The 72,089-nt window shown below is 39.9% G+C and overlaps 1 protein-coding gene across 1 annotated transcript; it reads left to right on the forward strand.

The window, feature by feature from the left end:
• The first annotated feature begins 15,008 nt into the window (after positions 1–15,008).
• On the forward strand, positions 15,009–28,555 carry TMEM26 (transmembrane protein 26). The gene is made up of 6 exons (XM_068399933.1): positions 15,009–15,199; positions 17,994–18,072; positions 23,811–23,924; positions 24,448–24,668; positions 25,702–25,778; positions 28,140–28,555. Exons 1-6 carry the CDS (start codon positions 15,009–15,011, stop codon positions 28,553–28,555), a joined length of 1,098 nt encoding a protein of 365 aa, XP_068256034.1.
• Positions 28,556–72,089: the final 43,534 nt, after the last annotated feature.

Raw genomic sequence — 72,089 nt, forward strand, 5'->3', positions numbered from 1 at the left:
GCTTTTGTAGAACAGTTCAATAAATACCCTGGAGGAGAAGCACTTCAACATAATGCTTTTTTTTCCCTGCATTATGGTTATCAAAATAGATACATGCACAATAGAGGTCCATTAGCATCTTTATCAACACTGCAAGTGGGCCAGGGAAGAACATTAGAGACTCGCTTCCCTCAGTAGCTCTTTGAATTTTCTCTCCCCCTTCACGCACATACACTTCTCATCCCTCACCATTAAGGGGTAGATTTCAAATTCCCTTGAACATAAATCATCTATCACTAACGCACTGATCTCGGGCAGAAAACTAACTTATTTTCCTGCCTGAGATCTGCCCTTCACATGGCTTGAAAATAATTGTCAACTCAGTGGCTAAAAAAAAAAAAAGCCAGTGATTAACTTTAAATACCAATGTAAGCTCCAGTTGCATTATTCTAAAACTTCTTACGCCATAAACATCTCCGTAGCACCCAAGTGCCTTCCAGTAGTGCACAAAGCAACCATGACTAACATCTGTCATGTGTGATTAGTACTCTCGTCCCTCAAAGGGAAAAGCATTTGCAGTGAAGTGCTTTGTTTTGGTAGGAAATGAAAAAAAACACTGCATACAGCTACATGTTTATCTTAGAGGAATCAAGATCAAAGAGATGTATTTTGCACTTGGAGCAGATGATATCTGTGAGGGTCCCTAGCTCTTGGGGAAGTTTATAACATGGTCTTACACTGCCCCCTTTGGAAAGTCTGCTTTCTGGCACAGGCCTGTATCTTGATCATAAGAATGTTCCATTAGGTCTGAAGAGAAAGTCGTCAACCACAGATCTGTTAGCTGCCTTTTAGCAGGCCTAAGCCTAAGCCATGGGTCTCCAAGTAGAAAGGCTGAGGAGTTTAACTTGATTCAGTGCCAAATAGTAAGTCAGCACAGTGGAGAAGATGGGTTTGATGTGCTCAGAGAACTCATGGTGGTGAGAAGACTCCTGTTTGGAGCTTCTGAGACTCACAATGCTTTATGGTGAAGTACTGCTGAGCTCCCCTACAAAGGTGTCTCATCACAAGGGCATCTACAAATGCTCATCAGCTAACTGGAGTCATTGTCACCTTGCTCAAGTTTAGCTTCTCCTATCTATTCTTCAAACATAAGCTAACTATGCCATGTTGCAGTGGCATGGTATTGGGATAGTGTGTTTGGTCATATGTAGGAAAAGACAAATAGGATGTGTGTCACCTTCATAGTATAGCCCAGTCCAGGCCTCTGCAGGCAACAGTTGGACAAGGATTAGAATGGAAAGAGTTTGCTCTAGTTGGAGGGGCAGCCTCTCACCAGTATCCACCAAGAAGGCGTCTGACTAACTGACTTGGGTAAGCTTGGAGAGTGCTTGTCAAAGCCCAGGGTGAGTCCCTCCCTGATAGGGTCATCCCCACAGTTTTACTAAAGGATGTTCAGTTTCACCTCTTGGCCCAAATCCAGATTGTTCTGGGACTGTAATATGAAGCTTCAATTACGTTATCTCAAACTTGGTCAGCAGTATTTTATTTATAAAGAAATGTTTGAAAACTGGTCTGTGGCTTAGCAATGCATGCTCAACCTATGATTTCACAGTAACTGGTCACTTCGTCACATGTGATGTTGGCTTACAGGACTGTCCTTCAAAAGCGGGGGTGATACAGCATCATCCATGACAAATGGTAAACCCACACCCAGATGCTTTTTTTCCTTTTGCCCCAGATGGTTGCAGGGATTTCCTGGTCTGCATCTCCTCAAGAGCCAGAAGAGGGTTTTGATTCATCAGCCTATTTTTAGTCTGATGTTTAGCTTCCTTCCTTAGTGGCTTCAGACCAGCACACAACAATGCATTAAACCACTTTGCATCCAGTAGACACCATCATGACATAGCAAGGGTTTATCTGCCAAAGCTTTACAGCACATCTGCCTTTCCTATGCTGGTAGCTTTGCTCATGCAGACATCATGTCTAGATCAGGTCCCTGAGCAACAGTCATCGACCAGCTCTGCCTACCCTGCTGCAAGGGCTCAAAGCTGCTTATGTGCATACGTAAGAGACCAAAACTCCATTAAAAGCTTGCCCTTGGAGGCTGATGCAAGAAGTGGAATGAACCCACTCAGAGCCACCTATTTTCAATCCCTGCAAGTTTGTCAGGGACACAAACGCTATGTTGTAAAGGATGTTTCTTTTTCGTACAATAAATACCTGGCACAAAGAAAAATGCATAAGTTTTTTGTGTTATTATTAGATATTTCATATTTAGCTCTTTCCTCACACGTGACCATCTTAAGGCTGCACACATGGATGGCATGTAGTTACTGCAGTGACAGAAGTATTAAAATACCTTTAAATACCTCCATGGAGACATCTTTAACCTCTTTGGTAGCAATAGCAGTTGCCCATTTTTCAAGGCTAATTATTTTGACTTATGATGATATTCCATATTCCATTAAATGTCCCTTACTTAGTATGCTTTACTGTGACATTTCTCCTCTTCGCAGTTTTATTAGCGTACAATACATGGGTAACAGTGACTAAATATCTTGCTCTTAAAACAAAGAAAATCCTCCTTTTGGAGTGCGATATTCATGCAAATTAAAAGGTAAATGGCATCATAAGTGTGGGCATAACCTCCTTGGCCCTCACTAGCTTCTGGTAGTGACAGATTGAAGAGGTCAGGTACACTGCTGAAAGAAATATTTTAAAAAGCTGGTATTAAAAAGCTATTCATACTACTGAGAAGGAAGATGGAAAAGGATGAGTTTGAGAGCCTGCGCGAACCTGCAGTACAGCTGGTAGCAAAAAAAAAAAACCCCAAACTCAAAAATACCACCAAACACCACCCCCTCCCGCCACCCCAGCCGAGTTTGTAAAACATCTCTGGTACCACTGAATCAGCAATCCTATGACTTTTCTATTTCCTTTGGGTAACGGCCTTGAAATACAAAATGAAGACCCAGGGACTCCAGATTACAAGAAACCAACTCTGCCTACTCTATTTTTTTTTCTTTATTTTACATGACTCTCTGATTGTAAACATATTTATCTACAGCATAATGCAGCTCTGGTTTCAGTTCCCAAATGCTTCATTCTCTAAATGTTCAGTTTTGTAACCTTGGTATGTAGGACTTCAAAACTGTGGAGCTTGCCAAGAATGGGTGGACAGTTCACCCACATCCTCCAAAGTGTATGTCCCTTTAGGATACTGCACAATGTACTGCATTTATTGCTAGATATATTAACTCGTGCTTTGCTACTGACATCATCCTAAACAATGCTGCCCTCTTTCACCCGCTGGTACCTTTGTAAATCTGCCCTTCAACATCTCCAATACAGTTTCAATTCTGCCTTAGCTGAAATCTCAGCCATGTCTTGCCTTTCTGGTTCCTCATCAGGCTCATGAACTGACTGTTATTACAAGTTCAAGAATGCATATCCAGCCATCACACTGGAAGATTCTTGAACTTGTAGCAACAGTCAGCACATGAGTCATTTCAGACTCTAGCTCTCATTGTCCAGGCTCACTTCTTCCTTTACAGATGCCTCTCTCAGCCTATCTCCAGTTGTGCCTGTTTTGGTGCTCCTAGCTCAGCTATGACTGACCTCTCCTTACACACTGACACCACCTAATTTCTACATCTGGTACAACCACCTTCTCCTTTAGCTTCTCAGAGACTGCAGCAACAGTCAGGAAGTTTATTCAACTTTGCATCTTATTTCAAACCACGATCCCACTACCCTTTAATCCTTTGAATGAGTGATCTGCAGTTAAAGAGTTTGGGATATAGTTTCACTAAACACACTGTCCAGAATAAAATGGTGTCACAAGAAAGCTATTAACATACAATGACAAAACATGAGAATCATAAATGAGAAGTACCAGTATAGTGCTCTAATACTGTCCTATCAATGTAATAACCAAGTTCATAAATAATAAATAATGACAACAATGACTAATATAAAAAAAGGCTTTTTTTTTTTCTGTGGAACCTTCTCCATTCTAGAAATGTGTTATATTTGGAAACTATCCGTTTCATTTGTGCATGACAGTTCAGACTTGTAGCTAATTATTGCCATCAAACATGCATAAGACAGTTAAGAGAAAAAAACCATCTGTCAAGCCACAAAAATGAGTTAATCAGTTAAAAACATATATAGAAAGTTTATGCAGAAACTGGAGCAGTCCAAAATGACTGTACCATCCATCTATATTGCACTATCAGTATCTCAGAATGTGGATATCATGTACACATATTATGTTCCCTCAAAGTATGCCAAATTACAATTTATAAATCATATGCTTGTGTGCCATTCACTCTGTCATACTAGTGCTTCAGTTCTGGCATACTGATTTCGATTTCCAGTTCTGTAGCACCAGTGGTTCACTTTGCTCAGCACTCCAGTGCATCTGCCACAGCTGAGTAGTGGCACAGATCGGTTACCTGTCTGATTTCTACAACAGTCGTGGCAATTCAGGGTCACAGAAGGCAACATTCCTTGCTACAAAGATCAAGAGGCAGATCCTCCTCACACATTCTGTGAATTTAAAGAATAAAAGGTTTTTCTGACACTCAGAGTTGCAGTGTTCTCTCCTGTCAGAGTTAGACATGTACTTTGAGAATATTGTGAAATCTTGGACTTTTCTTAAGCACCAAATACTTCCTGACTCACGACAGGAATGAAAGAATTGGCAAAGTGTCTTCAGCTCATAGAGTACTGTAAATCAGGATCCTGATGTTCGGGACATTTTGGGCTGCATTTCAAACTATTGTAACCTTACCATATGATTTATACTACCTCTGTGCAATAAAAGTAGTTTTGGACAGCTTGATCAAGCCTCCATCCTCCTTGCTCACCTTTTCTCTTCCTCTGGTTCCTACCCCCACCAAATAAACATCACCCTGACCCCACCCCCCAAAAAAAACCCAAAACAAACACACAAAATGCAAAACACACAGACTAGCTGTGATTAGTAAAGCAGGGGTTTTCTGATGTAACTGTAATTATGGCCCTTTTTTATACAACTTCTGAATATGGCGGCTCTCTCTTTGGGCTGAGACTCTTTCAGCTGTACATTTTAATGGGTTTATTCTAAAAGATTTTGGTTTTACTTGATGCAATCAAAATAATAAAAGCTGCTTCTGTGAACAAGTTACCTCTCTTCTTCTCAAATTCCCTAACAAGCACGTCAAAACTGTGTTGTCTGTCTTTGAGACATTGAAAGGAACTTTTAAGTAGAGAACTAACAGAATCTTATGTCTCCTGTTCTAGAAAAGCCCCTGCTTTCTGCTTCAATTACCAACAAAAAGAACCAATTAGTAGGATTTCTAAAAATATACTACATTTGGATAAACTTTGATTACAAAGATAATATTAAAATGCTAAGTGAGTAGATCCCAATCAAACTTCCAGAACAGGGACTTCACAGCTCCTAGTCAATAGAGGTACTGGAGAGTATTAATCAGCCAAGATGTTTTAAAGAGCAGTAGGACTATCTTCCCCCATTGAAACTGTTAACAGAAGCTGGCACAACTGAAATACTCCAGTGGAAACTCTTGGATGAAATAATCAAATTTTGCCTTTAAAAAAAAGAAAATAAAGCCTGATGAGACTTTATTGGTTTTGTCCTCTGACTGTCATTTAGTACAGTAAATACGCTGATGTACTGCTAAACATTTCTCTGAAGGAATTTGAGGGTAAAGCTGCCCTAAACACATGCCAGACCTATCGCAACAGACCCTTCCTATTGTCTTCTCATTTGAATTCTGTAGTGCTGTCACTAGTATATACTAACCAGAAAACTCAGCAGGTAATTACAAAACTCAGTCTAAAACCTTTCATTATTATTTCTTGTCAGACACTGAAGATTCTCCTGTCGAGTAAGATTTTGCTATTTCAACTACAGTTTTATCAGACTCAGCAAATTCAGAAGAACTAGTAGCCATTCACTGGGATCAGTAGTTGTTTTTTTGTTTTGGGTTCATGTGGTTTTGTTTTTGTTTTGGTTTGGTTTTTTTTTTAAAAAAAAAAAAACTGGCTTTTCCATCTGTGAGTTTTCCCATCAGCAGTACTCAGAACTGACATTTGACTTCAAGGCAGTTCAACGACCATTAGGAACATAATGTGACACCGCTGAGCCTAAACTCCAGAAGATATTTGTACGTGCCTGTTACACCATATAAGCTGTCTTTATTCAAGTTTCTCAAGTCATTATGTATACCAGGATGAGCATTGACAGATGTCTCAAATAAAGGACACGGGAAGTACAGTCAATGGGATAAAGCACTCAAGAAGAGGCAACAGATGACATTACTTATAAGCAAGCTGGCATTGTTAGCCATACAGTGGGGGTGATCAGAAACAATGCTCACTCATTTTTTGATGTTGTCAGACAACTCAACAGCATTGTTTTACTCAAGAAAAAAGTTGAAAATCTCTATGGGTGTCAGATAGGTATTAATAACTTATGGGTAAACATCATAGAAAAAAATCTGGCACTCAGTCTCTCTTTTTGCCAGGAAAGAAAATGATTGAGCAGATGATTTGTTCAGAAACTGCAGCCATTGGGCAGAAGCTTGTTTGTAAAATTGAATATATATTGCAACCAACAAAGATGAGGAAATTTTTGTCCTTAGGACCTTTTCCCTGATAATAAGGGGAGAGGAAAGTCAGTACAGTATTCCATTTCAAAAAGAGTATTGCTAATCATACTTTATTTTTTTTTACTCAGCAGGTCTGTGGCAGTCAAATGCAACAGAAGAACATAATTAAGCATCTTGACAGCTTTATGGAAGCCTTGATCTCAGACAAAGACCCATGTCATTCTATTTCTGCTTCAGTGATGATGAATATGATTAGCAGATTGCGGACGAGGGTTTTTTTTGTGGAGGGGAGAGTTGTTTCCTTTACACATTCACATTCCCCTTCCCCTTGTCTGCATTCATGCAATAGTTTCCTGATCTGCCAGCCTGTGTTTTGTGGTACAGTCCAGTCTTTCAGTTCTTTCCAACACAGAGGCTAAAAAGCCATCTTAACAAATCAGCTTGTAGAAATATTAATGAGTTTTGTATGCAGCTTCAGTATTATATGCTTCATTAAATCCTGAACAGATTGGGACAGACAAAATATATACACATACACAGATATGCAGATTATCACTGGACCCCAATATTCCCAGGAAGGAAAGCGGCTTTATTAGGACCATAGCCAAGTACCATTGATTAACTGTTCTGAGTGATGATGGCATAGGCCTACACACAACCTTTATATCAGGGAAAATATTAAAAAAAAAAAAAAAAAAAAAAAAAAAAAAAATCAAAGATGACACTATTTACCAGGCATGGATGTGCAGAGAAGCCAGTATCCTTCCATGACTCCTCCAATGAGATACAGGCTGGCTTTGTGAGACACCTGACTTCTCAGGTACCCAGTACTAACATTACAGGGTTTTTTTTAATATATTCAACATTTTGCCAACTGATCAAACTCTCTTACTTAAGCTTTATCAGATGCATATGATTGTAATTACCAAGACACCATGCCCAAAGAAATCAGTAGTGAGACACTGGTTGTATTAGCTTGGCCTCAGACCCATTAGCTTAGACTCGGTGCCATAATAATTACTCTCATAGAAATTTCAGTGAGTTCAGACCATGGAGGAAGAAATTAATTGTAAGATAGTATGCAGAGGTACCCACAGCATAAACAAAAGCAGTGCCATTAGCTTTTAGCTTACAAACTTATCTTGACAACTGTCTTCTAAAGCCTGAAATATTTTGCCTGTATGCCTAGTGTTCCATCTGTGAACGGAGCTGACCTTTTCACTAGCAATAGCTGCACCAGGAACCTGTGCCCACCCACCCTCTCATTGTGCTCTAAACCTGAACAACATTTTTCCTGTGAGGTCATCACATGATTCTTACACTAGAAAACAGGAGAAAGAATGTCTAGAAAGACCATTCAAAGGACTCCTAGCCAAGAATTGAAAGTTTTCCTCTTCGCTGAGGATGAACGCTATAGTTTTTCAGTGTTTGTAACTTTAGCTATCCCACTTCAACCATGGCTGAAATAGTGCCTGCAGAACAAGGTTGCTTCTATTCTTTGAAATACACAGTGCTGCAGAACTCCTGTTTGTTCTCAGAAACAGAGCCCAGACTGGAAGAGGAATTACAAATCCTAATAAAATACTTGAAACTGGGTTTTTTCCTCCTAGTTCTTTAAGAAAAAAAATGGTCCTTCCAGAAGGCTTTTTTTCTGAACTATAAAACCAACAGAAAAGTTGTGTAACTGTAGAGAGCTATAAACTGCTCATATGCTTTCCCCCAGCTTTAAACAGAGGGGAAAACATACCCCTCTGTGCCATATTTTTGGGCTGCAGAAGCTTTGATGTCAGTGGAGCTCTGCCAGCTCACACCGTTTGACACTGCGGCCAGGGACCTAGTGCTCATTGCAGACACATGCCCACTAATAACTGACAATGCCAAGTAGTAAGTGCTTTCACCTTCCTTTCTAAAAGGCTGTACTCACAATACATTAAAATACAAAATTTACAAAATGCCAAGCTCACTCTCCTGAATCAGATCTATGTCTTGGAAGGCAGTGGCCCACATCGGTGGTAGCTATCCAAAACAGCTAACCATTAGATGGGCCCCATCCTCCAAGAAAGGGGTACAGAGAAGGAGAGAAATGACTATAAGCACAAAGAGGGAAGCATTGAGTGAAAATTCTGTCCAGGTTATAGAGGGGAAAGAGAGAAAATGAGAACAGGCTGGCCCCTGGAAGCCTTTTGCTCTCTTACTTCGTACAGTGCAGTTTTGCACTTCGGATGATGAGCTTACACAAGTATTTTTTGAAACTAGATCCTGCACCTGGTGGTGTGGGTACAGAGTGGGACTTAGACCCCCACCTTGTGGCTCTTATGAACTTATTGGCAACTAGAAAGGTGCCCAAAAATGCCAGGGGCTGCATTTTCAGATGGGAGTGTTCTTTTACATGCCTCCTTTCCTCTGAAGAGAGGCAGGATGGCTTGCTAAATTGGAGACTGAGGAAAGCATTTTTCTAAAAAAAAAAGGAAGAGGGAGGGGGCAGAAGCAGGCTTCTAAGAAAGAAGATATGGGATTTGTAATGTTCATGAAGCCAAAAGGTAGGAAATTAGACAAAAGAAAACTACCAAGAGGTATATTCTTGTGATTACTGAAACTGAGACTGCAAAGTTCTTTTTAAGTGAATTGTGATTTACTGGATAACAGATACAGAAAGATTTCCCCCACCACCACCTGTAAAGTTGCATTGTTTTTTATCAAGTAGCTCCTGTTGAGCCCATCTAGTTGATGAACATTCTTATCAACTAGCAAATATAAATGACTTATGGGGATAATATTTCAATATATAATGACATTGCTATATCTCGGATTCTTTTAAGATCTGGGTTATTAAATATTAAATATCAAAGCTGTAAATTATTGTAGCAGCTTTATACAACTAAATTAAATTCAAACAAAACCTAATTTCCTTAATCATTGACTGTAATCCTCCAGGAACATATGCTATTAACTCAGCTACAAATGGCACAGAAATTGTATGACTTCAGTTAAGTTATTTTATATCAAATTCTAATCCAGGGCAGAGTCCTCAGTAAATCTCCTGCAGGGATTTTAATGCTTCTGCAATCATATTGGCTCTTTACTGGAGAGCTAATCTTTTTATATTCTGTTTTTTCACTCCTTTATCCATTTCCTTCACACCCTTACTGAGCTATAGCTAGTACCTTCTATCACATATCATGTTTTGAAAGATTTGGCATTCCCCTCTTGCATTTGATCGGCAAGAGTCAGGCTTTCACTTATGCCAGAATTGGATAGATTTTTTTGTTTCACATGTGTAACAATCATTCCCATTCATTTCAACATGTATGTTAATTGCCACTTGCTGTGATCTCTCTATAAGGCTTTCATAATTATTCACAGTTTGCAGTCAAGCATTCAGAAAACAGAACAATTTCCTCCTCTTTAAGAACCCTATTGGAAGTAAAATTAAGCAGATTTAATTTAAGCAAGAAACTTCCTCAGAGACTCAAGACAATGATCAGATAATAAAGAAATAAACCTTAGAGCCCTAGGAGGTAAGACTTGGAGAAACCTCCAGAGATCTTCTAGTCAGCCCTCTGCCCCACAGTGTGATCAACTAAACTGCTGTCATTCCTGACAGATGTTTCCCTCATCTGTGCTTAAAAACCTGTGACAATGGAGATTTGACATCTCTCTGTGCAATCTGTTTCAGTGCTTCACTGTCCTTCCTGGCAAGATATATCTCCAGACATCTAACTGCAATCTCTCTTGCTGTTTAAGCCTTTTACTTCATTCCCTGTGTTTTGGGTCTGGGAAACGGGCTGTTCCTGGCCTCCCTGTGACGGCTTCCTGCACACTTGGGCACTTCCATCTCTCCGTTTTCTCTTCTCCAGACCGAATCACAGCACCTCCTTTTTCTTTCCTCAGCAGTCTTGTTCTTCTCTGGATACTCTATCCCACCAGTTCTCTCTTGGAAATGCATCACCTGAATTAGGGTAGTTTAGCTGAGGTCTTTCCCAGCTAAAGGACAGCTATTACTTCCAGCATCAAGGAACGCGGAAGTAATAACTCAAATCTGGCATGTTACAGGTCTGTTTATACATCTCAGTGTGCCGCCTTCATAGCAGAACAGCATTGCTGACTCGCATTGAATTTATGACCCATTCTCATCCCCAGTCTCTTTCAGCTACTTGCTTAATACCCTATAATTACTTCTTTATGAATACTGTAAATCAAATCTTCAAAGTCTCTTGAACCAAAGATGGGAAATAGTCACTACCCCCAAATTTCACTGCCAAAACATTCCAGTTTGTGAGTAAGAAATAGAAGTAAGTTCTGAGACAATCTCCTTTATTCAGAGCTCCCCCTCAAAAAAACCACTGCACATGATCACCAAAATCACCAGAAATTCTGTACTGGCATTCCTCCTCACACATTTCCAACCCCTGCACTCCTGTCCAAACTGGAGTCTTCCAGGTGCTTGAACAGGGATCTTTGATTCTATAAGCATTGCAATTTAATAAGGATGTCACTTTTGCTATTTAAAAATGAACCATTTGTTCATGCAATTTATTCATTTCCTACTATAGAAACACTCTTGCACTTCTGCACTGGGTTCTCCCTCATTGACCAAAAGTAGCGCTTCAGCTAAGGCCTTCCCAAGTGGAGAAAAGCAGACACTTTGCAGGTTTCAGTTCAGTATTTACGTGCTAATGTGATAGCCTGTTTCACAACAGCATGGTACTGCTGACTTGCATTCAGCTTGTGATCCATCTCCAACCCTGGTTTCGTCTTGGGAACTGGTGCAATTTCAAATTTCTGACAGTTATGGGGTCTGTTTAGTGAAATCAGCATAGTTACTCATCCTAAAAGCAGAAATTAGACAAATGCATATGCAAAGTTCTGTGGCACAGATGTTTGAAGTGCCAGATTTCCTATTCCTCCAGGTGGTCACTGGTGCTGGGGGCACAGTAAGGTTTAACATTTCCCAAATGCATCAGACATGCTGCAACTGGCTATTATATGGAAGAGACATGCAGTAGGTCTTGCCAAGGTGTCTTGGATGAAAATCCCACACACCGTGACGTGTTCACACTATTGAGTCCAGAATTTGCCAGAGTACAGCAGCTCATCTGGAAGCATCTAACCCTCAAAGGCTCCCAGACACAGACAATTCTCAGCATCCACATGGACAAAGTTTCCAGACAGAAAAAAGGAGAGAGTATATCATTAGCAGAGCACTCCATACAGACATGAGTCTTGCTTTGAGCTTGGATCCAACCAACACTACCAACCTGCCATGTGCATAACTGTCCTGCTCTCACTGCAGGTCAATTTCTTTAGAGACTAGAAAGTCTCGTCTCTATTAGTGTAGTCATTTCGAGTCCGAGCAAAGGTCTATCTATTCCACTGTCTGCCCCCAACAGTAGGCCTAACTCCATGCTCAGGGAAAGAGTACAAGAACAAGGTAAACACAAAGTTTCTCCCTGAAGTACTCCCTAGGCCGTGATCAATTAGCCTGACAACTGTAAGTTGCAAATTAGTAGAAACTACGAAAAGAACAGAATTCGTGGAGCACTAGTACATATAACGTCATAAGGAAAAAAAACCAAATTCTATAAGCTTTTGTGCAGGAGTCAGTGCTGCCCCATGCTACAGTGTACACCTGTGCTCATGCTGGGACTCCAAAGAGTTCATCAGCTCCTCCTGCACAGCCTTATCACCCCTCGAGGGCTTCTGTGCCACCTGACCATCCACTAACCCAACAATTCCCTGGCAGACTTCTGTTCATGATGCGTTTAAACAGATAACAGACATTTTAGTTATTATGCTTTTTGTCAATTGTCCCTCACACTCCTTCAGCCAGCCTTACCATGTTTCTACATTTAAGTTGCCAGAGTTTATAATCTTCTCAGTTTTCTTCATCTGGGCACCACTTCAGCTTTTTGAAGGATGCCTTTTTGCTCCTGCAATCTCACTTACCCTGCCAATGCTGTCTTCTTTTCACTCTTTCTCAAGTTTTTCTTGATACACAGTTATTTTCTCTGCACTTCCCATGTGATTTACGGAAGCAATATCCATACTCCCTGCAGAGTTAGGTCTTCCATCTCTCTTACTTTCAACAAGCTTCTTGATCTATGTCTAGTCTTCCTTTTTGAAGCTGAGATCCTCTCAATGGTAAAGCACTCTGGCTTGCCTTACTCCTGCAAGGCTGCTGAGTCTAAGCACATTAAGATCCCCATTTCAGGGGCACTCTTCAGCTGTTACTGTCTACATCATATCCTGTAAACCACTCAGGATTAAAGTCAAGCATTGCCCTCATGGGCTCCTGAACCAGCTGCTCCACAAAACTGCCATTGCGATATCTTAAAAGTGTACTCTATCAAGTCTAGATGCAATTTTTGCCTCTTCTGGAGCGAATAACTGAAGTCATCCCTCTACTCAGCCTGTTGTGTTGCCATCATGGTCCACTAGTTAGATAGGCAGAGTCAATATTATATATTCTTCCTACTTAAGTTTGGGACTTCCACTGATGTGAAGTCTGGATTGTTCATGGATGAGATTACCTTGTTGAGCAGTTCAGCTCCAAGGTGTCTTTAATATGCAGAACTACTAGGTATCAGCAAAGCTCACCGCATCCTTCCTGAATATGCAATATCACAGGAATGCCCCACTGATCGTCATCTTTCCAAGTTTATGATGCCTGCACTGTTAGGATCTCCATGAACAGTTAGACATACCACTTCCACTGGGTCATTTCTCACATCAAGCGCTCCCTCAGAGGAGTATCTTATTTAAACAATCTCTCAATTCTGTCTGTTCCCCGTTTCCTCTTCAACTAGGTTTGACCTTAACACCAACGGAAGGGCTGTGAACCAACAGCACTCAATGCACGATACGACAGGGTGGCTGTTGGCAGGGGTTTATCAGTAGTAGGCCCTTGACCTGAATTAATTTTCCTCTGGGCATGAGGAACTCGATTTTGTTGCTTCAAAAAGGCATGCTGCACAGTCAATGTATTTACTCAGGCATTTCCTGAGTGATCTATCCTGTGGAACAGCCTTTTAGTTTTCTCATTTTTTTGGGCAGGGTTATTTTTAAGTAGTCTACTCACCCATCTCCTCCCACCCCCAAGGATATCAGCTAGCCAGCACCAGCTTCAGTGCTTTATAGTGAAAGAGGTTTGGTTTTGCAGTGAAGAAAACTTGGATCTTAGCAATTGAGGAAAAATATCTTCTTACAAAGGTCTCAAGTCTTAGAAGAATATCTCCTCGTGTTTAAAGTAGAACAGGATATTTAAAATTAAATCAGCTAGGAAGTTAGGACCTTTGGAGTGCCACAGTACCTTACATGGACTTGATTCTCCATTTGTATTTTACAATGGTGTATCTTCATTTAAGTGCTTTGGCAGTAAATTAACACTAAACTGGAGCAACACAGTGACAATTTTGGTCAAGAAGAAATTTCTCTTTGGTTACCCAAGTATAAATTCAAATAAAATTTATAATCACTATAAGAAACATCAAAACAATTTTTAAACATACTCTGTGCTTTATAAACTGTTCCCACAGAAGATACTAAAGGTCAGTCTAGAGGTAACTGATGTAACAGTCAAACTTCTGTGTATTTTTTGTGTATGTCCCGATTGGCTTATTCAGTAACATTAGTGCTAGCCCCGATTTCAGCCTGATTTCCAGAGTTCCTCACTGAGGCTGCTTCTTAGTCCTGAAGCGGAGTGTAGATTGTTCAGTACAGTAGGTTGACTAAATTTCAGTACTGGTTAGCTTTTTAAACTTGTTGCTTTTTAACTCTGTTGTGCACAGAGATTGAAATATTGAACTAAGTACACAGTTTATGCTGTCTGTATTGCAAAGTTAAATGAACAATTTTAAAAGCTCCCAAATATGAATTATATCTTTCAGGTGGAGGGGAAAGGAAAGAGGGTTTTGCAGTCTCAGTAACACAGTGGAGCTTTTAGCAAGGAAGATTCGAATTAATGCTTCTTACATTTTTGTCTCTTTGCTAGAAATCTATGAGATGAGAGCAGCAAGCGGGGCTAGCAGAGAGATGGTAACTGTGTGAGGTAGAAACCTCCCTGCCATTTAGTCCCTGAGCAGATGATAAAGAGGGGACAGAAAGAAACCCTTTACGCCCCTGTCTTGGCGCCGTCAGAGCCATACTGAACTCTACAAACCACTGCAGCCTGGAAGCGTAAGCCTTTTTTTTTTTTTTCCTTCCCTTTAAAAAAGTTTTCAGGAAGTCTGGAGGAGGGGCAACGCTGTTTCTTTTTTGTTATAATGGGCCCCTTTGTGGAGATGGAAGAGGAGAAGAGGTCTGCGTGCCTGTGGTGCGCACGCTTCCCGGTGATTCCCAGGGTAACTTCCCAGGGCTCCTAAAAAGCGCTGGGCCCCTGCGGTGTGGGGAAGAGGGGAGGGGGGCTGGTCCGGGATGGAGCTGATGGTGCTGCTCAATGCTCTGGTTACTCGCCTGCTCTTTGTGCTGCACTCTCTCATCGGGGTCTGGAGAGTGACTGCGGTGAAGAAAGAACCCAAGTACTGGCTGCTGGCACTGCTCAATCTTCTCCTGTGCCTGGAGACAGGGCTCACCCTCAAATTTAAGCAAGGCAGAGGCTACAAATGGTGAGCATATCCCGCCGGCTCCGACGGAGCCCCTCTTGTTTCTTTGCATGTACTTTGGTGGAGATGTGAGGCTGCCTTCTGCGGCTGCTGCCCGGGAGCGGTGCTGCCCTGGCTTTGATGCTGCCGAGCTCTTAGGGAACTGCGTTTTCTCCCCTGCTGCACCTGGGGGGTGGAAAACTGGTAAAGCCCTGGCTAGTCCATTGCCAAATCCAGAAGGCTTTCAGGAGGGGCACTTCTGCAGCAGACTACTTGGGAGCCACTCTCTGTACAGTTCTGTGTGTGTATCCATACTAACAGCTGAAAAATGTGGTGAAAGTAGCTGCAGGCAAGAGGTACGTGCTCTAGAGCTACCGATGCAGTGGGCTGGGGAAGCAGGGGGCACACACTCCCCCACAGTGTTGCTGGGCACCTCCTGAGCAACGAGGTGTCTGACTACACATTTGAGGTACAGAAGAGTGCTGGAGGGCCCACACAGGCTATTCCATGCAGATGCCCTGCATCTCTTACCCCATCCTGCCATGCCCTGGTTTGCACCTCCTTCCCTGGGACTGCGTTCCCTGTCCCTGCTACTTGCAACAGTGCTAACGCCACGCTAGTGCATGAACCAAAACTCAGTGACAAATAAAAGATGAGCTGCAACCACTCTTGCAATACAGCAAGAGTGGCTTAAATATTTGGATTTGAATTTGAGAGCCTATTCCAGAGAGGAACTTCCATGCATGAAAGACTGCCTAATAAATGCACAAAAAAAGTTAGTCAGTCTGCCAGAGCACATGGGTTTTTACATGCATCTAAAGAATTACTGCAGTCATCTACAGCTCATCAGCGCTCCGTCAGCCAAAACAAATGCTCTGTAAAAAGGAAGTGGTCATGTAGCTAATTGTCAAGATTTTATTAGGACCTTTTATTTTTAAAAACTCAAACTGCAGGCAGGCCCTGAGAAAAATCCAGGACAAAAAAAAGCCCTGAAGTACTTCAATGATTTTAAATTCCTGCCCATCACAACCTGTGAAACTCATTATAACAGAAGCAGTGTTGTGTGACAATTCACACAAGTGTTCCATGCTCTAAATTTGAATGTAATAAAAGCAGCGATAAAGTCTAGGAAACAGAAAAATTGCACAACAGCAGAGCTCGAAATGCACAGTTATGAGAGAGAGGCAGAGTTAGCAGACCCGATTCACGGGGGAGAAGAGGCAGCAGCAGAGACTTCATGAAGGAACACTTGCTATGGCAGCTTTTGGAAAATCCAAAGAAAAATACATACAGAAAGCAGATCCGTTTTAGGTGAATACATGTGCTAAAAGATTGGGCTAATTTAGCTAGAATGAAATTTTGAAAATGGATGTGGTCCAGCACTTTCAGCAGCACAGTTAAGTATGTTAATAGGTAAGAACAGTATACAAATGGCCAGCATCTATTTGTGTCAGGGTAACTTTCTGCTCTGGTGGAAAACACTCACATTCAGAAAAGGCAGTATCGTCCTCATTTATAGAAACGCCTCCATAGACAATCACCAAACCAGGCAATGGGCAGTCCGTGCCACAGAACTCTCCTGCCTCCGAGAGCCTCATTCTCTCCATCCATTATTGACAGAAGACTGTTACTTATTACACCAGCATAAAAAATTAAATGGCATATGTGGAGAAAAAGTATTATTGTGGGCCTGGCCGTGTAATATTTCTTCTAGATTGCTCCTTCTGAAAGAAAGGCAGGGTTAAAGCCCCTGAAGTCTCCTGGCCTGATCTGGTATCATTAGCTCAGTGTTGCTAACCTGCCAGCTGGATGGATTTTTCATGTGCTCAAGTCCTACAGGAAATACTGTAAAATATGTTAGTTCTCCCATTCAAATGAGAGGTATGTTCTCTCCCAAAATAACCAGGCTAAAACCCCACAGAATCACTAACTTCGCCCCCCCCCCGCCCCCCCCAAAAAAAGCTAACAACAAAAAACCCCACCACTAAAAAAAAAGCAACACCATCCCCTCACCCCTGCAAAAACTACCACAAAAACAAAAACAAACAAATAAACAGAAAGGACTATCTTATTTAGAAGGGACTGATTGAAACATTTCATAGCAGTTCAGCAACCCAGTCATTCTCCTGAGCAGAACTAGAGACAGAAATCCTAAAGAATTATACAGTTGACAGCACAAATGGGGAAACAGGGCCAAGACCCATTTTCATAGAATCATTTAGGTTGGAAAAGACGCTTAAGATCATCAAGTCCAACTGTTAAGCTAACACTACTAGGTCTACCACTAAACCACATCCCATAAGCCGTTTTAGCCTGCACTGAAAAACCTCCTACTGAAGAAATGCTTGTTTTAGGCAAACTGATGCTATTTCTACCTTTCCTGTGTCAATACACAGGATTCTGATCAACTGCCTTTATCCCAGCATCATTCAGTGAAATGACACAGTGTATTAATTCACCCTTCATGAAATCAGAAAGAGCATGTTAGCTAGAGGCTTTTTTTTTTTTTTTTACTTTAAGTACAGAGAATGCTGTGATGGAAATACAAACCACAAAGTGCCTTTGGTTAGTTCTTAGAAAGAGATTTTAAATAAACTTCCATGTATGATCTTAGATGGATGAACAAATAAGCCCATGATTCATAATACTGACAGCATGAGGAATTCAGCAAGAACAGCAGCTCTTATTTGCAGTTACCTTATTTCTTAATATCCCATATGGTAGGAGGCACAAGATACTTTTCAATGCAGATAATGACAGGATAGATGACATTTACAATGTGATATAATACCAAGCTATCTTTTCTTTTCCTTCACAGGTTTTCACCAGCAATATTTTTATATCTGATTTGCACAGTACCATCACTATGGCTACTAGAAATTCATCATGGGACTCAGGTATTTATTATGAGACAAGATGGACTAGTTGAAAATTGATGCATTATTTGATGGGTTGGGTTTGGGCATACAGACAGGAGTCTGCCAGGTCTTGTTCCAATTTTCTGTTTTATACTGGTGGGTCTCTCAATCCAGCTACAGCTATGCTATGACTACTGTGCATTTCCTAAATATCAAATAATGAGCCTCATTCCTAGCTAAAAGCAAGACCATTTATTTGTATTTGTCTGTGGAACCGAGGACTACCAATTTGAAAAACAGCCTTTCACCCCCAGGTTACCAGCTTGAATCTTGCTCAGGATTGTGAAGGGATTTCATTACTTTAAAGGCCTTTGTAAAATAAAGTATGAGTTTCACAGCACTTACAGGCAGATATCACAACTCCAAGCAAGCCAAAATTGAGACAGGTATCAGTGAAAGGGGTCTTCAACTCAAATTACCTCATGTTTGTTGCAACCTAGGAGAATACTCACAGATTGCTACCACAGATAACTGACATAGTAATTTGTCTGTCAGTGTTTATATCCTTTCTTTGTTCATGCTGTATAGTAATCTGGGAGGGGGGTGTTTGGATTCCAATTCAGGACTAAAACACATGGTAAAATTTTTAAGACTATTGTTCTTTTGGCAGATGGGGTCAGTTATGGCCAGGACAGAGCCACTTAGTCCAGCAGCTCACGTTGAGTGAACCACCTCCTCATGCAGGCTGCTTTCAAGTCCCCATAGCACTTCCATGTAGTGAAAAGGGGATTTTGTCTGTCCCAGCATTTGCACATATGCAGTACCTTACATCCACAGCAGAAAAGGGCCTGATAGGAACAAGAGCAAAGAGTAACAGAAGAAAATACATGAATTAGACTAAGAAGACATAGTGCCTCATTTTCTCCTTTGAAACATTGTTAGGGCCCGCAGAAGCATAATCAAATATTCAAAATTGTGTTTACACTGAAAACGCCTGAGGCTTTTTCTAAATACAGCAGCAGGAATTTATTGTCTTCTTGTTTTGCCAAATCTCCTTAAACAGCCACAGACAGGTAATGTGGATATTGAGAACATTTGTCATAGTTAAATCTGGTTCAAGAAACAGGCTAATTCTGTAGTCAAAGGCAGCAGTTTATTTCCCAAAATGATGTTAGAACATGGCATACTTTGTTCTTATTGATATACTGCTACTGTGAATTAAAGAGGGAGTATATCAAGTTAACAGCTTAGTTTATACCTGGAGAGATAGGATAGAGTGTTCTGGAAACACACAGTCTAATAGATTCAAAAACAATACCTCCAGAAGGGGAGCAGCTCTCCTAACAATTAATCTCAGACACAGCACCCAGACTAGTACTACTCCTCATACTGAAGTATTGCTGGGATTTTCCATATTAAATTACTAACAGAATGGGTAATTATGCAGTTGCTAGATCCACACGTTTAATACGTACACCATGAAAACAGTTTGTGTCTTTAAGGCAGTAGAATTTTGGTGTCATGTTGAATCTTTAACAGGAAAGATGAACTGCTTGTGTCGGTGCTGTTATTTAAGGCATGTGCCAATATGCAGTCTCTTTTCGTGAAGACAGAGGTAATTCTGCCTCTCCGAGTACTGCAGAACTGGACATAAGTATACCATTCATATATCAACAGTGAAATACTGACTGCATAGAAACTACTGCTTTGCAGTAAAGTATTTGGGGATGAAATACATGTTTGGGAGAGACTATAAAGTAAATGGAACTGTACTGAGTGAAAAAATTGCTGTCTGCAAAATAGAGTGGCAAGAAAATTAAAACCGTTTAATCCATTAAAACCCCCAGACATTCTTTCTTAATATTGTATAAGATCTCAGCTAAATACCTCTGTTACCTTTTCAAATGCCTGGTGCATCACTGCCACAGAAGGTGATAACTGAGCACCTTTTGCAGGGCTTTCCTGACTACCAGTGCTGTAGTCGAGGTAGGCTCCCCAGTCAATAATTAGATAGATATTTGGTAAACCTTGTAATTCTTTTTAACCAACTTAACTTGAAGATTTTAAGGAAATAGTGACTATTGCTATTAAGGAAATAGTGACTATTACAGCCCATTCCTGAGCCTCCTGGATTCTCTTACCAGCTAAACTTCTAGTATATCACTCTCCTAAAAGTGATCTTACATCTTCCACCATTTCTTCCCTCCCATACCCATTATCTTCCTCAATTTGGAAAACAGCTTAAGCAATCTTTTCCTCCCTGTTTTACGTTTTATCTTTCCTGTATGAGCAAAATGAAGCAGTCACGGTTGAATTTCTGACATCACACGTGTTGCCATAGCGACGGCCACACTGTTTCCAGCAAACCGCAGAGAGCCAGCGGGGTACCTGTTGCTTGGCAGAGGGCCCGCTCCAGGGACGGGCTAGCCTCTCCCACTACGTGCTTGGGCTGCCAGCCTCCACGCACGGGAGCAAGATTGAGGGTAGTCTGCCCTGATATTCAAGTGTCAATTTTACCATCTCAATGCTGGACCCATTGTGAAAAGTTTCAGCTAACCTCATTTTTATTTGGAATAATGGATTGTGAATAACATGCAAATGGAAATTTGTGAATTAGTTCAGGGTTTCAGGAGTTCCCCATGCACTGACAGCAAGCTCTCTGCAGGCCACACAATAGGACACCACCATGTCATGCAACACAGTTTCCATTTTGATTAGATGTTTTATAAATCAGAGGAATGTAAGCTTCATCTCAGAAGAAACAAAGGAAGTAAACCAAGCTAGAATTTATGCAAAATGTATACAGTTTCTTCCTGGTTTATTTTTGCACAGTAGGAAAAAAAAAAAGCATTTTTGTTCAGCGATGCACACAGTCTCAATACCTAGAAGTGACTGGGCTCTAGCAGTAAAGAGGTAAACCACGTTTATCAACTGCCTGTGAAACTTAGTCTTCACTTTTTCCTCGCCACATTCCCATTAAGTCACTTCACATACATAATTGGCTAGGCAAATATGCCTGGCACCAACAGTCCTATTTATATCTATATACATGATGAAAATAAAGGCTCTTCTCCAAACTTTCAAGTGAATCACCACCACAATCACAACTGAACAAACAGTCAGAGAGAAACAAACCAAAACAAGATATGAACACAAATTAAAAATGAGGAGGCTACTTAAATGACTGGCTTTGCAGATGCAGTTTTCCATTTCCTGCCTGCATGAGCAGAGATAGGGACCCAGCCCTGAGGAGTGCCATTCGGTCAGAGTTCGTGAAGCCTTGCACTGAGACAGTAACCCCTATTCAGCTGGGAGTAGTTGCAAAAATTACATATAAGGAACCTACAAAAGTGACACTGATAAAGTGAATTAATTTTCTTAAAGAAGTGTTCTCTGCATCTTTGTGTCCCTAGAAGAAACAACACCCCTTTGCAAGCCACATGGAAGTTGTGGTGTGCTTTCTTCTACCTCTCTCCAGCAATGTGAGAGACTGCCACAGCTCCTCTGCCCTGCGTGGAGGATAAGCGGACCAGCCGCTCTGGAGACGTGAGGGCTATCTGCTCTGCATTGTCGGTATGGGAAGGGCCATGGCATCTGATGAGAGGCACCTATACACCTTCCTACCTCCCATTTCACTCCTGTCCTTCAGCCACCTGATTGACTTGCTGGGAGTTTTCACAGTGTTTGGGAAGGGATTTCCACCATCCTTACACATACAGCAAATGCAGCAGGCTGCCCTGCACAGGTCCTGCCTCAAATTCAACAAATTCCTCTCTGAGCAATACGGCTTTAAAAAATAAACAAAAAATTCCCAAACTCTGATGTGAAGTTTAATGCAAGTTCATGGCTCCTCTCTTCTTAACCCTGCCAGTCCAGGCAACGGGGCAGAGGACCGGGCTCAAACACAGGTTTAATGACAAACCAAAGGCTGTCAAAGTGAATTAGCCTTCCTCCTCCAGCACGAATTAGCAATCCCTTTGCCCTACCCAGGCTACTTGTTACAAGGTAGATACTCCTTAATATTCTGAGGTGGCTACCTCAGTTATGCAATATTTTTAGGTCATGGTCTCCTCAGCTGACTATGTCTCACTGCCTGTTGGCAGTGAGAAAGGCTGGTTTTGACCTTGGGAGCTGGTCTCCATAGGCTTTAGACTTTTTCCACAATCAACAGGTAAAAAGGCTTCTCCAGAGCACCAGTTAAATTTCATTTCTGAAACATCCTCTGAACAAGCTGTTCTGTCTCTCTCCTTTGGTTGAAGGGCTAACCCAGGGAGATTAGCCCCACAAGGCTGTAGCTGGCAGAGTACCAGCCCCTCCGTCTCCTGTCTCCATGCCCAGAACTTGAGACTTCCCTCCACCAAATGGAAATATCATGTTCCCCACATCTGTGTGTCAATCTTTCAACACTCTCACATCCACTGTCCAAATATGGCAAGCATTGAGTTTAAGAGCCTTTACCACCAATGATAAAAGCAACAAGCACTGACTTTTTTTCCCAGATTTTTCAGACCACTGGAAGTTGCTCCATTTATCTACGGCAAGGTCAGGCAAGATGCAGCATTTACCTAGACACTGAGCAACATTATCAGAGACCACAGAAAGTAGCAAAGTGGAATCTGAAATTTGCTAGAATGTGACATTTGCTGGGAAATGTTGCCTTTATATTGGCAGGCATTATGCTGAACACAGCTACTCGGTATGCACTAGAACACATTCCGATTGTTGCAGAAAATCACTCCCTGTGAAATAAAATGGTGGGGGGGCCAGTGGAGAAATGCAAATCATCTGGTGTTCTCTGGCACAAATAGGACAGGATAAAAGTCTTTAATAACAGCATGGTTTGATTTTCTAATTTTCCCTGTTTTATTACAACAAAGAGAGATGTTATGGGATTATTATGAAGATAGGCTTTAGAACTATACCCCAGTTGCTCCGGGGCCAGCCTTGGGGGTGAAAGTAGAAGGGCAGTGCAGTGCTGCAGAACTGAGATGGGACACAGTCCTACCACTGGTTTGCTGCAGCTGAAGTAACAGTATGTTTTAGCCAATATTTGATTTCCTAGAGCACTGTGTACTTGGAGAAAGTAAAAATACCTGGTTTTCTGCTCTGCAGGGGTAGGCTGCATAAGCCCATTTTTCTTAATTATTCCTGAATCTCACCCCTCACATTATGAATTTCCTTGCAGAATAAGGCACTGGGGGGGTGGCAGAGAATACAACCCAAGCATCCTACCCCAACTATTAATTTCAGCCTTGAGGAAAGTCATACAGAAGAATGAAACAATGGCAATTTTAGAGAACTTTTTCTGGATAGTAGAGATGAAAAGCAGATATTTTGATAAAAAGTTTGAATACAGAGACTGACCATGAACGTAAAACAGCAGACTGACCATGACCAATTTTTACCCTATTTCACTGTATTAGCCAGAGAGAGACTATGTAGGAAGCCTGTTCAGGAGAGCTGCAGGCAGATCACATTCAAAGAGTGCAGTCTTAACAGCACAAAGGTGTCACCCGCTCCCTCAGCCTTTGAATTTACATCCTGTTCTACAGTACAGGGACCTACCAACACATCACTCCTCTCCTCATGAGAGGAGTTCCTCCCTTCTGAACAAAAGGGGAATTTCGTTCAGAGTGAGCACATACCTTTGTAAGCATCGACAGACTTTCACAAATGAACCCTCTGCAGTTCAGCAAACCAGGACTCTTCCAGCCACAGAGTGCATCTGCTCCCTGTGCGGGATGTTTACGCATGTGTAATGTTTTTGTTCATAACAGTACTGTGGTAATGAGCCTGGAGCAGTTCAGGTGAATGGCAGCAACCAAGACTTCAATCAATCCAGAGACAGCAGTCATGGAAGTGAGGGAACAGATCACCACATCATTCAGACGGTGGGACACCTTTTCCTCTTCCTAGTAGAGACCTTATGATATTAGAGCAATTAGAGAAGACTTTTGTGTCTATTTGGGCAAGCTCCTCACACAGTGGTTAAAACTCAAAAAAATTAAGAAAAAAATAGTTTCAGAAAACCATATTGTGAAAGTGGCCTACAGTGTGCTGCACACTAACTATTGTTGGTAGGAAAAGTCTCTGTGTGAAGAGGAGACTGTCCTACCATTGTCTGCCAAATCTCAGTAACTGAATTTAGAAAGCGTCTGGGTGATAGTTCTGCAAAGGATAATGCTCAGCTGAAAAATGAGAACAGGAGGAGTAGTACACAGAGGACGACTTGCTATTCATTACCTAAAGTTCGTATTACTATGCCTTTTTCAAATTATGCCTGCCACATAGAAATGACTTGCTCCAATACAATGTGAAAGAGAACAAAAGCAGGCTCAAGGATGAATACAGTCTCTGAAGGTAACTATAATGTCAGTCTCCTGAAGTTACAGTATGTTGTTGTCTTTTCAACAGGCTAAAGTCTTTGTGAATCAGCTCTCCACAATCTGCGAGACTGTATGGACACTGGCTCTCCACCAGACTTTTCTACTGCTACTAGTAGTTGGGAGATGGCTTCTCCCCATTGGAGTTGAAATCACTCGGGATCAATTGTCTCAGCTGCTTCTCATGTTTGTGGGAACAGCAGCAGATATACTTGAATTTGCTAGTGAAACCTTGGACATTGAAGATGTTCGGTAAGGACTATTTGCTGACATAGATAATTTGTATAGTGCAAGATATTTGTTTTGTTTGAAAATTTGTGTGATCTGTGGTGTTCAGACTAGTGGAACTGTATTTCCCACAGATAACAGAAGGCTACGTTCAAGGGCTCTGTTCTCCTTCTCTCACCTTTCCCTCTGTAAAAGAGGGAAACAGTTCTATGAGCTTTGTTAGGGCTTACTCATCTGTTGCCAGCAGAGTATGTTGCATTCATCACAAAAGGGTACAAAGAGCCAAACAACTAGCATAACTGCCGTGCAGCAGCAGTTCTTAGAGCTACAGGAGCTGAAACACTGGATACACAATAAGCCTCTTTCAGGTTAATGAATTGTTTCAGACTAGCAAGGAAGCAACTAGAGTTTTCTTTAGTGATTCATTATCCAGGTTGTTTCTTTAGTTATCTCATATGTACTTTCTTCATGATAGAATGACAAAGTGCTCAAAGATAAGAAGAAAGGGAATGGCATAGTCTGGTGTGAGTTTTCAACATTGTGATCTCTCCCAGAGAAAGTAAGCCCATCTCCCCCTCACAGCCCTGAGAGATGAGCTGTGAACATCCATCATAAAGAAAAAGAATCACAAAAGAGGTTCATCCTCTCTTACAGACATACTATTTTTTTTAATATCAAAGAAAAGGTTTTGCAACAGGAAAAGAGGTCCTTCCCACTTGGCAGAGAAGCTTCAGGCTTGCAAGGAATGTGTAATCACTACAAGAGTAAAGATATCTCCTCTTTGAGCCAGAGAGTCTATTTCCATATGCTTATCATTATAACATTAGCATCAGATATTTAGTGTAATTACACAGCTGGAACATGTGGCCTGAACAGCAAAAATTCTATACCAAAAGGTGCCTCTTTTTCTTAGTCTTACATCTCAAGAGTGTGCATTAATCAATCACTGTTTTGCTCAACCACCCTTTAAATGACATTCCAAAGACTACAGGAAACATTTTTGTTATCACATAAGGAAACTGCATCTTCACTGTTATAATTTTTTCCCTTCCCACAGGAAGAATTATGCTCTCATAAATGCAATTCTTGCTGTATGGACCTGGAGCATGTTACAGTTTCCACTTGATCTTGCAGGTTAGTACTTGCACATAGATAAGAAAAGAGAACAAATGCTTTAAGTTTTTGCTGGCGTGTCTTGTGGCTCTGCGTACGCTACAGGCTATACCAAAGGCTTCTGGTGAAGAGCAATTCATATGACAATGATGGTTTTTGAAGAAAGCCCACTGTGGTTTCTTTTGAGGAAACACTTGTTTCTGGCTAACCTCTGATCTCCCTGATAAAACTCTCTACTTCCAGAAAAAAATGGAATTGCAATATTGTATTAGAGCGTCTGCTCCAGTTGCCTGGTACTGCCTTAACCTTCACTATGTGAGCTCTTGAGTTAGATCTGATCTTGGATTATATTATGGCTCCAATCTGGGTAGGTTACTAGACCCTATAGAGAGATAGGCTATCGTTAACCACAGGAAACAACACAGCCAACAGCACAGAAGAGGTTATCACAGGAGAAATTACCTAGTCACAGGGAACCTAAAGCACCATATAATGTTGGGACTGTACACCCGTACCTTAAACTAAAAGGCCCAAAATTCAGCCACCTCAGGCTGTTATTTGCCCCTAGGCAGAAAGGGCTTCTCTACGTCCAAGAAGAATAATGAAAGCCACCTCAATCATCATCTGTTCCAACCCTTTTGGCTTCCAATCACTACAAGTTTGCAACTCAACTATGCCAGTCCAAAGATAAGTTATCCTCACTAGCATCTTACATAAAATTGATGACTAGGTTGACACACTGACTAATAATAAATTAATAAAATAATAATGAAAAATTATTCAAGGAATTTTTCATTAGCTTTTCTTCATGAACAGCACTAGGCTTCATTTTCAACACTAAAGTTATGAAAATATTTCAGCATTTCAGCTCAGCAGCTCGCCTCCTGAAAAAACTGATGCAACTGCATTTCAGATTTATCACAGCTAAAATTCCTGTTACTGGTAAAATACATTCTGTTAAAGATGCACAACACTCAGGGTTTTTTTTTTAAAAAACACAAAAAAACCACAAAAAAAACACCAAACAAACCAAAACTCACCAACAACCCCCCCCCCAAACACATCACCACTATCCAAATAAATTCAAACAGTGCTTAAACAATCATAGCATTAATTCAGTAAAGTAACCTGTTGTACTGTGCATTTTTTCTCTGGCTATTGCTTTTCTGCTTATTTAATTAAATTTACTGGTTAAAAATTAAGTTTTTGAACACATATTGCCCTGAAATTTACTATGGGTACAGTTTATTTTAGGTAGTTCTATACAATTTCACAGATAGTACTTTTTATTCAAGCATCAGAATGTTTACTCACACACCAAACATGACATAAACCAGAAGTTTTTAGGCACTTATTACTGGGCTACAGCAATGCAGTTAGGACTATTAAACAGCAATGGCACAAAAACATTTAAAAATTAGCTGCTAATGGATTCAGCAAATTTCTACATTCTACAACTCATTTTCCACTCCAGTCTCATCTTATTTTTTTTTTTTTTTTCTCCCCAGCATTGACTCAAACAATAGAATTTTTTCAGTAAGCTGAAATGTTTGGTGGTTCTTACTGCATCGCAGTAGCTATGTTTTTTAAACTAATGAAATCCCACTGCCCGAGAGACAGGTTAGTTAAGCTACATGGCTGCCTCATACGAAAATGCATATTTACCACACACAAACCCTTCTGATGATCCTTCTCTAGCCACCATGCCACAAAGAGCATTCCAGCCCACTACCACTTTTATAGCCAAGAGGAACACATCCATGCAAGTTCCAACAGTTGCGTGCAATTTCATATCCAGAAGGCTAAGAATGAGTTACTGTGTCTCAAGTCTTACATGGCAAGCAGCAACCACAGTTTGTTCCTAGCCGTAACCCTTGATATTGCCCTGCACTGACAGGACTTATTCTTAAATGGAAAAGGCAATGGCTATCTGGTGAATCTTTTAAAAGCAAGGTCTTAGCCTAGAACAAATTGAAGTGCTACAGCTCAGGCTGTTCCCATTCAGCATGGTAGGGTTTTTTTCTTAAAGATATGTATTAGCCTAGCATGTTGATTTAACAGAAAAGCATCTGGGGAAGTTGTTACAGAAAGATGAGGTGATCTACTTCTGCTTCTTGTTTTAGAAGTGTATGAATACTGATAGCTTTGTGGGATAGAAAAGGGGAAGCGGTTTTTCGTTCTGTTCGGTGTACCACCTAAGTGCCTGCTTAACATGAGCTTAGTGTGTTTTGCTGAAACAGATCCCAGAAATTGGATATGCTTTGAATTGTTCACAGTTGAATGTGTTTATAATCCAGGGTACCTTGGATTATAACTGCCCTTTAGGCCAACCCTGGCTCAATTTTATAGAGTTGTTTTAACATAACTGTGTTTTACTTCCAGTACAGCATATTGGCTGCAAACCAACTGCATCGACTAGGCGGATTCCCAGCCTGCTGCTGTGCAGGTACAGTGCGGAACTGTGGAACATCGGGGTCAGCCTTTTTATACAGGACGGTCCCTTCTTCATTGTGCGTTCAATCCTGATGGGCCACTTCAGAATATTCAATCAGATGTTGGTGTTTTTTACAGCTAAAAATATCTTAGTTGTGACTCTACAATTGTATCGGTTGGCAGTGATAACATTAGACTTTCGTGCTACCATTCTGCAGAAGAGCAGGAAAGGAGAAGTCAGCTGTTGCCCATGTGAGCCTTATGAAGCTAGTACTCACGCTACCGCTGACCAAGATACCGAAATGAAAGAGTTTGTTGCTTTTCCTCCAAAAGAGGAATCCCAAGCTCCATCAGAAGATCAGTGAACACAGTTACTGACTTGAAACAGGTTGCATCTCCCACAGCTTCCTCAGAAGGGCTTTGCCTATTTCTATGATCAAACACACCTTGAGTGCCTAGGTCATCTCTTCAACAAGAGATCAATAATTTCTTCTAAAATGTAGGAGAAATTTCTGAAGCGGATTCATAGAAATGGGACTTTTTTTTATCCATTTGTATGGTGGGTTTTGACTAGTTCCCTATTGTATTATCCACAGGGATTTTGTAGCCATAGTTTGTAGTAGAAAAAAAGGTTTGGCACACTAACAAAGTTGGTTATTATCTTTGGTGGCACTGTGCTAACATATGTACTCACTTGTATTCAAAGAGAAGGACAAGCCTATCCATTATGGGAAGTACAGAAGCATTTAGCTCTACTTGAATGGCTGGGCTATAACTAGAGCGTGATGAACAGTATTTTCACCATGTATGGGAGCAACTTCAGCAGTGACAACTGTGCAGGGGGATGACAGTGAAGGAGGATGACAGATTTCTACTGTTACTGTGACATCTAAACATTGTTCCTTCAAGACATTTAAGAAAATCTTCTTCAAATGTTACCTCATCCTTGGCTGTATTCAGTTAAAAACTACACAACACCATGAAACTGCATAAATAAGACTGTCTTAGGACCTGCATGGTCCGAGTAACCTAAACCTTACAAATAAATTTAAAAAATAAATAAAAAGCCGCCCCACAGATCATTAGAAGACAAATGCTTTTGTCATAGGCGTTTTCTACAGAGGTGCTTGCCTTTTATTTCTACCAGTTAGAATACAAAAAAACCTCACAACCCCAAAATATTTGTAGACTTTTTCCCCGCCCCCCTGGTTTCACTGTGCTTGCAGGTGAGGCAAGTTTTTAAAATGTCTCCATTTTAAATGATTTCCAAAAGTGGTGTAACTCAGGCATACAATCTAACTAGAAAAAAAATGGCACCGCTCAAGTTTGACAAGACAATCTAGACAAAAGGATTCAGGCTTGTGCTTCACATTCTATAAAGTGCCACAAGGCCTCATGAAATAACCTGAGAGATTGTCTGGTCTGTTGAGTGTCAAGATCCATTTTTAAGAAATAGCTAATAATTATTAATTTAGTACTTTGATGTCTGGAGTTAACAACATAGGGCCTGATTAATTTCTCCCAAGAACGCACTTTATATCAGTGTGAGACCATTGACTTTGCTGGGCTTAGCTTATAAAAGCCGAAAGTAATAAGCGATTTTTGAAAGTCTGCCTAAAATTATATTCTCACTGAAAATGGTAGGTGCTTTTACAAATTTCTGCATCCATTCTAAAAGAGTACAAAAAAGCATATTAAAAAAATCTAGCAAATATATAGTGACCTAGTTAAGGTAATTTCCCTTATTAAAAATTCCCAATTAAATCTTATTTTCTGAAGCCTCCACTACCTAAAGACAGAATCTGGTCTGGGGAATGCATAAAAGTATTTCTACTGCCACTGCAGCAGTCATATGCTTATTTATCTGTTGCGTGATAAGCAATGACATGTTTATTCTTTGAAAGATCAACTTATTTAAAAATTCTAATCCCCAAACATGTGAACCTGTGTTTATATTTGTGAGCTCTTACTGTTTTATGCAGGATCAGGCCCTTCCATTATGAAAGGAGAAAATGCACAGCCAGGAGGAAGTCTTGCATACTTCATAGCCCTTTAACATTTATACTTTAGTCATAATGTGCAACACCTCCTGCTCTTCTTATTTTGGGCCTTTTTCCAGTAGAAATGTAAAAAAAAAAAAAAAGGCAATCATCATTCGCCATGGCCTTGTGAGGTAGACATATGGAGAGTGGAATGCAACTTCATTTGGGATTTTAATTCAAGGCCAGAGGTAAAAAAGCTAGAGTGCTGCTGCTGACCAGCTGTGCTGTCTAAAACCTTTCACATTAGAGTGAATTTAGGATCAGTTGGTAGAACTGCAACACGTCTCTTCCTTGGTTCATGCAAGCCAGGACTACTCACATTCATTTTGAGTTTACCACTTGCTGATATAGTAATTATCCTGTTAAAAGGATCCTTGCTAATTAATTTGGAGTGTACTGAGCTTGCTAGAACATCATTCTAAACTCATCAGCACAAAAATTGCAGGGCGTACTTTTTTAAACTTGCTGTCTATTTAAAGGACTTAGTTCAGCAACAAACTGCCTACCAGGCTCAGCCTGCAGCAAATGCAAGATCCCCTGGGGTCAGCAATACAGAAACTAGTTACAGCAGGAATATTTTACAGAGAACTATATTTCCTGCTGTTCCATTTTAAACAGCAGTAAAGCTTCTAATCAGATTTACTGTGAGAACTCACTCCAATGCTAGGTTTTTACTACTAGATCCCATCCCCATTCACTCACAGAAAAAATAGGCTAGATCCTCTCTTACAGTTATGGTAGCACAGATTTGGACTTCCTTTTCCTCCCCACTATTGGGGTGAGGACGAATAGTTTGCTTAAAAACAGAAGAAAGCCCAAACAGACAAACAAAGCACTTAAATGGTGGGTAGTCTACCTCCCCACCTGTGTGCAGAGGGGAATCACATACGCCAAGTAGCAGCAGGAATGACATGCAGTTCCCTCTACTTCACTGAGAATCCTGGAAATGGCAATTAAGAAGTCTAGTAGCTCATGTTTGGTCACAGTGGCAAACCCCAGCTGCAAGCCCTCTTCACCTTCCTCCTGCAAATTTTTGAGAGCGAGGACTACAGCACTGGTTTTCCAGCAGGCTGTTTGAGTCGGCTGAATCAGCAGCTGGGTGTCGGATACCATTGTGTCATCCTGCAGCCTTCCAGAGCTTTGTGCTAGGCAAGTGGTAGAATGCGTTTTCTTGAAGATCCGCCAGCATCTGTGGCATGTATAAAGGACAACTGATGTCATGCTTGCTATTCAGGAAAAGCTGCAGTAAACTTTCAGACAGGGAAAATTCAAGCCTTCAAAATGGAAGGATTTCAGAACATTTATCTTAACCATTATTTACTCGAGTCAGGAGAATTACATTACTCAATTTCTTCTGCAGATAGATATCTAGCCATTTACTGTTATTCATTCGGGTTGTTCCTGCCTTGTCCGTTTAGATTATTCCACATTAAACCTCACTAAAATGTTTTACCACTTATCTTTTGCTGAGCTAAAATGTATTCCTCCTTTCCTTTGGACATTGGCTCAAATAAGATCATAGCCTTGAGCCTGAAAAAAAAAAAAAAGCAACAGCCATGATTTTATTGTGTTTCTGTTGGTATTTGTACTGTACTATACTCTCTGGGACCATGCGGAAATGGAAGAAAACGTGCAATTACTTTTAGAAAAAATCCAACTGTATTTTGCAAATAAAAGGCAGTTACCTCAGCCATAGCTGCCAATTTATTATGTGAGAGCTGACTGTTATATGTTCCCATTAATTACATCTTCCACATGCTGCTTTTCCTTTCCATTCTTTGTAAGTTAATTACTTAGGCCAGATTCTGACTGCAGCCATTGCTTTGAAAAATCACAGCAACTGCAGTAAATTCCACTCTATTCTGAACAGGTTCTTCTTTATTAAGAACCTTTGCCTCCAAGTATGCACATCACAGAGTAATCCCAGAGAGGATGTGTTTAACATCTGCACACAGGATGCATTTTACAGATGCACACAAATACATCTATCCATTTAGATACCCATACACACCTGGCAATGCCTAATACATACAGCTTTTATTTCTGTTACAGTGTGTGAGATTGCTGATGAAAACACTCTACAGATGTCTGTAAAACACTTACAGAAATACCTAAAGATTACAAATATCTTAAAGCTTAGGGCTCTAAATATTAAACATACAATACTCTCTGAACAATATACTGATAAAAAAAAAAAAGTTTTGTAAGTTCCCTGGAATATATTCTTTCCATGCAGGTTTCGTCAGTTGTATGACACATACCCAATCATTATTTCCCCCTCAAAACTAAAGTTTTTTAAAAGAGCATTAGACCAGAAAGCTAGCATCTAAAACTGCACAAAGCTGTTTCTCTGGTTCTGTGTCAACAGAAAATGGGCAAGCCTTGAAATCACCAGGTTGGAGAGTCTTTGGCCCTCTGGTCTTTGGGTTCAATTCTCCATCTTTTTCTATGCTGTTGTATGAGGAAGGAACCCTTTCCTTCCTTCTGATAGGAAGGAAAACAGTTAAATCCTAATCTGTAATGGTGAGGCAATAAAAAGGGGTCATGACAGCAGAAGTAGCAGAGATGATTACCCAAGATTGCTCATTGCACCAGCAGGGAAATACAGTGATACAGACTCCTAATAGAATAGATATTAATGACTGAGAAAACCACGTGAGCTGTGTTCTGAAAACCTTCCTTGGCCCTTGTCAGAGGGAAGAGTTCTTGTCAGCCACCTCTACTCCAATGATTTCCAGCAAGCTGCTAATACAAGAACTCCAGTGGTCCTGAGTCTGTCTTGCAGGTGACCCTGAAAAGCTCTATGCAAACTTTTCCTAATTTGGGCTCATTTGTGTCCTGTCTTTTCCCTTTAGATTTGGTTAAAGGGGTGGGAGGGAAAGCAATGTAATGATATAAAAAACTTAATTTATCAACCTAAACTCTTACCTCATCCTCTACATACTGCTGTTCTCTCCTTGTCTACATTTTCCAGCTGCTTTCTGGGCCCACTGTCCAGATCTCAGTACGCAGACAAAACACACTAAACTTCCCACTGCTGCCTGTGAAAGTCTTCACAAAAGCACACAAGAATTCAGGCCAATCAAAGATTAAGAAGAGCCAAGCCTATTTCTTCCTGTTAAAGACAGGAGGTATCTACAGCTGCCAAAGATTTTCCTCCATTTGTTTGTAGCCTACTACAGAGAGAAGAATGTTTTCCTGAGCAGTCTTTCTGTGAAGGACTACGTTATTGAAACAGCAGCGTCATTTCCTGGAGCCCTATGGATTATCTCCTTCGAACAATCTTAAGGTCATACAAAGTTTGAAATGAGGCTGTCAGACTGTAGGTAAAAATAGGGGACCTGAAGGGTAGTACAATGTAAAAGTGATGCCCTAACCCAACATTTTTAATTTTAGGAGGTGGGAAAGGCCTCCAAGCCACATGAAGCAGGCCTGCATGGGTATCATCTGTGCTTGGAAGATGCTAAGCTGCTTGGAAGATCTGAACTGAAAACTGCTCCAAAATCTTCAGTCTCCTATACATCTAACTAATAGCATCCTGAAATAATCATATAGAATGGATATAATCACAGCTAACACCCAGGCCTCACAGAAGACTCCAGAATAGTGTTAGAATAGATTTACAGTGTAAAAAACTGGTTGAGTGTTGCTGTTCTTTCATTTTATATTATTCTGAATAAACCGCTGCTTCACATTTGAAGAATGTGTTGGGCTTAATTTTATCTGGCATCCTGCCTAAGTGCTTCATAATTTCAGTCTCCTCACAGAATTCACAAAAAGCTTGTCTTTCACAGCAAACTTGGTAGAAGCCTTGTTGGAGCATCTTTCAGAATTGCTAGAGACAATAGTACGTTCAGCAACCACAGTACATGAACCAAGACAGCTGTCAGACACTATAACTCACTGTAGGCCTAATCCTGCTTTCAGTAAGCGTTCACAATGCCACTGCTGAAGATCATTACTAGGTCTATAGTATTACAAGAGAAACATAAAAACAGGAATAATTTCCTCATGCAACCAGTTCTAATGTTTTAAGAAGCACCTTCCAAAGAGATTTATCACAACTGCCAAACCAGAATACTCTCTTTTACTTGTTAGAGGTCAGCTCTGCAAAGTGGTTAGGCTTCTCCCTGAGTGAGGGGGGAGAAAACTCTTTCTTCTTTCTGTCCCCTTTCTCCTCCCAGCTTTCATGTTGAGATGAAATCTCACTGTCCTGATCCAATAACAAACTAATATGAGTTAATATTCTCTCTCGTGAGCTGCATATCAAGTTTCACTTAAAATTTAAGCTCCATTGTGGCAGAAAAGAAAAGGCTATTTTGTGGTTTAACCCAAGGAATACTAATTCATTAAAAAAAAAAACCCTCTTACGTGCAGAAAAAGGAGAGAATGCATATGTAAGAGTTGCCACAGGGGTAGCCTGAAGCCACATGCCAGCAAGTTACCCTGCTTGTATATTATGAGAATTTTTATCCATCTAATCAATAAGAAATGAGTAGTTACTATGGCAATTTCTACACTACAAGGTGCTTGTACTGCAGTAGAGTATGTTCTAGAAGGACAAATACACTTACCACTCTGGTATGTAAATTTTTGCACCTTTTACAGTGTTGCAGTGCAGTGTGTAGGCTTGAGAAAGGTGAGAAGAATAAACTGAGTCAAAAGATAGTGTTGATTATAAAGGACTGCTTGGGAATTCTTAAGTGGCTAATAGATGCCAGGTTAGAGCAATCCAAACATTCAAACAAATCAAACAGTTATTTTGCAGATCTTTAGCTTGAAATCAGATATAATGAAACTAAGATTTCACTACTGTATTTCCCTTTGATTATTTTCCTTGAAGTTTAAACTGATGGGGCTAGAGTCTAGTCTCTCTTATACCACCATCAATTCATACTAATATTGATTTCAAAGGATAAGAATACATTCTGCAGTAGCCAGGGCTGATTACAATGGATGTATTCCCTTACAGCACAATACTCCATAACCCTGTATGGGCTGCTGACACTCATACAGAACAAGGATAAAACTTCACTCTCAAGATTCAGAATACTACAATAAAAGTGCAAGGTTCTTTTAAATGTTTGAAAAGAATTGATCATAATAAACTTCACAAAACACACAGAGAAAGTACATATGCCTTCTATAAAATCTTTATCCCAATCCCATCCCATTATATTTTGCAGTATTTATTTTTTTCCCCTACACCTCTTTTTAAAATATTATCATTTTTCAGGTATTAGAACTAATGGGAAGGGGCAAATGCAGAGCAGATACCTAAAAATTACAGAGGCAGGCAGTTCCCTTAGAGATGTCTGACAAGGCAGAGATATCATGGCCACACACAGAGACAGATTAAACCACCACAACTGCTGAAGATGGACCAATGATTGTAGCACAAACCTGTCAAAAAGATGGTCAGGAGAGAAGCCTAAATAAATTAGCAATTGGGTAACTTTAGATGAGAGAAACAGGTATACACTAATACAGGGGCCTAAGCACATTTTAAAACCTCCATTAACATCTCCTAGAATCCATATACGAATAACATCTGGCAAAGTTACAAACGTGTCCACTTCTGACAAATGTATGCACCTAACTGAGGTTCAGATTTTGATGCCTTTATTCAAATGATCAGTGCCAAGAACTGAAAGCTAACATGAATAAAGGTACTGGATTCTTTTCCACAGGATTCAGATACAATGGTGTTTTTACTCATAAAATACTGACTTCTCATTATAAAGAAACACTAATTCTTACATAGGAAGGCTCTGGGCCTCACTGTATTAGCAAAGACATGGCCCCAAAAACCTCACAGGTAGAAAATAATTAAAAGAAGCAATAAGTATAACCCGCAATTCATATGCGGGTTCAAAAGAGATCTTTGAAGTGGAACAATCCCTTTGAAATCTGAGAAGAATGAAAGAAAGAGAGACCTTATATCAAAAGACTATAAACTTAGGCAAATCTTTTGAAGGCTGGAAAGTTAAATGATAGTTGTATATCACAGTCCAAGCAAAGGCTGAGGTAATGTGTAAACACGCAAACAGAAATCCAAAGCCCTAACACTACACAAAAGAAAAACTCTTAAAATAGAAGGGCTGTCTAGGAAGCTTACCCAATGCACACCATTATGAAGGAGCAGACAGAGGCTGAGCTGCTCCTGGAGAAGACACTCAACCTTCACACCGTGCCTGCAGCCTGCGCACTACTGTAGCCACCCTTTAGCCATTTGAAATTAAGACTGAGTCTGTCTGGATACAATTTTCTAGTACTCTCAAAAGTACTCACAACTGGACAAGAAGAGAGTTTAAACAGGCTCTTTATTTTCTCCCAAGTGTGTTACCTCAACAGTACTCCCATCAGATGATTTCAAGTCCATTTCCTTATTAAAAAAGACCAGCTACATCAATTTTTCCACTGCAGAAAGAGGGAATGAAACACAAGAAGTGGGCTGGCCCAGAGACAGTCAACATCATAAAACTAGACTTTGAAAAGGCTTTATTCTCACCTCTTGGAGGTTTACTGGGGTCCTTAATGCCACAGAGCAATTCCTCAGAAAATACCGTGTTAACACAGTTACCAATAACATAGTTCAGAAGTTACAGTCTTTCCCTTCACTTCATCAGCTGGATATAAGAAATAATATCCTTTTAAAATGAAAAAGGACAGGGAAGATTTTTACAGCATTGTTTCCTTAACAGAACTCTTTCTTCCAGAAAAGCTTTAAGGCAGTACACTTGTGTTTTAAAGGTCTGTTTCCATAGATGGGATAGCTTACATGAAGCCTCTTAGTTTGAATCAAGTGAACCAAGCAAGTCTGATACCTCCTTTAGGAAATCTTCAGCTGATCACATTTTAATTTGCACCAAATGTTTCTGTGTCTACCTCCATACAACTCATCCTGGATGGAACTTTCTTATAGTAAGTTGTCCTTTTAGCTAGCTCTGCAGCCAAGGTTCTCTTTAAAGCACTGAAAATGGAAGAAAATGTGGCCTGTATGAAAACACAACAGGAACTGACTATGTATCTAAGCTAGTTCTCAAAGTGGCTTTTCTATGGAAGTATTTCCAATAATGAACTTCTGCAAATTTCCATTTTGCAATTTAAAGAGCCTGTCACTGTGGTCTCAACAGGTGTGCAATCGCACCAACTATTCACATAACAAAAACCAAACCTTTTTAGAAGGACAACACACTTCATTGTCCTGCACCGAGAGAACTGGTGCCTACTAGAAACTAGAAGTTACCCTGGAATTAGAAAAACCACCCTTTGTCCCATAGAATGGTTAGGTCTTAAAAGAAAAGGTCTGAAGCCTGTCAGCCACTCTTGGATTTCCAGGATAGCATACCCAAGACAGAGCATAAAACAAGTCCTGTGAGTTATAAAACACCATGAGCTCTCTGCTTTCAGTATTTTACACTCCCTAGCCTCCCATTATCTAATTTCTATTGTGTAGTGTCCTATTGATAGACTTCATGCTCTTTGCTGATTATTTTATTGTCATCAGTAACAGTTGTTTGTTGCTTGCACTACTTCCTTACCTCAGATTTATAGTGCCCTTCCACCCTTAAGAAAAACACAAAACAAAACCAACCCAACCCCACAATGCACACCCTACACTTTCACGGTGTGGTGGAGGATTTAGCCAAACAGCTATTATAAGCATCTTGCAAGATCATAGGTCTAAGCAGCAGCAAAGACAATACTAAACATTACACTCCTATTAGAGCATGAAAGGATTTATTCTAGACTTAGTCACTGCTAAACAGTTTAAAGGAAAGCAGGATCTTACCCCCTACAAGTGTTTAAAAGAACAAAAAAAAAGAAGAGGAAAAAAAGAAGAAAGAAGAGGGGAAAAAAGAAAAAGAGAAGAAAAGTCTTCTACTGAGTCATAGTGGCAGCAAGAGAAGTTAATAATCTTCATTCTACGGTCTAAGAGGTTACTCTTGTCCCCTTGCTCCTACACAGCCTTGTTCCAAGGAGCCTCACGCACAAAGATCCCTTATTACTTACAGTCATTTCTGAAAGATGGACCCCAAGCTACACAAAAACTGAAAATAAAGTGAGTAGAGCCCAAGCATCGCTGCCTTCCCACTATATCTCACAGCAGTTGGGAATGCTGGTTAAGGAGAACAATAAAAAATGCTGCACAGGCACCCTTGTCCTTGTGGAAGCCAGTTTTACTGCGAACGGAGATACTGCTTTGTTAGGAGAAGCGAATAGTCACATGGGATGGGGGAGAAGGGACACCACCACAGGGAGGTTTCACTCAGCTATGTACAAGAATGTATAGCCAAGCCCTCTCTCTGCACCTTTCAAGGACACAGTGAGGGACCATGTCTTTTTCAAATGCTTAGTAACATTCCAGATGATACTAGATGTTGTTTGGAAGCACTTCACTTACACACACACAACTATTAGAACAAGGCCACAGGCATTGTGAGGCAAGCAGGGAAAAAAAAAAGGTATTCAGACAGTTAGAAACGGGGCATGTATTTGCCCCTTGCTGTGGGGCAGGCTGAAGGCTTGGTTAACCCTGGGGTTACCGTAACTGCATACTTCCTGTAACAACTTCAACACAATTTTGCACAACGATGGGGTGACATACACCCCTTCACACCACACACCTTCAGTGTTGCAAGACAGGTAGGATTCACCAGCTCTGCTTATCATACTTTTGCATTCAACTGTCCTGTGAAAGGGAAATCTGCAGATAATCCTTCAGGGCAGACTCAAGCAGGACAAAGTCCCATTAGAAGGGGATGGCTTCCTCCCTACTGCATTCAAGATATGAACAAACTCTCCTGAAGTAGCCACCTTAGCAGATAGTGAACTACTTCTTTGTCTCCCCTTCCTCCTCACTATGAGACTGTATATGTTATGAATAACATCTCTATCCCTTCTGTTTCTGAGTCTGCCCTGACTGAAGACATAGGAAAACTTCACAAAACAACCAGCTTCTGAATTCACAACTTCATTATCAACACAGGAGAACAGAAAATGTTCTTACCATGTCAAGGCAGTCCATATCACATCCAACATCTGAGAAACCAAAAATACAGACACATAAGCATTTGAACTGATCTAATTCCCTGCTGCAATGGAAAAAGTTTCACCCTCCCAACTGCCTACTCACTAAGCTCCTCCCTTCCCTTCTTGCTGCTCCTGGTACTCACCTGATTGCAGTTAGCAGCTCCTTGATTCATTTTACTAATTCAGCTGAAAACTAAGAAGCAGAGGCAGTGAAAAGATAGGCACAGTGTGTTGTTGCACTAACTCAGCTGTGTTGCCTAACTGCCTGATGAATGACAAGTCACGTAACCTAACCGGAAAGAGACAGATCAGGAAACTGTTTCTATACTTAACTGTTGAACAATTAGGCTTGCGTTTAGTGGATCATTACTGACTTGAAGCCCTCTTTTGTCTGTTGCTGACTCCTACAATACGACAGGAGGATTATCCAAGGATATATCTGTCCAGTCCACAAGATTATAGAACAAAACAGCAGAAAGCTCTTCAGATTTGCCTGCACTTGGAAAGTTTCCCAGGAAGGATTCAAACTGCAGTGGCAGGATCCCTTTCTGTTTCAAGTGGAACAAGTCTATCCAAAATAGCTGCTTGCAACTGGAACAAGAGACTATGAGACACTGATGAGAAACGAGCGTGGAGGACTGAGTCAAGGGAGATGGACCCTTTCTCCAAGTAGAAAACAGGAGAGGGCAGCTCTGCCAGTTTCCCACTGCTTTCCCTACTTCTCTGTATTCCCTTAATAACAAAGAGGATTGGGATCCCAGATGGTAATGACAGTCCAGACCTCTTCGGCCTCATCTGCTTTGGGCTCTGACTGCATTAAATATAGCTGGAAACAGGATGATTAAGTAGCACTGTCAGGCTGACTTGTGGGAAGAAGAAGAAGAAAAAAATCGCACTAAATCACTGTTTTAGAGACAGGTCTGAGGCTTGGGAGAATTTTTTTAAAGTGACTTAAAAAGTGACTTAAGGCCCCTATTTTAATTTGTCAGTTTTTACAAGATATAAACTTCTTTAGTTCTCCATAGCGTGCCTGACTACCAAGTGATTCAGCAAGTTTTCCATTTGTCTATATTTATGTTTTCAGCCACAGTGAGAGGGAGATAATAGAGGCCAGATATGAAGAGCACAAACACAGCTGTGAAGTCAGGTTCTTCTAGAATCATCCTAGTCTGCCAGGCAATAGCTCCACAGGAGTCAGTAGTGGCCAGTTTCCTATTCCTGCTGCCCTCCAGCTACAAGAGCGTATCGAGCAGCGTCTTCCATTCAGGTAAACATGAGTCTGCCTGCAGAGCGATGATAAATTCCTTTCTGAGAGTAATTAATTATATAAAGGACAGGGTGTTGTGCCTCAGCCTCCAGCTTCTCTGGTTTTGACAGAGTTTGATCTTACAATTATCTTTCTATCTAGCATCACTCTGCTGTGCTTTACACTGGATTCGTGAACCAGGGGGTCCATGAGACCCCCGTGTTTGGCTGCAGGGCTTTCCCCCAGGCTCCCTCCCTTTTGTCACCTGGGTTTGCAGATCAAGTTCTATCTGCCCGTACGGAGAAGATGCTGTTATCATTGTGTACAGCGCTTCGACAAGCATTTACGCTGACACGCTTGTAACAGATTGGTGTATTTCTTGCATAATGCTCAGGAGAGGGAACAACAGCACTTTCTTTTTTTGCACTTGTAGTTTACTTAACAATGAGGGCCTAGCCCTAGACTTGGGCTTCTATGATAATAGCACCAGCTGTCACACTGTAGACTGGGGGTGTTAGACTAAGGGCTAAATCTTGGTTCAGTATATTGCAAGACAAAGAGATTTTGTTAGATTAAGTTCAGTAAGAGACAGATCCATTTCTTGAAAGTCACCTGCACAAAGAAATTGAGCAAAGAATCTGCAGACTCCAAATGAGGAGTGGCCTGTTTGCAGAGATGAAACAACTTCAGAGGTTTCCAGAGTTCTGGTACGGGAGGATGACAGACCTGTTATAGCTCACACACAATCATGTTGGTTACACCTTCCTCAAATTCTTTACAGCAAGAAAATGGCAACCCCTCAGGTTAGCTGACAACCATGGGGATCTCCATCTATCGTTCCATGTATCATTCCTTATTTGTTAAAGCTGACTGTCAAAGACTTGTGCAATATCTAAGATGACAAATTAATTGTTTTCCAAAGGTTTCCAACAACATCAGTTGTCTGAGAAAAAGAACCTGTGAACAATCTTCACCTAAGTGAACTGAAATAAAAAGCAATGTAGTTATTAGTAAAAGGAGAAAAGCATCCTGATAAGACACATCTCATTTAGAACATGAGATTACATCAACCACCATACCATTTGCACCTAAAAACCATGCAACATAACGCAGCTCAATTCAGCACACACATAAATCTAAATGTGACTAATCACACTCGTCTGTCCACACAAAATGAAATGACCTATGACTAATACTAACACAGATGAAACTGAGGAAAATTAATTGTAGTGCAATATGAGCATCTATTTGAGCTGCACTCGGTTCTAGCTGATTAGTAACTGAGGACAACAAGGAAAATAGGACCCTTTCTTATGCTCAGCAAGGCTGAAAGCTCAGCAAGCTTTGCACACACAGTAAGACATTATTTTGCCGAAAGACAAATTGTTCAATATTTTGCAAATATTGTTTTGCTCCCTGAAGGACAGTTATTTGGTTTGAAATATTTCCATGATCTCCAGGGAACTACACAGAAGCAAAGGTGCAGATAAAGACAGACAGAACAATAATGAAGTCAGATATCCTGGGGTACTGATAATGTACTTTCAGGTCACAAAGTTACTCCGTCTAATGGCACTTTACTTAGTAGAGATATATACAGTTCAGAAGTAGAAAATCCGAAATGTCTGTGCGAAGGCCAAAAAAGCTGTAATAGTTTATACCATCTGAAGGTGTGGCCCAATATACAACCATGTCCTGATTAAAGACGTCAGGTAAAGGCTACCAGATGCATTTCCTAGAGGTAGATAGTTCAGGTAAAGGAACAGACATCAATGGTTACAAAGGCCTAGTTCTTCCTGAAGGCACATCAGCACCAATGTGGGACACTGCCGTATATGGCATCAGTATCCCTAGCTAGTCATGCGCGTTGATGCTGGGGATATTAGTGACTACCTGAGGCTCTGTGATTAAACAATTATGCTTTTTATACTGGTAGGGATTAAGCAAGAAAGTAGGTTCCCAGTCTCATTATAACACATGGAAAGTATAATTTGATGCCACATATGTTAACCACATAAGGTAGCCTTAGGAAGCGACCACAGATCCCATGAAAAATCTTTGTTACACCAGAGACAAGGCCTAGTTCAGCAGGCTTTTCCTAGTCAGAGTGATTTGTAGTGAACAAATGGACCTTGCCAAAGTGTCCAGAGAATAGTGACCTCACACCTCTTCAAGCTGCACATTCATTAGTGTAAATGCAAAGAGAGATGACTAAGATGGGTTGAGTTTTACACCAATATCAAAATTTTTTCAAGCAGCAGCCGGCAATCAGGACAGATGACTGCAGCTATGGGAAACCTCTTCTTTCTAAGGCCAGGAACACAAAGAAATGTCCTAGAGCATCTAAGCTGGATAAGCGATTTTCCAGTACTCTTCTCAATAAAACACAGTGAAATGGACTGGCTCTCTAGGGAAACTGAGCATGTAGATTGAGTACCAGCCAATAGTATGTGTTTATAAGCAACAGCCTGATTCAGCCAAAGAATTCTTTTTGGATATTTTTGTTGTTTAAATGAGGAAGAGAGAAGCTATTGGCAGCCTGCCATTGTAACGTGATATCTTGGCAGGAAAACGCTTTGTGTTATATCACAACCATATGGTGGTGGAAGAGATTTTTTTTCTATTAAGTTCCTGTAATAGTCCATTCCCATTTTTAATGCAGCCTTTCCGTACAAGATGTTTGCTTCTCAGTTCTATCACAAGAGTTGTTAGTGTGTGACTACACTTTTATACCTAATAATGGCAAACATTAAAAACATTACAGTTTCAGAGGTACAATTACCTCTTCTATTTTGAAAAGGTAAATGAGCACACTGATGGAACGTAGCTTCTTTGAAGAGTTAACCCTGCTTTCCCATAGGAAGGCATTCCTTCTTTTTTTTCCAATGGATGAGAATACAGTCCAAATCAGCTACAATTAAATGAGGTCTGGCATTGTTTGGGAATAGTGAGAACAGGAAGATGTGTGGGAAGTTGTTGCTTGCATTTCTGTCTTCACCAGATCGTCTCCATTCCAGGAATGGCAACAATAAATAGATTCCCTCAGATATCTTCCTATTGCTAGTAGAAACCCAAAGCAAGTTGATGCTATAGGAAACTAAGTTTTTCACACATTCTTACACAGGCTCCTACTCTGGTCCAGCTGACTCTCCCTCTATATGTCTAGGAATCGGCAGATACCAACATCAGTGAATTCAAATATTTTAGATTCGGAAGTCTGCAGGCTTTGACTTTCCTGTTGCGATAAGTCTGTTATCAGTATGAGGCTACGAATGAGTTTTTGGCATATGCATACTCCCCAGAACCCAGTACCAAGCATGCGTTACTATGCTGCTCATGTTTCCAACTTTTGCAGTCTTCTATCTTTGCAATACAAAAATGAATAAAAGTACACAGAATTTCTTTTCCATTAACAGCAATTTCTTTTCCATTAACAGCAATCCAAACACCACCACAACCATCTCTGCAATCTCCATTTTTGCCAAGGAAGCTGAAATACAAGATAAGACACAGAGGTACTTATCTAACAAAGCTTTCTCCAGCACAGCAAATAAATTTCCATTAAGTGTTCCTGAGGCTGATCTGTGCAGGATCCTAGTTCAGAACACATGATACCCCTGCACCTTGCTTTTGCACAGACAACTCTGCTTGTACTCTCAGGAATGCATAAAGCAGTGGATGGGTAGCTGGACTCTACTTCTTCACTGAAGTTCTTTGGCCCGCTACGGCTGCACTGAAGTGCAATAATAAATTAAATAATGCCCCTGAACACTTCCAGACACTCGAATGTCAATATCTATGCAGTTAAACAGACAGGATGATTCCTGGTATGTTTTTGACCGAGGCAAAACAGTATTTGCCCCTACAGCCCCAAGGTGTGTGTTAGAGTTGTGATGTTCCAGGAGCTGTCCCCAGCCGGCAGTACTTACACATGTGGAGGCGCAGATAGTTTCCAAGCGTAATCACATGCTGTTCTGTGCCAGCAAACCTCAAGGTCTCAATACTTTCATAATTTCTAACAGGTTTAATTTAGTAGGAAATAAGTAAGCTAACCAATTCCCTTTGATTTCAGCTACGGACTGATGTCAAGAACTAGTTGCACTCCATGAGTGAAAGGAACAGACTCTGCCCTACATCTGAATTTGCCCCAAGTCCTTCGTGATATTGCTATGATCTGGATGCCTACAAACACCAGATAACAACAGAAGTACTGAACTCTGGAAGGAAAATCCATAGGAAGGAGTTTGTGAGAAAATGATAGAATACAACTGCTGTGCCTTGTGAGATGGCAGCACTGAAGTTTCTGCACTCGCTCCCTGAGCAGAAACATTACCAGGGCAGGTATGAATATGAGACTATTTCAACAAATGGTCCATAACGTGCCTACATGTTAGAATTCAATTTTCTCTACTTTCATATACCTTTATTGCACTTCTTGGTACATAACAACCTAAGAGGTTTCTCTTTATGGCATGGAGCATATGAATGTTATAAAAGAGTATTTACAGCAAAATATCCTCAAGAATTATTTACATTGCTGTCAGCTCTTTTGAGACACTTAGACTACCTTGTCTTTAGAGATTTTCCTTTTTAAAAATGTCCATGTCCCTTGATAAAGCCCTTCACACTTTAGCCAGAGAAACCACATTTTGCTCATATGATGTATTTCTGACTGACAGCATAGTTTGCAGCCTTTAAAAATATTCATATGCAGTAGTCAAAACATAGCATGCTTGCAGCCCCTTGGAATCTTAATTCCAAGTCTGCCTAACTTCCTGTCAAAACTTACATAGTAAGCAGTAATCAGAAAGATCTACTGTGAGAAAGAGGGAGTTTTGCAGGATCCAATGAGACAAAAGAAAAGGGTTTTATCTCCTGATTTTCCAGAGCAGAACTGCAAAACAAACAATGCAGCCTCAAAGCAACAAATCTGAATTGGTCACGGTATAACTCACTGGAGAATAAATACACTCTGAAAAGAAAATGAGAGATGAAAGAAAACTTGACTGTAATTTACATTTGTTAATATGGAAATTATGAAAATAAGTAAATGCCTATAAAAAGACATTAATAGAATTCACCCAGATTTACAGTTTGAATTTGATTCTGCCGTTCCTTCTTATATATAACCCAACAGAGCTCAAGCAGCCTAAAAAGCACCATTACTACAGTAATACAGAAGTCTGCTATGCCAAGTCATGAATCTAACTCTGCCAGTGAATGGTATACCAACAGTAAATGGGCCAAGAACACAGGTTTCCTCTACCTTAACTATTAACCATACCTCTAAGCAAGTATCCCTTGAGTAAAGCTTTGTATTCTGCAGGCATTATTACCAGCTCTTTCCAAACATTTGCTTGCAAGTCAGCTACGAATGACAACATTGAGAGTTTGCAACTGTTCCCCTTGAAATCAGTGGTGAAATTTGCTTAAACTCTTGCTGCCTTGCTTAAACTTTGCTTAAACTTTGCTTAAACTTGCTGCCTCTAGGAGTGTAATGGTATGTGGGAGCACTCCAAAATGGCTAGAAGAATATAGCAGCTTATGACTACCACTATAGACCTCTGGAAAGGTAAACTGAAGTCTCTGGTCGTATTCTAGGTATAAAGTGAAATACAAACCCACCTCGTTCCAGAGATCACCAAATCAAGACACGGTCACTTAAAATGTTCATGTGCACACACACTCAGAGAGATGAGCAGGCCTGCAGACAGCAAAGTCGCAAGTCAGCATGCCTGTCTTGACAAGAGACGAGACAGATTTGTCCAAAACCAACTGGTACTTTGCCTAAGAGCAACTAATTCTCTCCTCATGTTCATTATGTTCTCTCCTCTTTATGTGAAAATGATCATTCTGACCTGAAGAAAAATGTTTAATTATTACTCAGTTTCATGGTCACGGCATTAAGTTTTTTCAAAAACGTCTTACAAACTGAGAACAAAAAAAAAAAAAGAAAAAGCCCTGTTACCTAAGAGCCTATTGAAATTCTTTAAGTCTCTGGGCATGCATTCTGTATTCACCAAGTTTGCTGCTGGTGATGTAAGTTAGAAATTCTCCTGCTGGTTTTGATTACAGCTCCAGAGTCACAGATTTGAACAGCAGTAGACAATCATTTTTCTGAGGCTGTACATAAATATAAAACGTTTCCTTTTTCCTTATCACATAAACCTTCCACTATGATTACTTCAAAATTAATTCCTGTTTTCTTCAGATTTTCTCCACTTATCGTTTTACAATTAACAAAACGTATTCCATCCAACAAAGCTCTGTTATTTGCATATTCAAAGGTCACCATGCAGGTTAAAGTTATTTAACTATGAAAGAGATGATAATTTCACAATCTTTGTACATGCAGATAAAATACAAAATTACCTCTGGGTTTTTAATTTGCACATTGACAGACACATGATAAAGAGTTTTACAATAATGGTATAAGCAGCATAACGAACTTTCAATTAGGCTGTGACAGCTCTTCCCTCTAGTCTTTGCATTGTCATTTTATTATTTAAAACACTGTCATCTCTTTAAGGGAGCAACAAAGACTTTTACTAACTACACCCATACTTTGGAACCAAAATGGCAGCTTCTCCCAAGAGTGCTGCTGCAGCGTGTCAGCTCGCACACGTGCACTGCTTGGCATGCGAGTGCTCCTTGCCAAGCAGGGTGGGAAAGAGATAAAATCAGATAGAATTAGATCAACAGAACATCAGGTTTTATGGTTGTCCCTAGCACTAAACAGTTCAGATCATCAGATTAGAGCAGTGATAAATGGCAAAGAAAAGTCCTATATATTGCTATAGCACCCTCGTGGGTTTTTTTTACTTTATTTCATATTGCCTTTGTACAAACACAACAGAAATCCTTTTCGACATGAAACCTAAATTATTGCTGGAAAAAGCAATTCTCACTCAATTTCCTATGGAATGGTAACAAAGTGAAATTCTGCCCCCCATTTAGGAAGTTCTTGGCATACCTCGCAGAAAATTAGATTCCTCGACATGACGCTTCACCCACCTCAGGTAAACCAAAGCAACTGAGCTAATTATGAGTCCAATCCATTCCAAAGTTACCCTTTTCTCAGTTAGCACCATGGTCACAAACCAATCCAACCTCTTAGAATGAACAAGCAGAGGAGAAACATTTCTTAAAGGTATGAACTACTCCAAAGTCGCTTGCTATGACTACTTTCTATTTGTCTTGAAAGTGAACCATGTCAAAGTCATATTTTGTTTTTCGTCCCCAACTGTCTCCTCTTTTAAACCAGAGAGTAATTGATTGCAACAAAGCAATTTCTGTATTTTTAGATGTCTAATCAAAATCTGCTACCGCAACTTGAAAAGTCATAGAGACACAAGCACTTTAAAAATATAAAAATTATACGAATTTCATGAAAAATAAGATCCTATAAACCTCCAGAAATTGACATTACTTACTGAAAATCACAGGTAATTTTACTTCTCATCTGACTGCAACAGAATGCAGCCATTTCTGGTCATATCTGATATAATAATATTGCACACCGATGGTAAATCTTTTACAAATGGAACAATTTGAAGGGTGTAATCAGTAGGTTGCACAAAACAACAGACAATTTACTTCTCTTTCAAGCGATCTGAACACAAAAGAAAGGTCAGAGACATATGTAGGCAAAGGAACGCTTCTACGAAAGTCACAATAACATATGACTACAATGGGACTAGAATAGATGTTGAGGTATTCTACTGTCAGAGGTTTCACCCTCCTTGACATGTGTCTTCCTCATCTTCATTTGCCATGAATCCCATCTGGCCTGAAACTTGAACAGTTCAACAGGTTATGCAGTGAAAGCAACCTCCGTTTACCCCATCCTGAGACACCTTAAAAGATTTCTGCATCTTCTCAGATTCATCTCATTTTATTTTTGTTTCAGTTGTAGATTGGTTTATAGGGGAACAAGAGGAGGAGGCAAATGCAAGTCACAATGAATAGCGTCCTAATTGCACAGATTACAGTTACATGCTTTTCCCCCCATAGTAACTGCCCCCTCCAAAAAAGAAGATTCAAATTAATAATACAAAACACAAAATCTCAGAATTGGAATGCAATTTTTCAAGACTTCTACTACAGGAAATAACCACATTCCTTCGTGGTTGGACATGAGAACCCTGATGACAATATTACAATAACAAAACCAAATGCCATGCATTTAAGAGACTATTTAGAAAGACATGAAGAATTTAGAAGTCTGGCACACCTAAGACTGCATAAGAAGAAGTGACTTAAGATTGACTGAAATGGAAGTCTTAAGATGAACTGAAACTTTTTAGAAGTTGATAGAAATGAGAAACCTGGTAAAGTGCATTTCTCTTCCTGATTTCATCTGGAACTGGTTGTGTGAGAAGCACTACAAAAGAATTTCATTTTTATTTCATGTCAAATAAGGCTACAAATGGTATTTTGGAGAACTGGAATTCTTGGAGCAAGATAAATTTGCCACTGTAGTCCAAAAGAGGACTGTATATATTTTACAGGTGAGAAGCTGACTTGGACTGACCCGTTATAGAGCTTGATACAACACTGAAGCTGAAACTAACAATGTTAAAATGTCTGAATTTTTTTTTAAAAAAACCCTTCTTATCTTTCTGTTACTATTACATGTAGAACAGAACTCACAGTCTAGCTAAATTCTTGTGCACGCAATATACAGGAACTATAGAACCACCAAGTTGCTTTCAGCAATTCATCCTGAAATCCTGTCTTTAGTTAGTGCTTCACTGCAGCAAGCACCTTGAAGCCAAACTCTAGCCATTGATGTAATGGAAGAAAAGAGTAGTGAAGAGTGGTTAGCTATCAATGTACATTTTGAAGCATGAGATTTCACATAGCTTAAGGAGTTAGAAGTGTTATTGGTCATAAAATTATTCAGCCCTTTCAAACTATCCAGCTACAGTATTAATATTGCAACCCTCCTTGACAATGAATTAAACAGACTTACCAGACACTGAATAAAAGTAGTATTTCCTTTTATTGGATCCACATTTATTCTATTTAATATCATCAAGTTCACATATTATAAGACAGAACAAAGGAGGATCTTATTTTCACTATACGTTTGTGATCTTGATGTAGATTTTTTTTTAATTCAACAAATTCTTTGTCCTATTTCCTTGCCATCCTGCCCAACTGTATGCCTCTTCAGATTAAATAAAATAATATTTTTTAAAAATTGCAGGAGGCACAGAAGTTGACACTTAGTCTTCTTCCAGGTTACCTGCTGTCTTGGTACCCTTGTCGCCATTCTGAGATATGAAAGGCTCTTTGTATTACATTATAACATGAGCTGTATGCCTGGGCGGTGGCATAAAAAAGACCCACTCTTCACCAAACTGTTTACCAGCCTACACTGAGGAGTAACCAAGGCTACTGGGTGGAACTGGAAGAAAATCTTTTAATAGTCGATTTGACAAAGAAATTGAAGTTTCAGGCCAACTCTCCAGAAATCCATGCCGAATTCAGAAAGATTTTGGTGGAAAAAGAACACACAAGAAAACAAGACCTGTGTGATCATACTATGCAAATGTTTGCGTGCCTATCCATCGCTGCCACCATTTTCTCCCTCTAATAACTTGGACAGTCAATAACCAATGTTAATTAAACCTGTCACAGCAACAGCAATTGAACAGAAAAATTCCTACAAGTTTCATGAAAACAGTCAGCAAGCTAGAGGAGGGAGATTCTATTAGCGCACACACTGAGGGGAAACCTCTGACATGAGCTCTGCTAGTAGGTACCAACAGCCCCACATTAGCAAGAGCAGTTGCATATGCTTCTATTACAACTCACAGCATGTTCGACACCCGAGCACCAAAACCTGAAGCAATGAATCCCATGAGTTCTGCCACTTTCTGGATAGAAATCAACACACAGAAGAAGAAAGCCAGTTCTTCCAACAGTTCCACCACCCAATGGCTAAGCTCCACGTGGGGGAGGATGAAGAGAGTCCCAGCTCCTTACTGCCTGAAGTAGCCAGGTAGCCTGCACATCTAGGGAATGATGAAGGAAAGGCATTTTAGTCACTGCTCTAATTTAAGTCAGAAGGAAAATTCTTACCCCACCTCGATTTGGGATCAGCCATAGAGGAGAAGTGACTCTGAGGTGTCTTATTGTCACAGAATCTCCATGGAGCCCCAGCTCGTGTGTTACACTTTGCACAGGTCTCTGCTTCAAGCCACTGCATCACCCAACAGCTGGTTCAGGTCAGATACTATCTGAACACCAAACCAGCAAAGAAAATGGACATTTTATTCTTTTAATGCATAGAAGTACTTCTCTCTCTGTATTTTATAAGCAGCTCTGAATTTCAGATATTTTCACATTTATTTTAACCCTCTGCCTTCAGGTCATTTGATGAATCTTAGGGAGATTTTGGAGCAACTTTACAAACTTATTTTTTCTCTTTTAATAAAGCCGCTCTTCTTTTTTATCGTACCTTCACTCAAACACTTTTATGAACACAATAAAAAGCCAAAAGAACCCCGTATTTAAATCCTTTGCTTGTGTTACAGAACTGTACTGTCACCTTTCTTAACCTGACTGCATATCAATGCCACAGAGCTAGGTGCAGGAGGGCACAAGACATTAGTTTAGCACAGGCTCAGTTAGACCCTGAGGTCTGAGGGCATGGCTGTACGCAGAGACTCACCCCTTGGGAAGGCAAAAAACTGCTGTCAGTTGCACTCAAAGGCAAGTTTCCCAGAAAAACATAATCCAGAATTGGAAAGAAGGTAAAAAGATCTTGGCCAAAGGCAGAGTTCCTTCATTCTAAAAGGGAGAATGTGGTTGCAACTTCCTCCCATCTCTTCCCCCTTAGGACACTGAGAGGTTTTCCATGTGCCCAGGACTTAAGCGATGGGAATATAGAGCCAATAAAAGGCTCCAGAGATCAGCTATGGAAGAAGAAGAGTACAAGGTAGAGCATTTTGTTTACAACTTTTACCAGCAATATTCCTTAGAGAGAGGGAGGAGTCTTTCTTTTTTGGACTGTGGGTGGAAGAGTAAGTGGAAGGCATTGTGAATCAGGTCAGATCAAGATACTGCCAAGCTTTCCAGTAAGCTTTCTGAAGCCATGACATTGCAAATGACATTCCTCTTGGGCCTCAGTTTCCCAGCTGTAAAAAGACAACTTGTTTCATGGAAGCTGAAAGATGGCTGTTATTTAGTGTGGGCCCTTATAAATAAGCATCAAGAAGTGGGAGGTTCTGGACAAGACATCAGTCTGTGAAAAGCAGAGATTATCATGTATCAGTGCTGAGAATGTGTTATTTCTCAAGAACCATACCCACTAGTGCTTAAAACTCTCCCAAGTCTTAATTCCAGCTGAGAATGAAAGTTTGACATTTCAAAGATTCCTGTGGACACACAACGTTCTTAAAAGTAACTTTTTAATGTGGAAAAACATTAATTCTGAATTTATTTTTTAATGTGTGGGAAAAAATGATGCGTTTGTCCATCTTCAGGGGTTCCCTATGCTGCTCTATACTAGGAGCAACTCAGGACATTTGGACATAAGGAACTTTTTAGCTCCTTTCCCATGCTGTGGTAAGAATAGCCTCAGAGTCCTCACTGAGCTGAGGCTCTCAAAGTATTCAATACAAAGACAAGATCATGATCGCTGGTTGTAAGGCTCCTTGGAGCAAGGATAGACTTCTGAGAGTCTCAGCTCAGTGAGGACTCTCAGGACTTCTAGGCTACTCTTTAGGGCTTGCTATCAATTCCCATTCAACTCTCTGTGGAGAAGGATATGGACCATAAAAATGTCTGTGCTAACATTACAGCAGGAGGCTCAGGTGAAAAGAGTGGGGACATGGTGGGGCACTGATGTAACAGTCTTTACTCTGAGGGATAGGAGAAGACCCATGCTCTCCGGGTGGAAATATTTCTAGGTGTACCTTACATAAATTCATCTGCTTTGTCTCTCCTGCATCTCATGTTATATCTGCAAAAGAAGACAGACTGGCCAAAGGAGACAAAATGCCGTTTAGGACAATCAACAGGCTTTGAAGGGAAGTTGTTTCATGAAAGCTGCCATAGACTTAACTTCCCACCCAGCTTGGTAGCTATTAAAATGTGGTTGTCAGCAAAGAGCCTAAAGTGAATAGAACAAATAAGCAGAATTTAGAATTGAAAGCAGTTAGTTTATTAATTATGCACAAAACATTGACATTCCAAAAACCAAACACACGAAACTAAGTATCAGATCTCCTGAATAATACTGAAGGCTTCATTGCCTAAGCACATTTATAGGCTCTAAGATGTGTATTGAGTTTCAGACTTTGGCAGTATTTTCCAAGGCTCTTGAGAAATACACTTACCACATTCTAATCCGCACCCTGTTGATTGTTACTGCTGGTTTTTATGGTACAGATTAAATAAACTGACAACAGATCAGCCTTAACAGGAAATGCTGATTTTGAAACTGCACTAAGTCATCTTCTAAACGTAAAATCATTATGTCTAACATGAATCCATTAGTATCCTTAGCACATTAAACAAGAACAGTAGAAGCTGTTCTAATTTTTATTATATTTTCCTTCTTTTTTTCAAACTATCAGCACAGATTTCAGAACATACAAACTCTTAGAAAGTGTAAATCAAGAGTGAATTAAACACAAAAGTAATTTGGCAGTATTGCATCACTTGATACCTGCATTCACATCATTAGTTGATAGAATCTTCCTTTAAACTTCTAGACAATTAATCTATTATGTTATGAAAAAAAATTGTAATTTATATTGTATATAAACCAACCTTCACGCACAATCCCTGAAAAAGCATTAATTATCCATAGAGCTTTCAGGGATAACACAAATTGGAAAGTCCTACCTCTTTTTTGAACTCTTGTTTGTTTTCCACCATGCCATAGGTCACACTTGTATATACACACTTGAATTCTCCTTTAAGCAAAAGCATCTTTTTAAGGCATGCTGCATGACCAAACTGTCAGAAAAGCATACTGATGACTAGCAATCATTATGTGCTATCATTTTTTCCCACAAAAAGAAGTAGGAGCAAAGGTTGTTTCTTGTTTTTGAAGCTGATAATATCTAATGAACATCCTCAGCAACATGCACCAATAACCACAATCTTTGCTACAGAATAAAATTCTACATCAAGAGAGCCCAAAGAAAGCACATAATTTCTTTCTTCATAAACCAGTACGTGTTAGATAAAAATAATTTTAAAAAGCATTTTAAAACTTTGCTTTCAGATGCTGCATTTTGCCTTGACAATTCAGCCTTCTGAATGGAAATTTCTGGAGTGGATACAGCTGAAATTAGCCCACTGAAATGAGTACTTGAAACCTACTTGTCACTTAGGTGTTCAGATCCCATCAGTACCTGCTGTAGTCACTCTGGAATGACCTCATCATAGAAGATTAAACTCTTGCTATGACAGCAGATCATCTCCTACATTCAGTCTGGTTATTGCTTTGCAGCTGATATGCCTTTTCTTAGGCTGAATTAATTGTCCTGTGTGGGGCAATGCTGCTTGGTAATGGTATTCAAGAATGATCTATATGTGTTGTTTTTTAGCGCTGGGCTAACCCTTTTCCAACTGCAGCTTTGGGGTGCAGCAGGACCGCAGCAGCAATTCTTCCAGAAACTTCCTCTGTGGTTCCTCTGGGTGATCCTTTGGTTTCCAGTCCTACTTCATCTTTCACGATTCAGACTGACATCCAAATTGATTCTCTGATAGGTGATACACAGCATTCATGGACATCTGTTCCTTCAGTTCTCTTGATGGCAATCACTGGTTTGGGCTGGGATAGCGTTAATATTCTTCGTAGCAGTCCATATGCTGCTATGTTTTGTATTTGTGAACAAAACAGTGTTGATAACACACTGAAGTTTTTGTTATTGCTGAACAGTGCTTACACAGCATCAAGGTTTTTTCTGTGTCTCACACTGCCCAATCAGCGGGTAGGCTGGGGGTGCAAAACAAGTTGGGAGGGGACACAGCTGGGACAGCTGACCCCAACTCACCAAAGGGATATCCCATACCATGTGATGTCATGTCCAGCAGTAAAAGCCGGGAAAAGAAGGAGAAGGGATCTTACTACTCTTGTCCTATTGACATTTCTAGAACACTCCATGATCCTAGTTAGAGGAAATTTTGGGTTCATTTCAGTATTTAGAAAATGAACCTTGTTTGGGTTTTGTGTATTTTTTTTATTTGGGGTTTTTTTTATACCATTGATATAAAAGCCATAAATAAAAGGCTTCCTTGGTGAAGAAAGCATTTCCCAAATGTACTAGCTGTGCCTTCTCACTGCCTAAATACTGGGTAAACAGAAGGTGATTTCTTGAACTGTTATTCTACCACACTGGTTGCCTGAGCTTGGCATTGCTGCACATTCTGCACTCAATACTTTATCATGGAAGAACAAGCTCAAAGGAGAGAGGAAGGAAAGGACTGTTTTTTTTCCCATAAAAACAGATCTTTTTAAATGAGATATAAATATCTGTAGTGACTTGTTTTGTGGAATAAAGATGAGACTCATCTGTCTAGTACTGTTAAATCAGCAACAGGTTTAGATGTCTGCTATACTGAAAGAGAACAGAAATGTATCCAACGTCAGGGCTGAGTGCACTTCCACAGAAAAAGAAGGCAATATATTCCTCCTTGGGAAAGATTGCAGTTCACAGACTAAGGCTAGAACTACACCATTCTAAGCTGAAATGGCTTTGCTGCCCACTGAGAAATTGTTCCTCTTCCCTTTGTGTAAATGAAAGCTTTAAAGAAAACCCTAAAAAAAGAAAATCTAGACTAAACTTCACTGGCTTTACGTCCTGAACTGCAGCAATATCATTATAAAAACAAGAACTGGCTCTAATAGTACAAAACACAAAGAAACTTCAGTCCAGTAGAAATTAATGTAATAAGAATTTGTTTTAAAATATATTCCTAGGGATGTTTCAACAAGATACTACAAGGTACTACAATGACCACCTCCCACATCTTCACAAAAGCTTCAGAACAGCCAAAAGAAAAAAAATCACTTCAAATAAAACAGTAAAAAAGGAAACAGAAGGAAAGTAGATAATAATCCTGGTTAGAATGGACTGTTATGTGTTCAGTTAGTCACAGCTAGTAAACAGCCATTGAGCAAAGTCACACAATGCATAGCACCATGCTGGCTCTGCCTCTTGCCAGCAGGATGATGTGTGCCATAGCTTATTTGTGTACAAATCATCATCAAATAAAAGAACATGGCAACTTCACCCTGCAAAAAATCAGGACAGCAATAACCTACGCTGCCTTTTCGATACCCAACAGAAGTGTCATCCTGTTCCCCTCAGGAGAGCAGCTTCCTTCATCTGAACAACACCATGTTTGATCTCTCTTTTCTTTCTCCTGGGCTTTTTTGATTTGCCAGCTGCGAATCAGGCTCCAAGCTGACTCTCAGGGTTAGGAGTCTCTCTCTTACCAAAAGGGCTGGTTGACCTTCTAGGTTCTCAAACAGCTCATATATCTTCTTACATATCTTAGTCTGTCCTAGAATAATGATTTCATATTTACTTCTTGGTGGAAAATCATGTGCAATGCATCTCTAAGCATTAATGCACTAACCACCTGGCTCCTGCCTTTCTCTTAGCATTGGCAGGGATAGGAGCTGTAGGGCTGTTCTCACGAGAACAGTCTGGTCATCTAGGTAGAAAGTAACAAAATGGGGACACAGACTAAGGATATTTTCCTGGACAGGGAGGGAATTCATAATCCAACATAAGGCAAGTGTTTCTGGAGAAAATGAACTCCTTTGTTCTTATTACACCGGTAGGAATTCATCACTGAATCTATTTTTTCCTACTGGAGAAGCAGTTCTGTGCCATCTTGGCCATGAAACAGCGAGGGGAGACTTAGAAGGGGCTGAAATCTCATTGTGAGTAAGAACTGGGAGTCACTATATTCTGGCAGGAGGATTTCATGCAGGCAAAATTACAGACTTTACTGTAGGATAGGACTTCTGACTTCGTCATAGGAGATGAGATGACTCCAGTCTCATCTAGAGGCATTTCATGGTGTTGTATGGCTTGGAAAACTATAGCAATTTACAGCAGAGTAATACTTCCATATTGCTTATAGCAGACGTGGCTATGTTGACACACCGTTTCAGTGTTTGCTTTCTTAACATTTTGATTATATTTTGCCAGTATTTTATTTTGAAAGTAAAAATATTACTTAAATGGATCCTACAGTTTTCATTGCTTGTTTTTCTAAAAAGAGACTCATCAGATGGTTTGTGTTAAAGGATTTTCATAGTCCTTTCTTGGCCTAAAATGAATATTCACTTCAGGAAATCACAGTAGAGAGATATTCCTGCTGGAGCTAGAACTGATGAGGTTCCCAGCTCAGGTGCAGTAAACAGTACAGTGTGATTAAGATTGGACAGGTGCTACCACACAAATAAAGGCTACAGCACATCTAGCAATGATTGAGGGCAGTTTATGTTTTGATTCAATAAGTTATTAATATGACTCATCCGTACGTTACCAAATATCACACCCAGCAAGTGAAAATTGAAACATATGCCTGTGAGATATAAAAAGGGAGCTTTTAAGAGAGGCCTTGGCAGAATGGGTGGGAAGGAGGGGTAAGACCAGGAAGAAAAGAATAGAGCTTTTCTTGCTGTTTGCTTCAGGTTAAGCGAATGCATTGAAATTTTCCAGTAAAGGAAAATAGGCAATGCCTAGCCTTTTTTTTTTCAGCTAGCCTAGCTTCTAGCCCCTAACAAAGAACGAGACGAGGATAGGAAGACAGTGTATGGAGACACCATAGCACTGTGCAGAAAATAAGCATCCTCTGAGGCACTCTGAGATGTTTCTGATCCCTCCAATTTCCCATTTCTTCAGCCTTTTCCTAATCCCAGTGCTACCTCAGGGCCCATGCAAGGGCAGAGGACCATGTATGGGTACAAAAAGGGAGGCTTTTTGAGTCTGCCCCTGAGCTTAGACTAATTCCTATCACAGTTTCTTAACCATTTCACACAGGAAGAATTTACCAAGATAGTGGTAAATTATACAGGTAAATTAAATTGCTTTCTGTCTTTCTCCAGTTATTTTCAGGAAGAACACCACTAGATGGCACTGGGAACTGTAACCACCCTGTATGGAGCACTTTCGCTGTAGCCGCTTACCTGTAAGGGCAGGCAGCGGGAGTGATGATTAACTTGCTCCCCTGGTTTGAACAGCAGCAGAGAAGGCAGGGTAGGGTAAAGAGCACAACACACTACTCCTACCCACAGTCTCATGACATCGGAATAAAACTGGATGATCAGTGTTTTACTGCTCTTTAACCCACTCTCAAAATTGTATCAGGTATCTGGCATAATGGCTCCACATGCTATTAAAGTAATGATAAAATAATCAGGGACTAATGTTACTATTGACATTATCAGCAACGCCATTTTCAGTTCTTTCAGATTCTGGGCGTGGGGAGGAACACTGAGTTAGTAATGTGTTCTTTATCCTGGTCTCACTAACAGGGCTGACAAAAATACAGAGCAATTATATTTTGCATAAGATTATAGTTCCTAGAGGTCAAACAAACCTTCTGTGAAATTGCATGAAAATACATTTGATCAAGGGACTCCCATGATTATATGTATGCTCTCTATATATGTAATTAATACAATTAAGAGTTCATCAGCATACATACCAAGTTTGTGATCCTAGTTGTCAGTATACAGTATTTTTATATCCAATCATGTAATATTTGAGATACCATACACCACGTGTCTAAAATAAAATCCTGCCAACACACACAAAAGAATGCATTCATCATCCTAAATCCAATATATAAAACATATGCTACTTGTAGAGCATTCACATGTGTTAGATATCTTCCCCTCCCCTTCTCTCTGTGTGAGAAACCGGCATAACTGCCGTCTCTAAGCAGAAGATCTTCATGTGCACATGCAGTCCTGCAGCCAGTTCCACATTGGTGAAGACCCATTAATTTCAGCTGGATTAATTCACCCCCAGAATCAGGGCACCGATCTGAGAGGGGTCGCTTTAATGCTGCTCAGTACCTTGAGCTAGTGAGGCTGGGACTCAAAAGGACCTCTCTCAGCCTAACCTCTCAAGGCACTCTGCCTTGAGCGTACTTGGAGCTCTGAGCAAAACCTAGAAGCAAAGAAACCAAGCAGTGGGTTTGTCAAAGATAAGCAGAAACATCCAAGCTCAACAAGAGAAAAAATATTTGATCCTTATGGCTCTGCTTCCCCATTAAAGAGCCAGTCCCTGTGTGAAAGGAATACTTACTTACAGGTTAAAATGAACTTGGGTACTTCTGCCACCTCAGTGTTTGCTGCCTGTTCAACTTTCAGATTACTTCCTAAGTGCTAGTGGGCCAATGACCTCCAGCACCTAACACATGTTGCTACTCCTTATTCTTACATGCACCTTCTAAAGAAATCTTTTTGCTACGAATTTATGATAACTCATCTTCTCTCATTGGCCCAGAGCCAACAGGACAATTGCCCCTCTCTGTACCCATGAATATTACTTTATGGCAAACTGTGCCTAATGAACAAAAGATGCTCACAAGGCCTCTCCAGCCCAGCTTCAATCCCATTAATACACACTGCACTCAATTTCCTTCCTCCAACTGTTTCCTGACGAAAGATGAAGGACTAGCAAGTCATATATTGTCACCTCGCCATCTCAAATCAGCTCAGCAGGATGGTCACTGAAAAACTTGACATGTAGGTCACAAACAGTGAAGGAGATAGTGGGTTTTCTGGGGGTGAGAGGAAATCTCACGCGGAAGTTGTGTCCCCTATAAAGACAATTTTCTAAGTAGAAATATTTCTTGTGTGTGAGGCCCAGTTATTCAGTTCAGTTTCATCACACACACTGGCAATCCCAGAAGGTAATTTTTTAATCATTCTATGATACTCAGAAGCAAAGTCAGACACCCAAAAGTTAAGCAACCAGATGTATTTTAAAAGACTGTGAAAAGTTCCTTTGGAATTTAATCACAGACTCTGGATAATGAAAAGAAGTCATTTCCCATATGCTGCTATTCAGAATTCTCTTAAGCATCAGCCAGGATGTTACACTCATGTCACAGGTCTAATCATTTGCAACAGCAAGTAATTCCTGAGCAGGCAACAATGCAGTTGGGAAATGTGGACAATGTCTCTGAGAAGAGACCGATGCAAGTCTAAGTTCATTGTTCTAACGGTTACCAGAGATCTACAAAGCAATACATGAGAAGCCATTCCACAGAGACTTAAAGGTAAGGTCCAGTCTTGTAGGTTGGTGGACACAGAGAAGCCACACAGAGAAGTGAAAAACTTCTGGAAACAAATTTTTTTTTTTCCTGACTGCTAAAATATTTTGTTTCAACAACTGACTTTTCCCTCCTGCTTTGAGAGGAAAAGACAGAATCATTCACTGCACGTTACCAGTATTCCCAAGATTTAATGATCCCAAAATGGTACTTTTTGGCAAGTTAACTTTTCTACAGAGGAGGCAAAGAATAATCCACATATCCACTGCAGCAACCTAACTGCCACAACAGTACTCAGAATAACTGGCCAACTCTGATCAGAGTAAAAATTCTGTTGCACCCTTGAAGCATAGCTCCCTCTAATACTGACTTGAATAAATTTTTGTTTTAAATATTCATCTTCTATTTTTAATTATTAGGAATATTAAAAATCAAATTTTAAAAGATGCATTAGTGCCTCTCCGAATGCAATTGATACAGACATAAATCTACCACTGGTATACCACGTACTAGCTCTTTGATACTCCAAAGATCCATCATAAACCAAAACAAAATCAACAAACACACTCCAGCTGGTGTCTGTAAATCTGGCCAGTAGAAGTATTTGGACAGCTCTTCCACAAGCCCTGGCTGACTTCCCACAAATGTCTTGATTAAGCCAGATCTCATTCAGAATTCCCCAAACCCAAAAAGCAGCAAACTAGAAACCAGATAATGTCTATCCCCAAAGGTGTTCAGCTAGTTTTCTAGATGCTAAGTAGGCAACAAGATGTAAGTCCTCCAACTGTGGATTGCAGCAAAGACTAATCCAAGCTAGTTTAACAGAATGGCTGACTTCACAGGCTTTGCAGGATTTTGTATAAATGAGGAACCCTTTCAGCCTACTGCCTCATTGACGGTTCCTTCAGATTATGAACATGTTTCTATTGGTTTCTTTTATAAAGTAGACTTTCCTCTGTCATGTCATTAGCTGCAATCTCATGGCTATTCGTAGCATTATGGTAGAAAGGTGTACACAACCAAATTTTTTGAATGCAGACAGCTAATCCACAAGGAATAGCAGATAGATGATTGTCTCCTTTCTCATTTGTTCTGAGATTTATGCTCACCATTTACAAGGATTACAACAACCTGAAAAATAAATTTCTTTTAACTTTGGAGATGGTTCCTCGCCCAAAGGCACCCAAAACAATGCTGCAAAGGCAAGAGTTTGTTGACTTTTTGCTTTGTCATAGGGTAGTATCTCTTCCCATTCCCCTTTACTAGAAAGCAGTACATTCACAGAATTTCGTTCTAACTTAACTCTGAAGTTCCTCAGCACTAAAGGAAACATGAACTCCATCCATATCCAGCTTGCTACACACTATGAATTCTTATGAGCAGGAAGAGAGAATTCTTGTACAACAGCTACATTATTGGAAGACTGAATGCATGAAGAAATGAACACCTCATCTACACAGACCAGTCTCAAGACAGACCAATGATTACTGAGTTGCTGAAAATAAACACAACTGATTTCAGCCTCTGGCTTACTGCTACAAGTAAGAACAGCTAGAATGAAATAACTGTAAGACTGAGAGCCCAGTTTCAGTACCCAGCTAATTCACTTGCTTCAATTAACATTAGTACCATCCATGGATACACAGAAGAGAGCAAAAATTTTGTAGCTCTCTTAAGAGATGGAAAACACTGCACAAATATTGATTTCCCTCTTCGTCACTATGCCTTAGATCATTAAATATTAACACTGCCAATACATTAATGGTCTAAACTATCACATCAAGCAGTAACTTAAATAATTAATTTGAGAGAATAGAATATAAACATCTAATGTGTTAATTGCTTGAATGAGTAGAGCAGGTGGTAGGAGTCAGCATGATTGCATGGAAGCCATGGGGAAGCATTACTGGACCCAGAATCATCCCCACATCAAGAAAGAGCTCTGCTTACTCTTTGCTCCCTTTTCCAGTTGGGTTCCCCAGCCTAGATTTCTGCTCATTGTAGACAGGCAGCAGGGGAAGGGGGATGGGGGAATATATTTGAGGCCAAAACATCTTGTTACCAAGCAGAGCAAGAAAGAACTAGATTCCCAAGATCTCCTCTGGCTTAAGAGAAGGCCAGGCAACTAAGGATCAGGGAATGTAACTACACAAAGAACTTTCAGTGGAGATTTCGTAAAACTACTTTGACTTCCTGTGATGGGTTAGAAACTACTGTGAAACCACATCTTGACAAACCATTGATTGAATAAGCTGGTTTATGTATTGTTATTAGGGAGAGAGTGCAGGGAACTCTAAGCATCATGGAAGACTGCAGCCAAGATATTACCCTAATGCTATTTTCCCATACTTTAGGTACAGATGTTTTTAATATGTGAGCATTAACACTCCGCCTTTCTAATTATGCAGGCCTAGACTCTTACATCATGTTTAAGAGGTCATAAATTTAGTGTAATAAATCTCAGCTAAAACATTTAACGCAAAGTGTGTTCAGCACTACTTAGAAATTACTTTTAAATTCCACGTTTGCAAAAGATTTTGAGAACATCAGATTCTTTCTTCTGTGAAAAAGCCACTTGTGGGTTTTTCATGCTCAGAGAATACTCTCAAGAAGGTTTGAACATTCAAGGGTGAATGTTCAAACAGTATTAGAAAATAATGTGAGATTAATTGACATCTCTCTTCTTCTGCCATGAAATCAGTTCTGCCTGTATCCAAGCTATTGCAGAAACCTCAGTTGCAAGCCTTGAACTGTAGATTACCAGTGACCTCTGCAAGGTAAGGCAAGTAAACATCCACATTTCCTTATGCCTTTGGCTTTCTTGGCCTGCATGTGCAAGCTGACTAAAACAGAGAAGAGCATCAGCCGCTACAGTGTTTCCAAAAAAGGAGATGAGCTCAGGGGTTCAGTCCTAAAGATATGCACCTAACTTATGAAGGCAAATTATTTAGGAGAAAACTGAAATGGGACATCGGCTTGAAGTGTTCTGGAGAAAGTCTGGAGTGTGAAAAGACTTGTTGATCATATCTAAGCTGCCAACACATCTCCAAGCTGATAAACTTTTTGAAGATGCTTCATTACTGTAAGTCATCTTTCTTTTATGAGGTTTAAGAGACCCCTGAACAATCTTTAAGGCTGGCTGACTCTCCATATCTTTGTTTGGCTTGTTTTGACTGAACAACAAAATGAATTAGTCTTCAAATGATTAATTACTCAAGTCTATATGATTTTTTTTGTTACTCCCTCATAAAAATACCCCATATTGCATTTGTACAGATATATTGTGTCCTTATATTTGATGTGTGACAGGAATTATTTTCTCATGAAAATAACACCTTGACAATCCCTAAGATACCAGCAGTACATCTGAACCTACCACTAGATTGATGGATGAAAGAATATTATTTAGTGATTCATTCTTCTGCATTTACAGGATAGTTTATAGGTGCTTCTACAGCAGTATTGGAAATTTATATTGACACTGACTGAGTAGCAAACACAAAGACAGCAAACAAGCCAGTCTCTGAATGAATTAAACTCATGAGCTTGCAGAAACAAGCACAGGTTTTGTAGCACAAGCTGAAATCAAAATTGTGGATTGGTTGGTGTGCTGGATATTTTCTGCATCTTGTCCATTAGCTGTCTTTACGGCATGTCTGGAATCTGCTCCAGGAAGATCTAGGCTGGACATTCCCTTCCAAGCACTGGAGGAATATTCCTTCATTAGCAAGGATAGATAGATGGGGGGAATTATTTACTAAATCTTTCGTCAGTTCCAATTGATCACATATATATATATATATGAGAAGCCAAAGGAGACAGCAAATCATTCACTGGAGCACTTCAGGCTGGTGTTAAAATGTTCAGCTAAGGACAACACCTCTCCCAGTCACCTGCCTCTTTGCCATCTGGACAAGAGCATCTCAAGCCAGGACTGAAGGCAAGAACAAAACAGTGCCGAGGACTTGATGACCACATAGTATGTATTATGGCAAAATTATTTTAGACAAGTTCTAGTCTGATTCTGTGGCCTAAGGGCTGCTAGCAGTCCTGTCAGCACTATCTTATCCCTGTTTCCTCTCTGCAGAATGAAGCTTGCAGCTTCCTTCCACTCCCTCTTTGTTTTCAGTGACCTGTGTTTGATTTCATAATTACTTCATGAGACTGAACTTATTCCACAGCAACAAGATATAGTTTTCTGTAGAGTTTCCCAAAGGAAAACTTCAGGGTGTGTTTGTCTACAGTTATATAAATAGCCTGACCTATTTCAAATACCATTTTTCAGTTCTTCCAGGCACAAGTGCTCACACCTTCACTTGGGGAGTTTCATCACAAGATCCTCTCTGTGCTCTCAGAATTTGTATTTTAAAAGGCCAACAACAGCTTCCATAATAAGGCCTTTATCTTCCATGCTGGCAATTGCAAACCCAACAAAATGTCACTGGTTTGGGATACAATAGGCAGTTCTGGAGAAGTTAACCTGTTCTTATTCTGTCTTCTGAAAGAGACTGGTCCATAGGCAGTCTTCTGAGATTAAGTCAAAATGGATTTTGGAAACAATAATTTTTATGATGGAGCCTGCTCAGGCACGCAGGAACTCGGATACATAAGGTTTTACACACCTTTCAGCAAAATCAGAGCTGCAAATGTAGATTCTACGACTTAAGAATATCACTTGTTTGTGTCAGTCCTCAAAAGATTTCACTTAAATCAATTAAAAAGAGAAATAGGAATGTCCTTTCCTGATATGTATTTTCCTTGCCGCTAAATAAAGTTAAACTTAAGGTCTGCCCAAAGTAATTAATTCTCCTCAAGATTTGATTACGGTAATAATTATTTATTACTTTTCCCAGTGCCAGTAACAATAACCAATTCCCTACACAATAGTAATAAACTGCTTAGAAAATGAATATTCTTTAAGAGTATTTGATGGCTGCATCTATTTCATAGCACACATGTTAATGTCTTGGACACCTCAGAATCCTCTTGTCCAGTGAAGTTTACTTCAATAGCACAAACAGTAAAAACCAGAAGGCTTGACTAGGATTAGATCTAAGTCTTGTCTCTTCTTCTAGATGCTTGAACTAAATAATTATTCTAAGACTCTAATTATTGCATCTGGTTTTCAAGTGTAATTATTTTTACACGTAGAGGAATGTTAACGTTGTTTAAGGAAGACATAACCCATAAATCAAAAATGCACTTTTAAACAAACTGTTTCAAAGTAAAAACTACTCCAAAATAAGCACTGAACACACTCAACAGAATAGAAGGAAGCAAGAAAATATTCTAACTTTATGAAGGATGCGGCATCACATTTTGGGGTAAATTTGCAAGGGATGTTCAATTGCAAGCAGTAAAGTCACACGCGTTAAACAAGTTACCATCAGTTGGCAGAGTTGCTGTAACTGCCCTCATACATACTAGCCTGGAACAATCGTCCAGGTAAACACTCAGGCTCTGCTTAAACTGTCCTTAAGGCAGCACCATGTTCTACCTAGACTAATTTACTCTGTAGAGAAGGATGAATAAATCTAAAGAGAGTTTTGTGCTATTTTGACTAGATTGTTTCTGACATCTAAATGAGACTGAGAAGGGTCTATTTAGGTTGACAGTACAGTGAACTGCAATATGTCCAGCTCCTAACTGCCCTGATACTTCATCTAGAGAGCTGACATGCTTCACATGAGCCAGTGATTTATCCCCATGAGTAAACAAGGCACATCAGAGCAGGACACAGTAACAATGAGCACTTGAAAACACAAGACCTTTGGATCTAGCCCAAGGGCCAGGAATCATTTTCATTTAGCAATGCTCTCACATAGGAAAGTTAAGAATAGACACCGGAACTAATTACAAAAGTCTTGACTGTTGGAGGAAAAAATCCATTTTTGGAGGGATGTCTCCATCCGTACTGAAGTTTTTCTAAAATATGGCTAACAACGAGAACAACAGCGCCCTCCAATTGTGAAAAAGCACCAAAGCTGCTGATGAGAGGGAAGAACATCATACCTTTGATTTCTGATTAGAGATGTGCTGTGCAAATCACAAGTCTTTGCAATAACATTTTCTCATTTTCAGTCTTTTTGAGCCTGTTAAATCTCATTCCCCTGCTAACACAGTTCTGACCTCTCTGTAGAGATATTCCTTCCCCTGGAAAATAATCATTTTGTTTCCAGAGGAGGCAGAGGGAATATAAAGCATTTTGTTGAACAACAGGAAGCAACAAGTTCTTATAGTCACTCAGAAAAATATTTGGGTTTGGGTTTTTTTTTAAAGAAAAAAAGAAGGTAAAAATCTATAGGATTTTTCTGAAACCAGAAACAGTCAGGGAGGAAGGAATGGATTTCAAGGTGAACGTTTTATGCTATGCTCTTTATTTATTAGTGTGTGCATATCTGCCATTCCTCTGTATTTGTCCCAAAAGGCATAGCTCTTCATATAGGCTCCTACACATGTGCTAAAAAATAATAAAATTACATGACAAGTAGAAGAATGGAATCCTAGTTCTGCTGCACGTACAACACTGCAAGCAATACAAATCTATGCACGCAGCTAGGGTTACTCCATCCATGTAGTTTTTAATAAACTTTTCCAGATTTACATATTTTTGGGTTTTGCATTCAAAGCACTGTTCTTTCTACAAACACATTTCTTCCACAGAAAATAGTGAAGCTTCTTCACCAGTAGGAACAGAGTTTTTAGGAAGAATACTCATTACCTTGGAAAATAACTTTCTTCCAATTACGTTAGATAATTAAATACAGCTATCAGCCAAGGACATTCTTCAAAACATCAGTGTTTTCATTATTTTAGACATGCAGTTATCACTGTATTACAATCTGTTCTGCATTAGCATTGGAGCAGAAAGGATTCCTAGAATTTGACGTTTAAAGCTGAATCTCATACTACGATTAAATGATTATTCCTTCTCCAATGAGGCCAGATAAAAAAGAGCTTCTTTTAACCTGAGGGGCAGGAGGGAAATTAAAGTTTCACTGACCAAAGTCTGAATACTTTTCCAGCCAGGCATCCTATTTAGGGATGTTTGCTCATTACCTCAGACACACACGCTGCATTCCCTGGTGTCATGTGCCGAATTCCAAAAAACATTAGAAAGTCACGAGGTAAAAGGCGCGTGAGTGTGACTGCATAAACCACCCATAAGCTAGTAGGACACATTCATGTCTTTGCAACCCTGTCTTCATAACATCACCAGTGCAGTTCTTCTGTTCATAAACCTGGGAATAAGAGTGTCTTGGCCACCCTCAAGTATTACCAGATAAAGCATTCAAGAGAATGAGTCAGAGAAGTAATAGCTGGCTACTAGCACTGAGCCAGTGTACCTTGCAGCCACTTGGGATACACAGCATTGTTCAGCTCTGCCAGACTTTTAAAACAATGTGCAAATACGAGGATGCACTTCTAGTGCATCCCTAAAACAGCCACTATAACAGACAAATTAACAGATAACCCTGCCAGACAGGAATAGGAGTGAAGGCCCAGGCATCTGCTCAAGGCAGGTCATTTCAAATATTTTGGAAAATAAAGGCTTGGTTTTTCCACCCTTCCTGCTGCAGAAGAGACAAGGTAACAGTGCTGCATGGCTCCCCTAATACTCTGCAGCATATTTCACCCAGCAACCTTTTGGCACTCATTTTACTACAAGTAACAAAGAGCGGAGAGAAATATCGCCAATAAAAAACAAGAAGGAAAGTGTTAGCTATGGTGGAACTCAGAGTTTTGTAGGGTATAACACTGTTTCCTCTCTTCTTATGTCTAAATGCTCTCAAAAATGCACTGCCTTATCTTTTCTCAAAGTGATCATGAATATTTTGCTCTGTTCAAGTATATCTCTTACCAGTAAAGCCTGCATTTCAAGATCAGGAAATCCTCTATCATCAAGTGAAATTTTGTAACTAAAAAGTACATGAAAAATTCTGTAAAACAATCTTGGTGTTCAAGCACTGAATGTTTCTGCTTTTCAGATATATTATACTTTATAAGCTTGTAGATTTTGTTCTCTTAGCATTTTACATCATGTTTAACTACGTAAATCCCAGGCCAGTGCTCTGAGCAGCCATAATGAAAACAAAACAAAACAAAACAAAAAAGCTAATCCATTGAGGTTTTATAGTTGTTCATTGTGATTTGTACTGTAAATGCTTCTGAAACTTTTTCAGCCCTAGAGCAAAATAATAAATACGTAGTGAGCCTTTCTATAGCTGATTTCTCAGTTTATTGTTATTAATGCGATGGTACCCACTAGGTCAGTATTTTGTTTATTTGCAAAACACCACAGCTGTTTACATTGCTGCTGTACGTGCCACAAAGAATCTTCAGAAGTACGCCTGATTTTCTTTCACATTTCTAACAAACAGGGACAGAAATGGAGGGGGAAAGTCCTGTGTTTGCAGACACATTTGCATTAGAAGTTGAAAGTTTTGTGATTAATAAACAGCTGTAATAAAGTCCTCCCAACCCGAGATCTAGCTACATTAAAAAAGACTACTTGTTAGACTCTCTCTGAATTACTGCTCTTAAAACAAGGCCACCTGGGGATAATGAACAGCTGATTTAATTTTTAATCAGCATTTAAAAGCCTTTTAAGTGGAGCTCATTTTCATTAGTTTAAATAAAGAACACCTCAAAAAGTGAAAGGTCATTAAACCTCTGGAAGTACATTCATGCCAAGACTTCAGCTAAACTTAGGTCCTTTTAACAGGGTGCTGAGGGATTTATTAAATATAATGTGAACAATTGCTCATTTCTGTAGTCAAACAGAGCGTCATAAAGGGATCTATTGTCTCATCAATGCCTTACACAGGAAATTGCTGTAAGAACTGTATTCTGAACCTGCCTGAGCAGTCCGAAAGTATCTTTGTAATGACTCCACTGCACAAGGTGTTCAGAGCTCAGCTTCAGTGAGGTCTAGGAAGACTGCACCTCCCAGGATTAGGTGTGATGATTAGCATGGCTGTAATAAGGACCCAGCTGCTTAGTAAGAAGGAATATTTTGTGTCTCAGTGTTTTGGTATGAGACTTGACCATTTTCTAATCCGCACTCAGGTTGAGCATTTGTGAGAGAGTTGTGCACACTTGGTTGTGCATTCCTTTTTACCCTGCCTGTTTAATCCAGGCTTCAGGGCTGTCTTTCCAAAGTACACCTATTTTCCTTGCCTAAAGAACAGATTTACGTTATAAAACTAACTTGCATACCCTTCAAGTTTTTAATAAAACATTGTCAAGCATAAATAAAGATGGATATGATCAAGGACTGGAAAGTCCATTCAGCAAACAGGGGGCTACCCTGAAAAGCATGAGGCTCAACTCCCTCATTTCATTCTCAGTTTTGTTCCATTCTCAGAGCAGTCTGGGTTTGTTTTTTTTTTAATGAGCCTGTAAACATATAATAGAACGTTACTGATAACTTCAAGCTGGGAGCTTCAGATCCTGTGATGCTCATTTTTCACAAGCAATCAGCAAAATGAATGAGATTCAAGACACATTTAGCATTGTTTGGGATATTTAACACCGCGGCCAGAAAAAGCTACCAGATTCATGCTAGCTGCATAATGCTTTTTCTTTTCGGGGAATTCATACTGAGCATAAGAGGATACAGACAATAAGAAGTCACACTACCCCATCTCTTACCAGCCATAAGGTCTAGGTGAGGAATACCAAAGAATAGCCACAGTCCCTGGAAAAATAAAAAATGTTGAGAGAGACAGAGAGAAGTGTTGAGCTCTACAGAGGCTTTCCAATGTCCTTAAAACTTTGTAGCAAGTCAGAACCAAGACAAATGTTCCTAGTCCCCTCACTAACTGGAAGAAAATTTAGTTTCAAACTCAAAAGCTTCAACTTCAGGAAAGATTAAAATAGCATTTCCGCTTCCTGAAGAGGTCAGGTTGGGATTCATCTGAATGTGCTGGTTTTTACTGTCCCTGGCAACTGCTCAGCTAAAGTGTTGGTTCTTATCATGGCAATTCTTTCTGCTGATATGTGACATGGACTAGGAACCCAACAGGGAGATGGTGAGTGTCCTAGAGTAAACTCACTCCAGACTAAACTCAGAGCACTCAGTATCCCTCAACATTATGCTCCACTCATCTGTTATCCACACGACTCCTGTTGAGTTCAACAATTCTTATGATTTGTACCAAAAAGCTGAACTTGACACCTTCATTCATAAATTCTACCCAAATCAGTCAGAATTTCAGGTTTGAGATAGTGCTTTGTACACCGCATGTGTTAAACAGACTTAAGAAACTGACTAAATTTCGAGGTGACATGAATGGAACAATCTCTGTGCCCATTTTCTTGTCAGGAACATTAACTTCACTTTCCCACCTCAGCCTGTTAGATGGCTTAACTTTCTCTTTTTGCAGAAGACGGGTCTAATGGAAATTAATTCCCCCTAATCACTAAGGATTTGAGATTGTAGATTTGCAAAACGAAATCACACATTATTACTCAGGTTTTTCTTTGAAGCAGCTTTATAGTGTTCCTTCCTTAAGAACAGATAAGCCTAGTGAGAGCGACATATGTATTTAAGTACAGGGGAAAGTCACAGCTGTACATGCCTACATGTGTGCCTCAAGCACACTGGTAGACTGATGCTTTGATAGATGTTAGAAAAGCTACTAATTCCTCTGAAAGGATCAAGCCACCTTTAATTATTATTAGCAAAACAAAAGTAATTTTTTTATAATGCAGAAATAGTAAAACCTCCATATTTACATTTTCTTAGGCAGTGGTGTCTTTCCAATCCTATCAGCATCTAGGCTGAAACATGGAGAACAATAGGGGAGAAGGGGCAGTTCCACTGTTTAATACTAGCAGTGCTGCTCTAAAAGTTAGAGATTCTAATGCTCTGGTTCCTTATGTATTTGTTGGCTTTTATCTATTTTTGGAAGAATGTACCATATATTTCCGCTCAACAAATCACAATAAAATGATTAAGTATATTATACCTAGGAATTAATACAGGACTTTGATCTTTTCCAGGATATACTCAGGAACTGCCGTGGCAGAAAGATAATACATAGTTGACTGCGTCCAAATAGGGGGCAAAAAACTGTCCCAGAAATAAAGAACTTCTGTTTTAAATTAAAACAAGGACTAGGTTTCCAAGAGCATGTGATCATTAATTTATAAAGGTCATGGCTTGCTTATCAGGTGACATTAATGGAATCACTGACCTGTATCAAAAGCTGTGGAAAGAACAAGCTTACGTTCTTTGAAACAAACAGATTGGTGCCATGTCTTGGCCACAGAGACTACTCTAGCTTGTTTTGACCTGTGAAGTGTCCATATACAGCACGATGACACAAAATCTTTGGTGATATTCCCAGGAATCTCTGACTACAATGATGTTTCAATTACTACAACTCTGGGTGAAAAAAACTTTAAATAAAGGTGATAATATGAATAACAAAACCTGTCCATTCCTGAGTACTTACACCACACATAAACTTTTTCTAGCTCTGAAAGGATGATCACTTGGAATTCAGGAATGACCCACACTTCTACTACCAGCCATTGCTTTTGTATAGAAGCTGAGACAATATTTTCCAGAGAACAAACCTGGGAAAATCCCCTAGTTATGCCTGATGGGTCGTCTTGCATTACTATTAAGGAAGACACTTTAAGGTATCTACAAAGACTGAGAAATAAAAGGTTCACTCAGGAAAAGCAGCAAATATTTTGTCTAGATCAAATAAGAGGGATACTCTGGGGATGGAAGGTTAAGAATTACAGGTCCTATTTTTAAGATGTGCTGTCCTTCCAGCCAGTACACAGTGCTGTGGCTGCTACAAAATATCGCAAATCCAGCCTTGCACTTTTACTTCAAATTATCAGGAAGTGTACAAAAATCTCCACTCATCCCTAGAAGAAAATACAGTCTGTAAGATCTAAGATGAGTCCAATGCTGCAACCACTTTCATGCAAAAATTGCCCATGTGCTAACAACTAGACCCTACTTAGACTAGTTATATGAATAATAGCTATTATATCAGCGTGGAACAAACGCAATGATTTTTACAGGAGATTGTTTGTTTTATCAACAGTTAGATTAATTTTAAACTCATTGTAACCAGAATAACAGAGAAATCTCCTGTTTAAATATGCCAACTTGGAGTTTATGAAGTGAAAAAAATCCATCCAACATTGTTGGTTCTTTCTCTAAATTATTCCCTTTTAAATAACACCTTTGTTTCTGTTTACTCTTGAACGGACAGACTAGTCAACTGGAAAACCAAGTAAATGCTATTTGAATGTTTGCAGGCTTCATTTGTTAAA

This window comes from Nyctibius grandis, chromosome 4 (assembly GCF_013368605.1).
Source record: "Nyctibius grandis isolate bNycGra1 chromosome 4, bNycGra1.pri, whole genome shotgun sequence".
NCBI classification, from domain to species: Eukaryota; Metazoa; Chordata; class Aves; order Nyctibiiformes; family Nyctibiidae; genus Nyctibius; species Nyctibius grandis.

Excerpts from the sequence above, each read along its gene's own strand:
- TMEM26 (XM_068399933.1), top strand. The coding sequence starts at position 15,009 with ATGGAGCTGATGGTGCTGCTCAATGCTCTGGTTACTCGCCTGCTCTTT. Across the intron at positions 15,200-17,993 it reads CAAGGCAGAGGCTACAAATG|GTTTTCACCAGCAATATTTT; the intron begins GTGAGCATATCC and ends TTTCCTTCACAG. Across the intron at positions 18,073-23,810 it reads AAATTCATCATGGGACTCAG|TACTGTGGTAATGAGCCTGG; the intron begins GTATTTATTATG and ends TGTTCATAACAG.